Source organism: Microcaecilia unicolor, chromosome 8, assembly GCF_901765095.1.
Source record: "Microcaecilia unicolor chromosome 8, aMicUni1.1, whole genome shotgun sequence".
NCBI lineage: Eukaryota > Metazoa > Chordata > Amphibia > Gymnophiona > Siphonopidae > Microcaecilia > Microcaecilia unicolor.
The window spans coordinates 232,296,570-232,368,658 of NC_044038.1; the positions used below are offsets into that span (position 1 = coordinate 232,296,570).

Here is a 72,089-nt window from a genome sequence, read left to right on the forward strand (position 1 = left end):
CCATGACCCTAATGTGCTTCTTCCTGAGCCACTCCTTTGTTGCCTTGGCTGTATGTTTTGGGTCATTGTCGTGCTGGAAGACCCAGCCACGCCCCATTTTTAAGGCCCTGGCGGAGGGAAGGAGGTGTCACTCAGAATTGTACGGTACATGGCCCCATCCATTCTCCCATTGATGCGGTGAAGTAGTCCTGTGCCCTTAGCAGAGAAACACCCCCAAAACATAACATTTCCACCTCCATGCTTGACAGTGGGGACGGTGTTCTTTGGGTCATAGGCAGCATTTCTCTTCCTCCAAACACGGCGAGTTGAGTTCATGCCAAAGAGCTCAATTTTTGTCTCATCTGACCACAGCACCTTCTCCCAATCACTCTCGGCATCATCCAGGTGTTCACTGGCAAACTTCAGACGGGCCATCACATGTGCCTTCCGGAGCAGGGGGACCTTGCGGGCACTGCAGGATTGCAATCCGTTATGTCGTAATGTGTTACCAATGGTTTTCGTGGTGACAGTGGTCCCAGCTGCCTTGAGATCATTGACAAGTTCCCCCCTTGTAGTTGTAGGCTGATTTCTAACCTTCCTCATGATCAAGGATACCCCACGAGGTGAGATTTTGCGTGGAGCCCCAGATCTTTGTCGATTGACAGTCATTTTGTACTTCTTCCATTTTCTTACTATGGCACCAACAGTTGTCTCCTTCTCGCCCAGCGTCTTACTGATGGTTTTGTAGCCCATTCCAGCCTTGTGCAGGTGTATGATCTTGTCCCTGACATCCTTAGACAGCTCCTTGCTCTTGGCCATTTTGTAGAGGTTAGAGTCTGACTGATTCACTGAGTCTGTGGACAGGTGTCTTTCATACAGGTGACCATTGCCGACAGCTGTCTGTCATGCAGGTAACGAGTTGATTTGGAGCATCTACCTGGTCTGTAGGGGCCAGATCTCTTACTGGTTGGTGGGGGATCAAATACTTATTTCCCTCTGCAGAATGCAAATAAATTCATATACTTTCCACAATGTGATTTTCCGGATTTAATTTGTGATGTGCTATCTCTCACTGTTACCAATAACCTACCCTTCAATTATGGGCTGCTCATGTCTTTGTCAGTGGGCAAACTTACAAAATCAGCAAGGGATCAAATACTTATTTCCCCCACTGTATTTATTTGGATTTAGCTCACACTTTTTGCAGTAGAAGTTCAAGATGAATTACGTTCAAGCACAGTTATTTCTCTGACCCCAGAGGGCTCACAATCTAATGGCACCTTTTACTAACCACGTAGGTGCCAATGAGGCTCATTTTCAAAGCACTTAGCCTCCCAAAGTTCCATAGAAACCTATGGAACTTAGCCTCCCAAAGTGCTTTGAAAATATGCCTCTATGCGTGCCAAAATGGAGTTACCGCCCGACTACCACGTGGCTCTTGTGGTAACTTCATTTTTGGCACATGTCCGATACGCGCGTCTGAAAAATATTTTTTTTTATTTTCTGGTGTGTGTAGCGGATGCGCGCCAAGTGGCACCTGACACGCGTAGGTCATTACCACCCAAATTCTTTACCGCTAGGTCAATGGCTGGCGGTAAGGTCTCAGACCCAAAATGGACACACGGGGGAAAAAAAACAGAGGGCTTTTTTTACAAGTGCGCTGAAAAAATGATTCTGTGCGTGCCCAAAACCTGCGCCTACACTACTGCAAGTCAGTTTTCGATGTGCCTTTGTAAGTTTGTACCTGAGGTAATGGAGGGTTAAGGAGGACTTTTACTGAGGTATCATAGCATTTTTAGCGCAGGTGATCATTCTGTCGTTCTGTCGTCTGCAAAGTTCTCAATGGAAGTTGGCTGTACTTTTTCTTCCGTTTTTCTAGATTAATATCTTTACACATTTTTCTATATTTTGCACTGCTGTGAGCACTCAGTGTTTCAAATGTTCCACAAATGACATTAGTAGATGTTACCTAAATTGTATTTTGTAGTTAAGCCATTTTTGGGTTCAAAGTCTGAATACTGGCACTTAAGCAAATGCCAACTCCATTCCTGGAACACCCACGGTTTTGGCATAGCCACCGATGGGGGGAGGGGGCAGGGGGGACAAAATTCCCCAGGCCCGGGCCTCCAAGGGGGGCCCAGCGCCGCAGTCCCACCCGCATTCCGTCGTCCACCGTCTGCCCCCTGCATTGAAATCGCAGTCTCACCTCTGTGAAAGCAGCGCTGCAGGCAGCAGAACGCCTCTCTTGAGCCCGCCTTCCCTCCGTGTCCCGCCCTCGTCTGCCGTAACTTCCGCGAGGGCGGGACACAAGAAGGGAAAGAGGGCCGGAGGGAGGCGTTCTGCTGCCTGATGCACTGCTTTCACGGAGGTGAGACTGCGATTTCAATGCAGGGGGCCCGGCCTGGTGGCGGACGGAGGGGGGAGCGGCGGCGGCAACCTCGGGAGGGTGGAGGGGAGCAGTGGCTCCGGCGACTTTGGAGGGGGGTGGAGGGGGGAGCAGTGGCGACTTCGGGGGAGGGGGAGCAGCGGCAGCAACCTCAGGGGGGGGGGCCGGGCCTGGCCCAGTCTCTTGGTAGCCCTGGGTTTTGGCTCAGGCACCAACTGGAAATATTTAGTGGCACTAACCAGTAATGCGCCACTGAATATTCACACGTAGCCATGAACAAGCGATTTAAGTGGGCAGAAGCCTTTCCTGCCCACTAAAATTGTTTTGAATATTGACTGGTATATTCCTGTTAATATCAGGAGCTCTTCCTGTTCGTAACGCTGTCGACAGTAAAAACAGACATGAAGATTGAAGAGTTCAGGTGAACGCTAAGGGCATGAGTTGCTCCGCGTTTATGCGCAAGGGCAAAGGATGTACATTTGTAAAAGAAGCAAGTAAGGGGAGCAGTCAATGCCATCAGTGGCGTACAGAGGGCGGGGCGGTGGGGGCAGTCTGCCCCAGGTGCACGCTGTAGGGGAGATGCAGGGAGCAGCCGCACGGCTGTCGGCTCCTCCGGTTCCCTGCTCCCTCTAATGTTACTACTACTACTACTATTTATCATTTCTATAGTGCTACAAGGCATACGCAGCACTGTACACCATACACAAAAAGACAGTCCCTGCTCAAAGAGCTCACAATCTAAAAATGGAATGTTGCTAGTGGAATAGCAACATTCCATGTAGAATCTCAAATAGTAGCAACAGAATCTCCAATAGTAGCAACATTCCATGTAGAATCTCAAATAGTAACAACAGAATCTCCAATAATAGCAACATTCCATGTAGAATCTCAAGTAATAGCAACATTCCAGAATCTCAAATAGTAGTAACAGAATCTCCAATAGTAGCAACATTCCATGTTCCACTGCACTAACCACTAGGCTTCTCCTCCACTAGCAACATTCCATCTAGAAGCCTGCCCTTGCAGATCAGCAACGTAGCCGCGCAGGCTTCTGTTTCTGTGAGTCTGACGTCAGACTCACAGAAACAGAAGCCTGCGCGGCCGCGTTGCTGATCTGCAAGGGCAGGCTTCTACATTACTACTACTTATCACTTCTATAGCGCTACAAGGCATACACAGCGCTGTACACCATACACAAAAAGACAGTCCCTGCTCAAAGAGCTCACAATCTAGATAAGACAGGTAAACAGACAGAACGGTTAAGGGTAAGGGAATAAATAGGTGAGGATAAAGGACAGGGCAAGTGAGTAGTGGTTAGGGTCACTTCCTGTTTCGGGGCAGAGGGAGCAGGGAACCGGCAGAGCCGACAGCCGCATAGCGGCTCCCAGCACTCCAGGAGGTAAGAGCAATGCACCTGGGGGGGGGGGGGGGGTGTTTGGAAGCGATGTGCCGGGGGATGATGACGCTGCACCCAGGGGGGGATACGGCACTTGGGGGGGGGGGGGCACTGCTTCTGGGGAGAGGGTGCACAGTGGCGATATTCCCCAGGTGGCAGACGACCAAGGAACACCACTGAATACCATTAAAAGCAAGCATTTTTCTTCCTTCTCTCTAGTCTACCACTAGCAGAAAACGTTTCCTAAACCTCATCAGCCATAGTTGATGTTTGCTCCAAGCTGTAGGAAGTCCTAAAACAAATAAAGAATATAAAATTAACTTTCTGTTAAATGCAGTAAATTCTTCATGGTTGTCCTTTAAATATCATACTGGAACAAAGCAATAAAAGATTCCCTGGAAATTAACTGTTTTAAGCAATTTTAAGTTAAAGTGATTAGGGACCGGGTATCACTGCTGCTGGTCCCGCCCTCATTTCCTGTTTCTGCAAGGGCAGGACCAGAGCTGAGAGACAGAGAAGGGAAAACTGAAGTAAGTGCCGAGCCTGCACGCTTCTTAACGCGTGAGGTAAGTCAGGATGACTTTTAAAATTCGGAAGGAGGGGGCCTGGAACTGGAAGGGAGGGAGGGAGGGACAATGACCCTGGAATTGGGAGGGAGGCAGGGGGGACGCTGGAACCGGGAGGGAGGGGGGACAGACGGGGGAATGGACGACGACCTTGGAACTCGGAGGGAGGGAACAAACTTCCGGTGGGTGAATATTATATGCAGCCTTCCCTTCCCTCCGAGGGTGGGGCACTGAGAGCGAGTGCGAGGCCCGTGGTTGGTCCCTTCTCCTTCTGACATCGCGTTTCTTTCCCTGGCAACTATACAGAGTTCCCTTGAAAGTGGGGCGATTACGAACCCTACGAACACTACATGGCTTCACTGCCACAGAGTCAGCTTCAGAACGTTGGAGATGCGAATTATTATATTAGATGGGCGTTTCAGCGTTTAGCGCAAGCTAAAAACGTTAACACACACTTAGTAAAAGACCCCCTAAATCTGCTCCCACACAGTATGTCGATAAACGTAAGGAAAAGCCTCAGATATAACACAGGTCTCTATCGTCAATTCCCGTTTGAATATAAGTCATCAGCATAAAAACTTTCCATCCTCCCTTCATTTTTCACTTTAAATTATATTTCTAAACTGCCTTAAATAAGATTTTATAATGTACTTAACTTCTGGCATGTACGACAGAACTCAGCCTTCACTCTGCTCAAACTACCCCCCTGGGAATTTCTATCAACACTTTTTCTGTTTGCCTATTTCTGATGTGCGTATGCAGTCATTCACCTTTCCATGCTTAAGACCAGCGGCGTAGCAAGGGCGGGGCGGTCCGCCCCGGGTGCACGCTGCTGGAGGGGTGCAGAGAGCAGCCGCGTGCCTGTCGGCTCCACTGGTTCCCTGCTCCTTCTGCCCCGGAACAGGTTACATCCTGTTCTGGGCAGAGGGAGCCAGCGCAGCCGACAGCCGCGTGGCTGCTCTCTGCAGCTAAGAATGCACCTGGGCGGGGTTGATGCGCTCGGGGGGGGTTGTCCTCACGCTGCGGGGTGTCATCGCACCGGGGGGGGTGTCATTGCACCAGGGTGGGGTGTGGTGCTGCACCCTGGGGGGGACAGACACTGCTACACCCGGGGGGGGTGCGCAGCGGTGATCCGCCCCGGGTGGCAGCCAACCTAGGAATGCCACTGCTTAAGACAGGCTTTAAGAGGCCTTTTACCAAGCCGCATAAGCGTCTACACACGCCCAACATGCACTAAAATGGAGTTACCGCTCGACAACCGCATGGCTCATGCGGTAATTTCATTTTTGGCGCACGTCCGATACGCGCATCTGAAAAATATTTTTTATTTTCAGGTGCGCGCAACAGACACACGCCAAGTGGCATTTGGCATGCATAGGTCATTACCGCCCGGTTACCGTGTGAGTCTTTACCGCTAGGTGGTAAGGTCTTAGACCCCAAATGGATAAACGGCAATTTTGATTTTGCCGAACGTCCATTTTCAGCAAAAAAAAAGGGCATTTTTTTACAGGCGCGCTAAAAAATGGATCGGCATGTGCCCGAAACCCACACCTACACTACCGCAAGCCATTTTTCAGCGCGCCTTAGTAAAAGGACCCCTAAATACAGAAAAAAAACTACTTCTAAAGTGACCTTAGAAGCAGTGAGGGAGAGAACAGCACAGAGAGAACAAAATCTCTGACAGCAGAGCAGGAGGAGAAGAAAGAGTAAATTGAGTTGACATGAAACTCCTTGCCTGACAGCACCTTCTCTGTTTATCTCTCAGAGGGGGGGGGGGGGGGGTCACTCACCTGTTGAGGCTTCAGAATAAGATCAGTCAGTTGCACATGATCCAGCAATGGAAGAGGGAACCCTCTTTCCAATTTACCTGGAAAATGAAGTCATGAAAAAGTCATACTTTATGAGGTATGAAGAACGAAAAAGGCTAGGCTAGTTGACTGCATATCAGTTCACACAACAAATTCCTTGCATCCCAATGACTTAATAATATACATTTGCCGTCTGTAAAAATAATGCTTCTGTTGAATAAGCATTATCCCTCAAACTCTATAAATGGTTCCTAAAGTTAGGCACACAATTACACGTCCAGTTATAGTGCTAAAATAGCAGGTATTAACAATATTAGAATGTACTAATGTGGTAGTACAGATTAGTAACTCTGGTCACAAGAACAAAAGCGTTGACAAACTGGGACAGAATGAAGATCCTTCAAGCCCACTATCCTGTTTCCAACTGTCCAACCCAGGTCACAAGTACCTGGTAAGATCCCAAAGAATAAGACAGATTTTATGCTGCTTATCCTAGAAATAAGCAGTGGATTTTCCTAAATCCATCTTAATCATGGTTATGGACTTTTCTTTTAGGAAATTGACCAAGTCTTTTTAAAACCCTGGTAAGATAACTGCTTTTACCACATTCTCTGGTCTTTCCTTTCTGTAGTGTACACATATATTAGACTGGGATCATTGAGATAACTAACAAAGTTGGGCCTTGGTCCATATTCCTGGAATTCTTTAGGTAGTTCCTTGATTTGGAGGGGCATAATTGAACGAAAACGTCTATCTCCACGGGCGTTTATCTCCGAGAATGAGTCCGTGAAGGGGCGGACCAAACCGTATTTTCGAAAAAAATAGACGTCCATGTTTTATTCGACAATTTGTGAGCTGGGCGTTTTTGTTTTTCAGCGATAATGGAAAATGAAAGCGCCCAGCTCAAAAACGAATAAATCCAAGGCATTTGTTCGTGGGAGGGGCCAGGATTCATAGTGCACTGGTCCCCCTCACATGCCAGGACACCAACCGGGCACCCTAGGGGGCACTTTTACAAAAACAAAAAAAAAGGTAAAAGAGCTCCCAGGTGCATAGCACCCTTCCCTTGTGTGTTGAGCCCCCCAAATCCCCCTCAAAACCCACTGCCCACAAGTCTACACCATTACTATAGCTCTAAGGGGTGAAGGGGGGAACCTACATGTGGGTACAGTGGGTTTGGGGGGGTTGGACGACTAAGCATTAAGCAGCACAATTGTAACAGGTAGAGGGGGATGGGCCTGGGTCCACCTGCCTGAAGTCCACTGCACCCCCTAACAACTGCTCCAGGGACCTGCATACTGCTGCCAGGGAGGTGTGTATGACATTTGAGGGTGAAAATAAAAAGTTGTGAAACATCATTTTTTGTGGTGGGAGGGGGTTAGTGACCACGGGGGGAGTCAGGGGAGGTCATCCCCGATTCCTTCCTGTGTTCATCTGGTCATTTAGGGCACTTTTTGGGTCCTTATTCGTGAAAAAACAGGGTCCAGGAAAAGTGTCCTAAATTCTAGCTAAAAACGCATACTTTTTTTTCCATTATCGGTGAAATGCGCCCATCTTTGTTCGGTCAATAACCACGCCCCAGTTCCGCCTTCGCCACACCTCTGACACGCCCCCATCAACTTTGTCCGCATCCGCGACGGAGTGCAGTTGAAAACGTTCAAAATCGGCTTTCGATTATACCGATTTATTCGTTTTGGGGAGATAAACGTCTATCTCCCGATTTGGGTCGCAATATAGGCATTTTTCTTTTTCAATTATAAGCTGGTGGGTCTCCTACCGTTAATTTGAGGCAGAAGGATGTTTGAGACATAAAAATTCACAGCAACATCTAACAAAGCCACCTGCAAAGAAGTGAAAGAATAAATTAGAACTACGAGAACTGATTATTTTTCTACCTCTTCTTAATGAACTCCACTCTATGTTTACTTGGTTAGTCAGTAGAGAATGCTTCCACTGGAAAATCTCTCTACGACGCAACCATAAATTAATTTATTTGCTTAAATTTAGCACATGTTCATCCAGTTTGACTCTTGGTAAATTTATGAAATCTAAAATACGATACAATATAAATACAAGAAACATACCAACAAATTAAAGTAAGAACATAAGAATAGTCATACTGTGTCAGACCAATGGTCCATCAAGCCACATCTACTCCGTCTACTCAATAAACAATTCAACCCAACAAAAGGCCTCTCATTTCGCTAACGATGCATCGGGGATTTTCTTATCACTTTCAGTCTGTTGATTCCATCCCAATTATGCCCAAGATCACAATGAACTTGAATACTATCAGCATACATCTGGCAACTGATTCCATAATCAATTTACCAATTGGCTTTAAATACCTGTTAAAGAGTATTGGTGGCAAAATGAAGCCTTGTGGGACAGTTATATCTGCTATGACGATAGCTATGTTAGATAACATATGAAAACAGATCTGCAACCCAATAATTCTTCTCCTTCCTCTTCCCTAAAGTCTAGTCCCTTTCTTTTCTTCCTCTTTTACTTAACTCCTCGTTATCTTTTAACCATGTTAACTGCTTCGATGTCTGTGTGAAGGCCTTTATGCGGTATATCAAGTGTAATAAATTAAATTTTGAAAAGTCCTTGATAATTTAACATTTATTCTGCTTGAATTTGAAATATATCTTCTGCTGTTCAGCTAGTTTACGCTACAAAGCAATATTAAAATACACGAAGAACTCACTGAGAATGGACCAACATCAGAGTGCTTCAGTGTCATCTGTAACCTAATGGAAACAAGAGGAAGGCAGAATGAAGAGAGATCCCTTAAGAGTGTACGTTGTTCTGATCTTTCAGACAGAGAGAAACATTGAAGTGATTGCATGGAAGGACAAAGCAAGAGGGATCGAAAGGGAATCCTCTTACAACCAACATGAAAATGTTGCGTTGGATAGTGTCCAAAGAGAAACATCTGAGTACCAGGCAGACTTTTACGGTCTGTGTCCCGCAAACAACAAGATGGATTCGGACAGGCTGGAGTGGGCTTTGACAGCAGCTCCAGTAGTTGGAACATAAGGACAGAGCTAGGTGGACTTCTACAGTCTATGTCCCAGAAACACCAAAGAAAGACCATGATCAAGTGTATAATATCACGTTCACTGTTGATTTAATCTTGAATTGATAATGAATGTGACTGTTGGGCAGACTGGGTGGACCATTCAGGTCTCTTTATCTGTCCTCACTTACCATGTTACTATGATACCTTGTAAGCATGAAAGATATTTCTTTGAAGATGCTAATCCCTACATGCTTAGGATATTATGCCATTTTCACAACAGAATTATTACAAATGTACAAATTAGGGAAAGGGTGGTGGACACCTGGAACAGAATTCCAGGAAAGGTGGTAGAAGCCAAAACAGTGGAAAAATTCAAGTAGCTTGTATCAAACAGAAAGGGAGCTTAGTGGCAATGGGTAATAGGGAGAAGACCCAAACAGAGCCAAAAAAAAACCCATGGGCTTTAGTTAGTTTTTGTGAATTTTGAGTGGGGTTTTTTTGTGGTTTTTTTCACACACTTGTGGGTTTGTTTTATTTTGGCACTCGTTGTCCCACAGAGTCTAAATATCTCACCCAGCATTCCATGCACATATCTTAACTGGCTTAGCAAGCCAATCGATGTTGATAACAGTGCTCAACAAGCAATTCTAAGCACTAATTGGCAATAATTAGAATTTACGTGCATAACTCGCTCGTGCGTATTCTGTAATTGCAGTGCGCCTAAATACTAAATAAATGGGAGCGGCTATGGGTGGGGAAATGGGTGCGTCGAGGACATTCCAAAAAAACTACGCGCACGGTTGTAGGATGTACCTGCTCTGTTCGTAATTTAGGCGCCGATATTTACACCAGGTTTTACTGGGCGTAAATGGGCGCTACTACATTTGGTCACGTGGAGAGACGCTTGGCATATTCTACATACTGTGCAGAAATTTAAGCCTATTCTATAAATAGGTGTACTTTAGAGAGTACGCCTAGGCATTATGTTTTTTCCTCGCGGATTTTTCAGGCGCCATCTATAGATTTTCCCCTCGTATGTGTGCAAGAGCTTTTATGCAAATCAATTGTATGTATATTAATTTGTAAGTATAAGTGTGTACAAGTGATTTGCACACACTTAAATTTTTAGGTGCTCATACAAACCAAATCTGTACTTATGAATCCACATCCTGCAGGCATAAATAGGCAGATTGAATAGTTATATGCCCAACATCTTCTACATGTCTATGCAGAAAAATATCCTCTTCATTCCCAGCGATCTACGAACTGACCAACTTCCGAAAACAACTGAAGACCCATCTCTTTGACAAGATGTACCACGGAGATCAACACATGTGAAACTCCCCACATATATCCAGAAATGTTTAATAATGCCTTCTGTTATATTACTATCATGTATTCCATTACCATGCAACCCAAAATCCATCTGTAATACCAAATATCTATTCTCTTCTTACTTCCACTATCCATGATGTATTGTAAGCTACATTGAGCCTGCAAAGAGGTGAGAAAATGTGGGATACAAATGCAATAAATAATAAATAATAATAATAATTTATACCCCACATTTTCCCAACTGCGTCAGGCTCAATGTGGCTTACATCGCACCGCAGAGGCGGACGCCAATGCAGTAAATTAAGCTAATACAACATTAAACCTACATAAGAAATAATGGAGAGGATGGGGAAGGAACGAAAGGAACAGGGAAACCAGGAGAGAGGAGGGAAGGGTGGATGTGTCCAAAATTGTCATTAGATTGATGTGTATCAAGCAGTGGAGACACATGCTGAGTCCTTGGGGTAGGCTTTTCCAAATAACATAGTCTTAAGAGATTTCCTGAAATTTAGAGGGCTGTGGATGGTTTTTATAGCTATCATATACTAGTCCACCAACACATTACAGATTCTATGATTACAGTATAAGGATCACGTCTTTGGAATGCTCTCCCTCAACCATTGATATCACAGTCATCCCTATCTCAATTTAAGACTGATCTCAAAACTTACCTATTTGAATATACTTATCAATAACCCTACCTCCGCCCAGACGGGGAGGAATGTCAGCCATAGAGCATCCCTACCACTCTATCCCCACCCCCCACTATCACAATTGTAATTCTCTCCTTATTATCCTTTTTATATCTTGTCTCTCCTTTATTCTCCTTTTTTAGATTGTAAACTGCCCTGACCGCTTCCATAGGGCAGGGTATTAAATACTAAATAAACTTATAAACTTGGAAACTTCATACCTGCTGAGTGCCAGGCTCCCAACAATCCTTGTAGAGTTCACCGCAATCTTGGCCGAAACATCAGTTGTCTAGGGATAACCAGGAAAAGGATAAAATATCCAGCAATCTGGATTTCTGAATGTCAGTTTAAAAGTCTTCATTTAATCCCACACCGCCATACATCACGAAAAGTTCAGAAATGGAAAACAATAATATTAACCTCTCTCACAATATGCTAATATATCAACCTAAGCGTTTATTGTATTTCTGTACTAGACTTCTACAAATCGAAATTTTGTAACCGCCTTTTTAGCAATATGTAAGCCACATTGAACCTGCCATACGGTGGGAAAATGTGGGATACAAATGCAATAAATAAATAAATAAAATCCATTTGACTATTTCATTACACAATAGGTTTGAAAGATGCCTTTTAGCACAATCAAAAGCAACTGAACTGTGTAATTACTGTCAGAGAAGTAACTGAATAGAGAATATGGGGATGAAAACGTTTTGTCTCCTGTTTTGTTTTGTTTCTTTGTTTTGTTTGCATGAGGGTTTTCATTTTTTTTTTTTTTTGCTACGTTTTGAAGTCCTGCCCCAGTCCACTAAACCTGTTGTAATATTAAAAATACAAGAAAAAAAAAAAACAACAACAACAAAGGCAAGTGGTACAGGACCAACAAGGGACGCAGGAAAATAGCACCAGGAGATAAAGTTTTGTTAACAAGGGACCGCCCTCAAGACAGATGAGCCTGACGTGGCCACTTTTTGCCAGAGCAGGCTGTATCAGGGGTCACAATCTGCTGTAAATTGTCTTCATGAAATAAAAACTTGTAGTGCTCCTATGATGCATCAAAATTATATTCAGGGAAAGATTCCTGCTGTCACTTTGGAAGTATACGAGGCTGCCACTAGGGGTCGCAGCGGCCATTTTGACAAAGCAGCAGCACCGGACAGGAGCGAGTGGGCATTGCTCCTGCCATGTCCCCCTAGACCACCAGGGAGCTACAAAGGTAGGCCCGGGGGTGGGGGGAATGGGCCGGGGCCAAGATGTTACTTCAGGATGGGGGAAGGAGAGGGATAAGAGTGGGGTAGAGGGAGGGCGATCGGAGAGGCCTGTGACACCTTTGCCATTATGCAGGTCCTGAGTAATATTCAACTCTATGCACTTTCAACTAGCCCCATATATTCATTGTCAGTGTCTGGACATGCCTGGCATTGAATATCTGAGGCTAATTCCACAAACTACTGAAGACCCATCTCTTTAATAAGGCATACCACAAAGATCAACAAATGTGAACATACACCACTCCTCTGTAATGGTATCAGTTTATTACTGAAATATGTAGCATATTTGCTGGATTATATATACACCAATATATTTGTGTATCTTTTAAAAATATATATTTGACACAGCAGCAGAGAGAATAGTTTCATTTCAAGCCCCTCTCTCTCCATTCCTTTTTCTGGGAACTTCTGAGAGCAGGGATAGTTAACTACAAACACTTAACAAACACAAAAGAGCTTCCTCTGCCCTCCCACCTAACAAAAGATGGACTAAGGTGGGCACCTGAATAAAACAAAGAACTCAGAGGAAGCATAAACAGGACATTTGCTTGTCAAAGGTATACCTGCCCCTCCCATCAGCTTCCAGACATGTGCAGAAAGGAAGGACTTGTAATGTGTATCTGCCCCAGAGACTGAACAGGACCAGGGTTGCCAGGTGGAAAATTTTTTTCCCACCCAATCCAGCCTAAAAACAGCCCAAAACCCGCCCAAACTCAAACCCCGCCCCTGACACCCCCACCCCCGCGTCATCACCCCGCCCCCGTCATCATCAACCCCGCCCCCGCCGTCATCGGCCCCGCCTCCCCATCACCGGCCCCGCCTCTCTCGTCATCGACCCCGCCTCCCCCGTCATCGGCCCCGCCCAGAACGTCAGTAACCCCGCCCAAAACGTCACTAACCTCGCCCCCCGCAGCCGAAAAACCCACCGGAAAACCACCCAAAATTTTTTTAAAAAGCCCAAAAATCCGCAACCCGCCGCAGGCAAAAATTTCCCGCGGCGGGTCGCGGAAAACCGCCCACCTGGCAACACTGAACAGGACATCAAAAGACCATTTGCCAGACAGCAAGTCTCGTGATGTCATAAGACATGAGACCAGGACTCAGGGGTCGTGTGCAGACATGAGACCAAGATACCACAATGCTTTGCAAATGCCCAAGGGTCGTGTGGAAACCAGGACAAAGATCCACATGGCATATCCTCCTGCAGCTTGCAAGGTATAAAAGCAAAAGCTGTTTCCCCAAGATTCAGATTCTCTTCACTGCAAACAACTCAGATGCTCTTGAAACCTGCCTCCTCCTCTTGAAACCTGCCTCCTCCTGGGACCTGCTGCTCTCTTTGGGGTCTGCTGATGCCTTGCTCCTGAAACATGTGCTCATCAATCAGCTGGACCACAGCATGCTTGTAACAAGGACTTGTAAGTTAACCTACCTGCTACTTTGTTCTGTTTTAAGCACAGATTACCTGTAAAGATTTCTTAAAACCTACCTCTCGTGTGCAATTGTATATTAAATAACCTTTTTGAAGCTAAATACGGTCTCTTTGTGTTCTGATACTTAATTTATTTAATTTATTGCAATTATCACCTTTGGTGATTGGTGGAGAAATTAATATCCTAAAACTTATAAATACAGCACCTGCTCTTAAATTATAAACAGTGGCGAGTTGCTCTAGAGCTATTTTCCCCAAAATAAATCATTTCTTGTAACACCTCCACTTATATTCAGAATTGTCTTATAATATTTGTTTGTTATATTACTATCATGTTTTATCATTATCATGTTACCCAAGCTTCTTCTATCACACTAAATGTATATCTTCTATTACAATAAATGTATATCTTCTAACATATTTCCACCATTCATGATGTATTGTAAGCCACATTGAGCCTGCAAAAAGGTGGGAAAATGTGGGATACAAATGCAATAAATAAATAAATAAAATTCTGACCGTAGGCATCAGCATTTAAAGAAAAACACTGACCACCATGGATTGAATAATGACTGGAAAGAAAATAAATACGGCCTCTTTTTACAAAGCCACGCTACTGATTCTCAGTGCGGCAAATGAGAGGAAGCCTATTCAGTTCCTATAGTCTTCCTCTCATTTGCCACGTGAGAATCGCTAGCGTGGCTTTGTAAAAGAAGCCTTGAGTACACCCATGTCCTGCTCCTTCACGACAAAGGTGTTGGTGCTGAGTCTCTGTTCCAGACCTCCACTAGAGGGCACCCTCTCATGACAACATATATGTGATGATTTCAGAAAAGGGACTCCTTACACATGCATTGTAAATGTATGGAAAGAGGGCTGGTATTTCAAAGTGTGCATGTATCCTGTATTTCATAACAATGATATATGCACATGTCTGCATTTTTACTCACTGGTATTTAAAGTCACATATATCACATGACCAAATTATCTTTTGGACTCAGGGTCTGGAGGAGCTGCATTATTGTTAAGATTTGTTTACCTCTCTGAGGGGCCTTTTTACTAAGCTGTGGTGGAGCTAACACGTGCATAGCATGCGCCAAATTGACACAACCACCAGGTTCATTATTTCCTGCAGTAGACAATATTTTTCTATTTTCTACTGCAGGGGATGTTCCTGGCAGTAAGGGTAGCCACATTTTTTTTATTTATTGATTTTGCTCACACCTTTTTCAGTAGTAGCTCAAGGTGAGTTACATTCAGGTACTCTGAATATTTCTCTGTCCAAGGAGGGCTCACAATTTAAGCTTGTACCTAAGGCAATGGAGAGTTAAGTGACTTGCCCAAGATCACAAGGAGCAGCAGAGGGATTTGAACCGGCTCCCTGTGGATTGCAAGACCGGTGCTCTAACCACTAGACCACTCCTCCACATTAGCATTCACTAACTGATTATCGCATGAGTAGCGCGGGAGCCCTTACCGCTAGGTCAGTGGGTTGCAGCAAGTGCTCAGGAAGTGAATAGCCACACGCTACTTTTAATTTTAGCTCACGGCCATTTACTGAACCACTAAAAAAAAAAAAGCCCTTTTCCCCAGCCGCGGTAAAAAAAAATGGTCCACCTCGCACCAATTTCACACGTCCAGACTACCATAGGCTAATCTTTACCGCAGCTTAGTATAAGGGGTCCTGAATTATAAATTTGCTATCCCCAAGACATAGTTTATTGTCTGAGGAAGGGTCTCTACCTCATGGCTATTGTTCATCTATGTTTACAAAATCTGCCATAAATACATAAATACATAAGTATTGCCATACTGGGAAAGACCAAAGGTCCATCGAGCCCAGCATCCTGTTTCCAACAGTGGCCAATCCAGATCACAAATACCTGGCAAGATCCTAAGAAAGTTCAATACATTTTATGCTGCTTATCCCAGAAATAGTGGATTTCCCCCAAGTCCATTTAATAATGGTCTATGGACTTTTCCATTAGGAAGCTGGCCAAACCTTTTTTAAACTCCGCTAAGCTAACCACCTTTACCACATTCTCTGGCAAAGAATTCCAGAGTTTAATTACACGTTGAGTGAAGAACATTTTTCTCCGATTCATTTTAAATTTACTACATTGTAGCTTTATCGCATGCCCCCTAGTCCTAGTATTTTTGCAAAGCGTAAACAGATGCTTCACATCTACCCGTTCAACTCCACTCATTATTTTATAGACCTCTATCATATCTATACACATTTATGTCCCCATGCAAGGTCACTCTTTGTGTGTCTTTGTCCATAAAATTACCCTGTCTCTTGTGCATAGCACCACATACACTGGCTCCCTGTAAAGTTTCGCATTGAATTTAAAATTTTATTGCTAGTTTTTAAAATATTGAATGATAATGTTTCACTAATGCTTAGTGCCACTGTAAGATGTTATCAACCTACTCGTTCTCTGAGATCATCTCAGAAATGGCTACTTGATTTGCCTTGATTTCATCAGGCTTGTTTGAAAGAATGTAGATCATCTGTTTTCGACATCAAAGGTCCGAAATGCATTGCCCATTGAACTTTCTTCAATAGAAAATATGGACCAGTTTAAAAAAGCATTAAAAACTCAATTATTTCTTCAGGCTTTTGGTTCCTCTGATGTATGATATGATTTTAATAGCATGTAAATTTTAATCTGTTGTATGTTTTAATTTTAGAGTAACATAGTAATTTTTATATAGTTTGTTGAGCAAAGAAATAATTTTTATTGTTCTGTCCTTTTATATTTTGTATGTGATTTGTTCCCCGCTTATGCTTTTATAGATATAGCGGGTTATAAATAAAGTTTTTTATTATTATTATTATTATACAGCTGCCTCATCACTGCCTCATATTTTAAACAAGTCTCAGTGCTCTCTGAGGCTTTTATTAAATGCTGCCTAGAATTAAACAGGACAACAAAAAGAGAGTCCAAATCTCCCGCAAAAATGCACAAAACAACAAGAAAAGCGGAAGAAACCCAAAAAGACCAGACTGAAACCAGAGATGCTAAGAGCACCTTTTTTTACAGGCTTTTAGTGTCTATGCTCCGTTTCGGATAGCATCAGCATTTTATGCCTTTCTACTCCATGAGAATTTTGGAGGAACATCTGTATACGTCAATTTGAAGACCCTTTTCGGCCGAAACACGGACCGTGTAGGGTCCCAATAAAACTTCTTTCGGTGCTCTTAACCATCTGTGGTTTGAGTCTGGTCTTTTTGGGTTTCTTCCGCTTTTCTTGCTGTTTAGAATTAAACAGGTGCAGTTAGACATCCATTTCTCCACCTACACAACCGACGCAAAGTTAATCAACTGCAAATATACCACAAGAAAAATAAAGACTAACCACACCGAGAAGGAAGAGGGGAGCCAGGGAGGAGTTGGGCAGGATAGCAAAAGCCTGGAAATCCAGGGCAGGCGCGATGGTCAGGTTTCCAGGGGTGATTTTCAAAACGGGAGCCGAAGGAGTTGACATCATCAGCTTCATTAGCATATTTGGGTACATCTTCTGTACCTGAAAGCAGCACAGGACAAGAATGGCAAGAGCGTAATTTCAATTTAACGTCAAACGAGACCTACATTATACAAAGTTTGCTGCAGATTATTAAAATACAGTTCGAAACGTACAGTTGGCGTTCTCTTCACCCATCCGTATCCCCACTTAACAAATGTAAATTCCTAAAGTGAAAAATAACCCTAATCACACTGAAGGCCACAGAACTGTACACTCTGCCTCAGGGGATGAGCAATCCGCAGCTGGAGGGTTGAATGTGCCCCCCCTCCCCACCCCCGTTGAATGTTATGCGGCCCCCAGGACCATGGGAATATACACATAAAGCGTCATTAACCAGAGTTTTGCAGATTTTAAATACTATATTTTACAAATAGTTTTAGAATAGCCAGTGTAGCAGTTTGTTTCCATCTTTTTAGTTACATTTTTACTTACTTATTTATTTATCTATCTATCACAGAGGGTCTATAGACCTCGGTGCATTTCCATTTCCAACATTGTGCAATGTTGTGGCACGTCAGGGATAGTACGGACATTCCTACAGTCCTCTGCGTATAAAGGTTGCCCACTCATCTCATCACTTATGTTTAGCCGATATTCAGACATAGCCGGTTATCTTTAAACTGGTCGAAGATATACTACGGTTTGACGTGGCCAAATATGACCGCCAAACCCGGTTTAAGAATCGGCGGATAGCCGGTTATATCCCATAATATAACCGGTTATCTGCCAGCCGCTAACTGCAGATATTCAGCAGAGGATAGCTGGTTATCCCCCCCCCCCCCCCCGAATATTGGCAGATAGCCGGTTAAGCGCTATTTAACTGGTTAGCATCCATTTTGACTGGTTAAATAACACTATCGGGTGGATAGATTAAACTGTACCCACTGCACACCGCCTTGGGTGAATCTCTTCATAAAGGCGGTTAATAAATCCCAATAAATAAAACACTATAATTTATTCATGTACATAATAAATTATTTACATAGTAACATAGTAGATTACGGCAGAAAAAGACCTGCATGGTCCATCCAGTCTGCCCAACAAGATAAACTCATATGTGAATACCTTACCTTGATTTGTACCTGTCCTTTTCAGGGCACAGACCGTGTAAGTCTGCCCAGCACTATCCCCGCCTCCCGCCACCGGCTCTGCCACCCAATCTCGGCTAAGTTCCTTAGGATCCATTCCTTCTGAACAGGATTCCTTTATGTTTATCCCACAAGTGCTTGAATTCTGTTACCGTTTTCATTTCCACCACCTCCCGTGGGAGGGCATTCCAAGCATCTACTACTCTCTCCGTGAAAAAATACTTCCTGACATTTTTCTTGAGTCTGCCCCCCTTCAATCTCATTTCATGTCCTCTCGTTCTACCTGACCCAAGGCTGCTACTCCTGCAAGTTAACTACATCTCAAAATGTCTGCCAGTGCTCTCAGGTCCACTTTCAAGCAGATAGATTTAAATGGACAGGGAAGCCAGTGAATCCCACACAGTGACCATACTTGTTATTTTTAAAAAATCTCCTGGTCTATCACTGGCCTTTCTCCTTCCCTCACCCCACAGCATAACCTCCCCCTCTGTGTGGCAAGGCAGGGTCGCAGAGAGGGAGGGAGCAAGATTCCCCCGGGTCCGACTTCCAAGGGGGGGGCCCGGCTCCACCAGTGGCAGACAGGCAGAAGGTTGGACTGCAGTCTACTCTCTCCCTCAGTCTGTCTTTCTCCTTCTCCTATGTGCCGAGACCCGGGTTATCGTGTTAACGCAGCTCTGACTCCTCGTGTCCTCCTTCTTGCCTCATCCCGCCTCCTCCTGTGTGAAATACTTCCTGTTTCCGCATAAGTGGGAGGGGATGCGGCAGGAGGAGAAACAGATCAAGGGAGAGAGCAGATGCAATAAGTGATGGTCAAACTGGAGTTCTGACTTTGATTTGTCAATTGTAGATGCGGAGGTGGGAACAGCTCCGCCCCGTCTAACCCGCCCTACCCTGAGCTCGGCATCCCTGCCTCCCCCCCCTCCCCCGGGGCCTGGCTTTGTCTCTCGAAGGCCCTGGGGAAAGGGCAACCTTTGGGTTTTCTACCATTTTGTTCGAATTTTGGTGTTGGCTGGGCAAGAGAGACTTCTATTTACTGGGGGGGGGGGGCCAGGGGAAAGTTTTGTTGAAATTTAGATGAGGGCATGGGGCTTCATTTATATTCCATAGGGGGTCTACTGGGAATGAAGAAGGGCTAACAATGGATTTTTTTTTAATGATTGATGGGAGTGGGGAAGGGGGAGGAAGAAAAACAGTCTCTTTAGACCTACCAACCAGGACACAATGTATATTGTCATGGCTGTAGCATATAATTTTCCCATCCACAGCAACGAGAGGAAAATTCCTACAGTATTCATTAAACTGTAAACCCGTGGGAATCTTGTTACAGTAAAACAGTATGAAATATGCAGCTTAGTGATTTGGCCTGCTATGTTAGGTTCTCTGATAGTTTTTTAATAATTGACCACAAAGCTTTGATGGTGGAATGAAGCACTCGCCTGGGGTATCAAAGACCCAAAGGTGGATGTGTTCAACCGCATCTGGAAATCCTTGGGAATCTGCAGCAAAGGAAACACAACAATTAAAGCGGGGCACTGAGGTTCATGTCCTAACCTGGGTGTCTCAGTTCTAATTGGTACGTTCTTTCTAAAATGCCGCTCAAAGGAGGGAATTCAATAAATGTCAACGAAAAACTTGAGTGCTATGCGCTATTCTCTAAAGGGAGTGCGTCCTTTCTAGAATAGCATTCAGCATGGATCCCACACCTAACTTTTGGGTGCCAAACTTATGTGTGCTAAAAGCAGGTGTAAATGTCAGCACCCAACTTGGGTGTGCTTCAGTCGGATTCTGTAAATCTATGCACAACTTTTTGGAACACCCTCTTTTCAGCTACATGCGGTTCAAGTTAGGCGCCGTGCTTTACAGAAAAGCATGTAAATTTTTAAGACTGCCAATTCACATCAATAATTGGCTATTAGCACCCAATTATTGATGTTTCCAAGCTCATTAATTAATTTATTTGCATGTGCATTTCGGATGCGCACACAACGTTGGGCGTGATCTGTATCCCAATGCTGTATGCGCATCCGAGATGCACTTTTGGAAAGATACCCCCAAAACACGTGGAGGGGCATTTTCGAATGGGGATGACCATCTCTAAGGGCGCCCATGTGTAAGGACGGCGCCGCAAAGGGGCAGGAAAACCCATATTATCGAAACAAGATGGGCGTCCATCTTTCATTTCAATAATACGGTCAGGGATGCCCAAATCTCAACATTTAGGTTGACCTTAGAGATGGTCGACCTAAATGTTGAGATCACCGACCTTAGAGATGGTCGTCCCCAGTTTTCGGCAATAATGGAAACCGAGGATGCCCATCTCAAAAATGACCAAATCCAACTAATTTGGTCGTGGGAGAGCCAGCATGCGTAGTGCACTGGTTCCCCTCACATGCCAGGACACCAACCGGGCACTCTAGGGGGCACTGCAGTGGACTTAGGGATGAAGGGGGCACCTACATGTGGGTACAGTGGGTTTCGGGTGGGTTTTGAAGGGCTCACATTTACCACCACAAGTGTAACAGGTGGGGGGGATGGGCCTGGGTCCGCCTGCTGAAGTGCACTGCACCCACTAAAACTGCTCCAGGGACCTGCATACTGCTGTCAAGGAGCTGGGTATGACATTTGAGGCTGGCATAGAGGCTGACAAAAAATGTTTTTAAATTTTGGGGGGGGGGGGGGGGGGTTGGGAGGGTGTTGGTGACCACTGGGGGAGTAAGGGGAGGTCATTTCTTATTCTCTCCGGTGGTCATTTGGTCAGTTCGAGCACCTTTTCGAGGCTTGGTCGTGAAATAAAATGGACCAAGTAAAGTCGGCCAAATGCTCGACAGGGACGCCCTTCTTTTTTCCATTATCATCCGAGGACACCCATCTCTTAATCACGCCCCAGTCCCGCCTTTGGTACATTGCCGACACGCCCCCATGAACTTTGGTCATCCCCGCGATGGAAAGCAGTTGAGGGCGCCCAAAATTGGCTTTCGATTGTACCGATTTGGGTGACGCTGAGAGAAGAACGCCCATCTCCTGATTTGTGTCGGAAGATGGGCGCCCTTCTCTTTCGAAAATTCCCCTGTTATTTTCCTGTTTACTAAGCCGTGCTGTAGGCGCAATAGTGTTTTTAGCATGCGCTAACGCTAGAGACACCCAAATATTCCTACGGGTGCCTCTAGCGTTAACACGTACTAATGTTTAGCGTGCACTAAAAACACTAGCACACCTGTAACGCGGCTTAGTAAACAGGGCCCATAGTTTGAAAACTACCCCTTGAACTTGTTAAATTTATTAAGGCAAAAGGAAAAAATCTTAACCAGCAAACAAATGTAATCAGTTAAACTACTGGAAAATCCATCCCTAAATGTCTTGTTGAACACTGTCATTAAGAGGGGCATTTTCGACAGTGCGTCTAAGTCGGACTTTGGATGATTTGTGCTAAATGTCCCAAATTCAAATAGCGAATGTAACCATTTTCAAAAAGAGAAAGACGTCTGTCTCCGTGTTCAAAAACACCTTTGTGAATAAGGTTTTGTGCTTTGTGCATTTATCTTTTTAGGTCTTTTTCGGGGAGGGGGGGGGGGGGGAATGCACACGTTAAAAACGCACAAAATCAAGCCATTGGGATGCAGGAGGAGCCAGCATTTTTATCAGACTGGTGCCCCAGACATCCCAGGAGAGCAATGGGGCACCCTAGGGGGTACTTCTGTGGACTTCAAATAAATGCTCCCAGGTACACATCTCACCGTTACTCCCTTATCTTGTCTGCTGAGCCTTCCAAAACCCACTACCCAGTGGCGTAGCAAGGGCAGGGCGGTGGGGGCAGTCCATCTCGGGTGTCAACGGGTGGGGGGGGGTGCTCTGCTAGCGAGTCCCTACCAGCTCCATCCACCCGGCAGCTGTGTGGTGTGGCGCCTCGCGTCTGCGCTGCTGTAAAAGAAGAAAATCGCCTCGTCGGCCCTTCCCTCATTCTGTCCCGCCCTCGAGGAAATAGGATGTTACATCAGAGGGCGGGACACAGTGATGGATGGGCCGATGAGGCGATTTTCTTTTTTTACAGCAGCGCAGAGTCGTGCGAGGTGCTGGGTGGACGGAGCTGGTAGACAGGTGGGGACTGGGTCCGGGGGGGTGCTGTGTTACAACGGGGGGGGGGGGGGGGGGGGCGGGTGCACGCAGCAGCGATCTGTCCCGGGTGGCAGTGAACCACAGAACGCCACTGCCACTACCCCCAACTGTACACCACTGCAATAGCCCTTATGGGTGAAGGGGGCACCTATATGTGGGTACACTGGGTTTTTAGTGAGTTTTGGAGGGCTCACAGTTTCCACCACAAGTGTAACAGGTAGGGGGAGATATGGGCCTGTGTCCACCTGTCTACTGTGTACTGCACCCACCACTAGACTACTTCAGGGACCTGCATGCTGCTCTAATGGACCTGAGTATAACATCTGAGGCTGTCATAGAGGCTGGTGAGTACTATTTTTATTCACATTTTTGGGAATGGGAGGAGGGCAGTGACCACTGAGGAGTAAGGGCGGTTCATCCCTGAATCCCTCCACTGGTTATCTGGTCATTTAGGGCACCGTTTTGTGTCTTATTCATTATAAAAACAGGTCTAGACCAAAACGTTGAAGGTTTTGCCTAAGGCATTTTGGTTTGGTTCCATCACGGCTGTAAAACATCCAAGTGTTAGGCACACCTTAATCCCACCTTCGAACAGGGGCGTGTAGCCAGATGGTCAATTTTGGATGGAATTTGGCCCTCCTCCGGTTTGCTCCTCTCTCCACCCCTCCCTGCCCACAAACCCCAAATATTACATGTTTGAGCTGCAGGGGATCCCCAAACCCTGTCAGCTGAAGATTTCCTCCTCCTCTTCGAGCAGCTGGGCAGCACTTGCCTCAAACTGATGCTGCAAACACTGAGCATGTGTAGAAGGGCTCCTCTCAGCGTCAGCTCAGGACAAGAGCTGCTGGCTGACATTTGGAAGCAGAGGCGAAGCCAGACTCGGTATTTTGGATGGGCCTAGAGGTAAATTGGATGGGCCCTTGCACATGACCCCCCTCCCAAAAACCACACACCACAAATATCTTCCCGGAGATATGTATTAAGAACATAAGAGGATTTTTTTCACCTACCTACATCTCCCTCTCCTCTGCAATCCTGTCTCTGAACTCTCTGTCCCTCCCCGATGTTGGTACAGGCGTCTGCAGCGATTCATTCTTGCTGCTTGCACTGGCCCTGCAGGCTTCCATCTGCTATGTCCTGCACTGACCGACGTCATTGCCCGTTTCCTGTCTGACGGAACGCAGCAGATGGAAGCCTGTGGGCTGGCACAAGCACCAAGAGTGAATCGCTGCAGGCGCCGAGGACACCACGAAGGGAAGGGGTTCAGAGACCGGACTGCAGATGCCGGGAAGCCACAGAGGAGAGGGGGAAGAGAGCAGTGTGGCACTGCAGCTGGGTGGGCCTGAGCCAAGATTGGGCGGGCCTGTGCCCACCCAGGCCCACCTGTAGCTACGCCACTGTTTGGAAGAGCGCTGGCTACCCAAGCAAAGGAAATCTTCAGCTGGCAAAATTTGGAGATCCCCACCAGTCACAGCAAGAGTGTCACAATTGTGGGTGTGCCTGAGTCCAAACTGGGTGGGCCCTGGCCCACCCAGGCCCACCTGTGGCTACGCCACTGCCTTCGAAACACTCCTGAGATGTTCCCTTGTGATTTGGACCCACTGTAGATGAATCACATAGATAAAGGTCTGCAAACTAGGTTTCAAAAATACCGATTTGGACGGCTTGAGAAGAAATGAGTCCAAATGTTGGTTTATGGCATTTTTTTGGATGTTTTTCTCTTTCAAAAATGAGCCCCTCATGTAATCTTATTAAAACATCAGTACAACAGTTTGCCTATCCTCAGCTCTTGCCTTGTCATTATCGTACCATGTCATCAGTGACATTAAAGATCAGGGCACCGGCTGCCTGGTACACAAAACTGGCTGTATTGAAGAAATAATCCGACACCCCACAGTAAACCATGAGATTGTGGTCCACAGGAAATGCTATCGCTGGAGGGGGGAAGGGGACTGTAGAGCGATGAGCGAGATCAAAACATTCTCCCTGTGGATGGAAAGAATAAAGAAATGAGACATGAAGGCAGTGACAAATCAGACAATAACGCAGTAGAACAAAACTGAATTTACCAACAAGAGACAAGGTATAGCAATTGGGTGGTGGAGCCGGTGGGGGGAAGAGGGGTTGGTGGTTGGGAGGCGAAGATAGTGGTGGGCAGACTTATATGGTCTGTGCCAGATCCGGTGGTGGGAGGCGGGACTGGTGGTTGGGAGGCTGGGAATAGTGCTGGGCAGACTTATACGGTCTGTGCCAGATCCGGTGGTGGGAGGCGGGACTGGTGGTTGGGAGGAGGGGATAGTGCTGGGCAGACTTATACGGTCTGTGCCCTAAAAAAGACAGGTACAAATCAAGGTAAGGTATACACATGAGTTTATCTTGTTGGGCAGACTGGTTGGACCGTGCAGGTCTTTTTCTGCCGTCATCTGCTATGTTAATGTTACTATGATGAACTCATCAAAAGAAGCCTAGCTAGAATCATTGGCCCTCCACAGTTACATGACTGTGGAAAGGCTAGTGATTTCCTTGGAGAGAAAAAAAAAAGAAGTTCAGTTCATGCTTACTTAAAATGAATTTTTCCCAATTTTTGGGCATCTTTTCATGTTCATTTCACATACAGTGATACCTCGGTTTTCGTCGATAATCCGTCCGAAAACAATCGGCGAAATCTGAAACCGACGAAAACCGAGGCAATTATTTCCATGTGGAATTGTTTGGCTAGATGCGCGGGGGTGATGCTCACACAACGAGAAACGACGCCACACTGAGCAGGAGAATGCGTGGGTCGCCCTTTGTTTTCGCAAAATTAGCAGCGAGGTCACGTGGGCACGCCGACGAAATCCGAGGCAACCGATAAAATCCGAGACAATTTTTTTCGCTGAAAAAAAATCGACGAAACCGACGGTAACCAAAGTCAACGAAAACCGAGGTACTACTATATTTGTTCTTTCTGCTCATATTATGGAACCGATTCTATAAATACATTGTGATATTAAATGGAAATAAATCAAAACAGAGAAAAGAAAATAAGATGATACCTTTTTTATTGGTCTAACTTACTGAGCAACACTGAACACTATTAAAACACTAGTAAAAAAGGCCCGCATGTGGCTTTTTTTTTGTGTGTGTGTATGTGTCACAGAGTTATTTTGTGTGTGTGTGTGTGTGTGTGTGTGTGAGGGTGCGGTGTGTGTGCAGGTTGTTGATGTGTGTCTTTTTTTGTTTTGTTTTTTCCAGCGGTGGTTCTGTGCTCTCTGTGCTGCACAGATAATGAGCCATTCTGCTGGGGAATGCTCCTCCCTTATTGTCACGTAGTTTCATCTGATTGGTCTGTCTTACGTTGCCTAGTGTTGCCTGGGAACGGTGTTGTGATGGTCCTTTGTGTTTCAGAATGTTGAGGGTGTTTTTTCTGATTGGTCTGTCATGCGAGGGCGGGGCAGAGAGACATGGTCAGTGTTGTGGCTTCACCACCATGAATCCATGAACCCTTCAGGGAGTGACTGAGTGACTTCAGAACGTTGTCTTCAGAACGTTGAGAGTGAGTTTTATTATAGTAGATGTGGAAAAAAAACTTTAATTTTGTCATTTCAGGTTAAAAGTAACATGAAGCAACTCTTTTCAAATGAATGCACGTTTTGGTTGGAAGGTCAAATAAACCAATCTGCAGCTCCACCCCAAGCTCTGTAATTGCTGATGCTGTGATGGGGTAAAATGTTGGTGGGGTCATGGCCCCACTGTGTTATCCCATTCCGCTGCCTATACATCCTCTCCATATCTGAACACTGGTACAGGTCAGGTTCCAGATCAGAACACAGCAGTCAAGGCAGGGTCTCATTTGTGACTCAAACAAGGATAATGCTACCTCCTTTCCCTAATGCTAATATTCTACTTAGAGCTAGATTTAAGTTTTAGGCATCCATAGGCAAATTGGGGGAGGGGGGAATACTGGATAGAAAGATCCCACAAGTTCCTCCCCAACACCTATGCAAATATTTCTTTCCGGGAGTCTACAGATGAGTCTATCTGTTCCCTTCTCCACTACTGCCAACTCCAGACTTCGCACCTTCTGTCTCGCTGCACCCTACGCCTAGAATAAACTTCCTGAGCCCCTACGTCTTGCCCCATCCTTGGCCACTTTTAAATCTAGACTGAAAGCCCACCTCTTTAACATTGCTTTTGACTCGTAACCACTTGTAACCACTCGCCTCCACCTACCCTCCTCTCCTCCTTCCTGTACACATTAATTGATTTGATTACTTTTTTTTTTGTCTATTAGAGTGTAAGCTCTTTGAGCAGGGACTGTGTTTCTTCTATGTTTGTGCAGTGCTGCGTACGCCTTGTAGCGCTATAGAAATGCTAAATAGTAGTAGTAGTAGTAGTAGATAGAGGGGCATAATCGAACGGGGGCGCCCATCTATAATGATGGCCCAGTAAAGCGGCGTACCTGACCGTATTATCGAAACAAGATGGGCAGCCATCTTTTGTTTCGATAATACAGTTGGAGACGCCCAAATCTCAACATTTGGGCCGCCCTTAGAGATGGCCAACATTGGTTTTCGCCGATACTGGAAACTAATGGCGGCCATCTCAAAAACAGCCAAATCCAAGCCATTTGGTCATAGCAGGAGCCAGCATTTGTAATGCACTGGTCCCCCTGACATGCCAGGACACCAACCGGGCACCCTAGGGGGCACTGCAGTGGGCTTCACAAATTGCTCCCAGGTGCATAGCTCCCTTACCTTGTGTGCTGAGCCCCCAAACTCCCCCCCAAAACCCACTACCCACAACTGTACACCACTACCATAGCCCTTAAAGGATAACGGGGGGCACCTACATGTGGGTACAGTGGGTTTCGGGTGGGTTTTGGTGGGCTCCCATTTACCACCACAAGTGTAACAGGTAGGGGGGGGATGGGCCTGGGTTCACCTTCCTGAAGTGCACTGCAGTACCCACTAAAAAGTGCTCCAGGGACCTGCATAGTGCTGAGATGGAGCTGGGTATGACATTTGAGGCTGGCATAGAGGCTGGCAAAAAAATGTTTATTTTTATTTTTTCGGTGGGAGGGGGTTGGTGACCACTGGGGGAGTAAGGGGTGGTCATCCCCTATTCCCTCCGGTGGTCATCTGGTCAGTTCGGGCACCTTTTGAAGGCTTGGTCGTGAACAAAATGGGACCAAGTAAAGTTGGCCAAATGCTCGTCAGGGACACCCTTCTTTTTTCCATTATCGACCGAGGACGGCCATCTATTAACCACGCCCCCATCCCGCCTTCGGTACACTGCCGACACGCCTCCTTGAACTTTGGCTGTCCCTGCGACGGAAAGCAGTTGAAGCCGGCCAAAATCGGCTTTTGATTATACCGATTTGGCCGGCCTTATGAGAAGGCCGGCCATCTCCCAATTTGTGTCGGAAGATGGCCACCCTTCTCCTTCAAAAATAAGCAGGTTAAAGTACCTTGAGATTCACATCTACAGATTCGGCTGTAGCTATTGGAGGCCCCAGCAGAGAGTAATCAACCCCTGCAATGTGGTCTATTTTCGCAGTTACTGTAAAATAAATGAAAAACTTTTTAATTGAAATAGCAAGAATTATGCAGTTATAAACCCCCAAAAATAGGAAAGGAAAGGAAAGGCATAAAGAACAGAAACATAGAAACACTGAAAACATCGGCAGAAAATTATCATTTATCTATCCATTTGTACATGCTACAGTTTAGTCACAGGTCATGCTAGTTTTGTTATCATCCCCTATCTGCCACTAAGATCCTCATGGGGGACACAGAAATGGTGGTATTCTAGTCACTTATGTGAATGCTAGTAAAAAAAGGCCAATTTCTCAAAAAAATGAAACGGCCGCTAGCAAGGTTTTCCTCGGAGTGTGTATGTTTGAGAGAGTGTGTGTGAGAGTGACTGTGTGAGAGAGAGTGAATGTGCAAGTGTGTGTGTGTGACAGAGAGAGAGTGAGACTGGGTGCGAGTGTGTCTGTGAGAGAGAGAGAGTGTGTGTGAGATTGAGAGTGTGTGCCAGGGGCCCCCCTCCCTCCAAGTTCCAGTGTCCCCTCTCCCTCCCTCCGTGTTCCAGGGTCGTCCCCCCCCTCCGAGTTCCAGAGTCATCGTCCCCCTCCCTCCCTCCGAGTTCCAGGGTCGTCATCCCCCCTCCCTCCGAGTTCCAGGGTCATCCCCTCCCTCCCTCCGAGTTCCAAGGTCGTCCCCTCACTCCCTCCGAGTTTCACGGTCCCCTCCCTCCCTCTGAGTTTCAGAGTACCTCCTCCCTCCCTCCGAGTTTCACGGTCCCCCCTCCCAGTTCCAGGGTCGGCGTCCCTCCCTTCCTTCCTCCCTCCCTTCCAGTTCCAGGCTCCCTCCCTCCAATTTTTAAAAGTCATCTTCACTTACCAAATCAGGGTTACAGCGGTGGGCAGCAGCGGTAAAACGCGTGCAGGCTCGGCCCTTCTCTCTCTTTCTCAGCTGTGGTCCCGCCCTTGCAGAAACAGGAAATGAGGATGGGACCACAGCTGAGAGAGAGAGAAGGGCTGGCCGCCGTAACCCTGACTTGGTAAGTGAAGATGACTTTTAAAAATCGGAGGGAGGGGGCCTGGAACTGGAAGGGAGGGAGGGAGGAAGGAAGGGAGGGACGACGACACCCTCATGCGTGTGATGTTGCGTTCCTTTGCCTGGCAACTCTGCAGCGTGCCCTTCCCTCTCACTGTTCCGCCCTCGACGTCATCATGTTTTGACGCGAGGGCAGGACAGAGAGAGATGGTGACGACTGACGAACCTTACGAACCCTTCACTTCAGTGTACCACGGAGTCAGCTTCAGAACGTTGGAGGTGCAAATTATTATAGTAGAAGTTGCCATTTGTATGCGTAAATTACCAACTAGTAGAAATTGTGCACCACGATTTAATTGGCATGTACATTTCGGTGGGCATGTGCACAGGTACACATGTAACTTACAGATGACCATAATTTGCATACATTCTCAACCAGATTTTAAATAGTATATGGAGGGCAGGATTCACATATCCAGGTCATGATGTGGGGAATTCCCATACTATGTTACAAGACGCTCTGCCAGACACAAACCTGTTGGTTCAGAATGCCAGTTCTGTATTGGGCTATTGAACGCCAGTGCAGAGTGTTGATTGTTATGCCAGGGGCCCCCAGGGATTGCTGGTCCTGACTTAAATCCACCGAGAAACTTAGCATATTGTATATAAAGTACCCTGCCTAAGACTGATCCAGGAAAGAAGGGGTTACACTAGTGATACACTTGGAGTCTTGATTATCTGACTTAAAATGGAACTGGTTGTTGGATAACTGAAAGGTTGGATAATCTGATACTCTACACACTGCTGCACTTCATCCCTCTCCTCCCCCACCACCACACTCAGTTTATCCCTCCTTCACTCCCCCCCCCCCAAACAGCAGCAGCCTCTCTGCTCCCAGACCTTCCTCTCAAGTGCCTCTCCACTCACCCAACCAAGTGTAGACTTCCCGGGCCTACCTTCAAAGTCCTAGTGGTCCAGTGGTGAAGATGGGGCAGGAACAATCCCCAATTGTTCCTGCCCATGTCAGCTCCACTATCAAAATGGCTGCTGCAACCTCTGGAGGCAGTTTCGCAAGGCCTGCAGCTAGAGTTCACAGCAGCCATTTTGAAAGCAGAGCCAGCATGGGCAGGAGCGACTGGGGATCTCTCCTGCCTCAACCTTACCACTGGACTACCAGGGCTTCGAAGGTAGAACCAGGGGGGAGTCTCTACGCTTGTTTGAGTGAGTGGGGATGCATTTGGAGGGGGGGGGGGCGGGTTTTGGGACACGTGGCTGGTTCCCTGATATTTTGAAGAGAGGGAGGGAGTGGGCGAAGCCCAGATTACTGACTGTTGGTTACTCCGGAACATCGGATAAGCAAAGGTTGGCTAACTGAGACTCTACTGTATCTCGTTTAGAAAGAGATGAGGTTTGACAGCGTCTCTAAGATCTCAGCTCTAATGTGTGCTTCTTACCTGGCAGAGTCTGGAGAATCGGCTGCAGTTTAGAGTTAATAGATTCAGACACTACTGGACAGATCTGAGGAAAACAGGTTAACAGATTACACTGAATGAATTTCTTTGCAAGATATTAGAAAAATTAACCATTATTATTTCATCAAATGCAATTGGGATATTGTCCCTTTGAATACAGGGTAGTTGTCTACCTTTGATGTGTACCATGAAAAAAATCACAAGATGTCCCAGAATTGGCCATTTACGGAAATAATTAATGTATTGTATTGAAAGAACCAGCCGAAAGGCTCAGTGAGAGTAACATAGTAACATAGTAGATGACGGCAGAAAAAGACCTGCACGGTCCATCCAGTCTGCCCAACAAGATAACTCATATTTGCTGCTTTTTGTGTATACCCTACTTTGATTTGTACCTGTGCTCTTCAGGGCACAGACCGTATAAGTCTGCCCAGCACTATCCCCGCCTCCCAACCACCAGCCCCACCTCCCAACCACCGGCTCTGGCACAGGCACAGACTGTATAAGTCTGCCCAGCACTATCCTCACCTCCCCAGCCCTGCCTCCCAACCCCGGCTCTGGCACAGACCGTTTAGTAACATGATGCCTGTGCTCCATCTTTGCATTAGGCCTAATGGTCCCACGGCTGGCAGGCTGGGGATTCTGCAGAGGCAGTATTCACATCCCCATGTGCAGTATTTTCAAATCATTGGTTCTTGCTGGACGTGGGGAACCATCAACGTGCACCTACCTTTGGCTGAGCCTCTAATAAAATACTGTGGAAATTCTCCACATCCTAACCTAGACATCTGAATTCCCCTCTCCGCATCCTTTCTAAAATAGGGCTCAATATCAAACAAATAAATACTATTTCACATCCAAAAATTGTTATGTCCTGTTATAGAAACTTCAGAAATAGGAAGAGATGAAGCGCCACCTACTGGACTGCTTGTGTATTGCTCGTCATTACTTCCCCTTGTGGCCAAGACAGACAATTTTGATGTTGGACTTTTACTTGAATTCTAATTTCTAAACATATGAGCATCTTAAAGGTTCTAGAGTCAGCTGCACAGAGAAGTCTTTAGAAAGTTGCCCCTTTGGCTACATATGTCAAAATTGCCATATAAAGTTATCTGACTCTGTACCTTGTCTTCCATGACTTTCCTGAATTCAGCATCAATCTTCTTATGAAAGAGATCCAGTAGCCAGCTACGGAAAAAAATGTCAGAGGATACATAAGCGTCGGAGGGGGGAGGGGAGGAGATTAGTATCATGAAGGGACAGACTCCCCGCATTCTTTCAGTTTTCAACTTATTAATCACATCCCCATCTCAACAATGCTGATGGTGTCACTGTAGATTTCCAAGTGCCCTGAACGCTGCAGGAAACTGGTGCAATATAGGATGTTTAGAATGTATTTTATTTTTCTTCTTCTTATATTCTTTTATACATTGTGGTTTCTGTCAGACTCACAGAAACAGAAGCCTTGCTTGCTGATCAGCAACGCAGCCGCGCCAGAGAAGAGGACTTTGGCTGGCGGGGGTTGGGGACCCCCGCCAGCAAAGGTACCCAACGGTGACAGCGGCAGCGGGGGAGGGTTGCGGGAAGGGGGGTGGAAAATTGAGGAGAATTGATGGACATGGATGGGATGGGAGGACAGTAGAGGAGAGAATCGCGGGACACAGATGGGAGGGCAGGGGAGAGAGAAAAAAAAAGCTTACATGACAGGCTTCCTAGGGCCCGTTTCATTGTTGAGGAAACGAGCATGATTCCACTAGTATATTAATAAATAGCAAATCTGTGTAATTGTGTTTGAAAAAATGTATTCACTCAATGTTATGAATAATAAAATGTCAGTCTAACTCGGTTAAGAAGGAAGGTACCATGGGAGCAATCATATCACATACCTTAGTTTGCCTGAAATGTGCACCCTGACATTGGAAATGTGGCTGCTACAGCTTGCGGCAGATACAGTGGGTCTCCCTGAGCTATCACTGCCCAATGCCAGGCCTACAGAGACGGAAAGGCCCTCCACTTTCAGGTCAAAGGAGCCATGATCTTTTCTGAGAAGGAAAACAAAGCAGAAGATTAACACCACTTGGAAGAAGTTTAAAAATGGACAGAAGAGCAGGTGGTCAAGTGGCCATCTGGACAATCCGTGTCTACCATCCCATGGTTTTACAATCCAAATGTGGTGCAAATGTGGAAGGATCTACAGAAAACTCTGATATTTTCTTTGGGAAGAAGTAAAAAGAAAACCTAGGGTGGTGGACTTTGGTCCTGGGGAACTGAGGAACTGAGTTCGATTCCCACTTCAGACACAGGCAGCTCCTTGTGACTCTGGGCAAGTCACTTAACCCTCCATTGCCCCATGTAAGCCGTGAGTGGGAAAGCGCAGGGTACAAATGTAACAAAAATAAAATAGATACTATTGGAGATTCTACATGGAATGTTGCTACTATTGGAGATTCTACATGGAATGTTGCTATTCCACTAGCAACATTTCATGTAGAAGGCTGCGCAGGCTTCTGTTTCTGTGAGTCTGACGTCCTGCACGTACGTGCAGGATGTCAGACTCACAGAAGCAGAAGCCTGTGCGGCCACATTGGTGATCTGCAAGGGCCGACTTCTACATGGAATGTTGCTAGTGGAATAGCAACATTCCATGTAGAATCTCAAATAGTAGGAGGAGTGGCCTAGTGGTTAGGGTGGTGGACCTTGGTCCTGAGGAACTGAGTTCGATTCCCACTTCAGGCACAGGCAGCTCCTTGTGACTCTAGGCAAGTCACTTAACCCTCCATTGCCCCATGTAAGCCGCATTGAGCCTTACATGAGTGGGAAAGTGCAGGGAACAAATGTAACAAAAAAAATTTTTTTCCTGTATTATTAGTTTCCTCTTAATGTAGGGCAGATACTTTCCTACATTCAGTACAATAATGTTCTGATAAGTAGTAGTAGTAGTTGTAAAATTTCTTAAAGTAGTGGGAGCAAGATTTACAGAGAGGTTTTTTGTGTGGCTGCTTTACTAAGCTGCAGGGACTCTGAGAGACTGAACCGGGTCTGGGGCAGAGCCGCCGCCAGGCCCAGGGCAGAGTCGCCGGCCCCCCTGATCGCTGCTGCCGGCCCCCCGATCCCTATCACCCCCCCCCCCAGGATTGCTGATGCCCCCCCCCCAGGATCGCTGCCGCCCCCCCCAATCCAATTACCTTCTCTGTCGGGGATCCCGAGGCCTCGCCGGCAGAAAACGTGTTCCTCCAGCGCTGCTCTTCTGCTGATCGCCTGCCCCTGCGGCTGCTTTTCCTCTCGAGCACATGCGCGCCTGAGAGAAAAAGCAGCTGCTGAGCTGGGCAGAACAGCAGCGCTGGAGGTGCTGTCTCCTGCTCCTGTCGGGACGCGATCGCTCGAGTCCCATCATGAGCAGGAGAGAGAGAGACCCCAGCACCGGGCCCCCCTTGGAGGCCCAGGCCCGGCCCCGGGGAATTTTGCCCCCTGCCTCCCCCTCTCGGCAGCTATGCTAAGCCATTTTTGCCACACGCTGAGGCCCCTTTTACCGCAGCGGGTAAAAATCCCGAAAAAAGTAATAGCAGTGACGTAAAAGGGCCACTTAGTTTGGACCAACCGAGCTCCTGTAGTGACTCCAAACCACAGTCCGGTCTCACTTATGTTTTATTGTGTGTATACCTTTCTGAGGTGATTTTGTTATTAGCTTGGTTTGTTTTTAGGCCAACACAAGTAAGATCTTTGGATTGATCATGCACCCACAAAATTCAGAATTTCTACCACGCTAGAGAATAATCTCATTTAAATTAAAACCCACACATCCAGAAGTATAGCGCAAAATACCCCCCACTGGGTTCATTGAATTCATTTCCTTATAATTCTGTCACATCCTCTCCTTAATCCAGAAGGCCTTAACCACAAGTGAATTCATGACATGTCAGCACAGTACAGAGGAAACAGTGTGAGGCAAATTAAAAAGGGACAAAAGAAGAAAAGATGGTTTGGGGTTTTTTTTATTTAGAGAGCTGGTATCTCGACTGTTGCACGAAAAGGAACATTTTCCAAAGGAAAAAGGCGAGTGATGAGGGGAGGAGCCACACAGGGCTGACAGTTTTCCAATGCCTAGATTTGATAGCAACAGCGGGGCACAATTTTCAGCTCACATAGTTGAAACGTACTTGGGAACTTTTACCATACGCACCCCCAGATTCTGTAGAGGTCACCCATATTTGGGCGTGCAAACTAATTAGTGAAGGGTCCTATGAAGAGGCTGTGGTAAAAATGGCCCTGCGCTAGCTGTGGGGCCCGTTTTTGCCCCACACCGGGGCCCTTTTTACCGCAGTGGGTAAAAAGCCCCTAAAAAAGGCATGGACACGTGGTAAGATTATTCTTACCGGGTGGCCATGCGGGGGGGGGGGGGAGGTAGCACTTACCGCCACCCATTGAGGTGGCGGTAAGCAGGGCCACTGAGAGACTAGACCGGGCCCAGGGCAAAGCCGCCCCGCCTCCGCCCCCCATCGCTGCCGCCCCCCGTCGCTCCCCCTGCCGCTGCAGTCTGCAGTCTCACCTGCCTGCCTCCACAGCTCCAGGCCCCGTTCATTCAAAGCGGCAGTCGCAGATCGCCTCTCTTCTGGCCTTCCCTCCCTGTGTCCCGCCCTCGTCTGATGTAACTTCCGGTTTCCGCGAGGGCGGGACACAGGGAGGGAAGGCCAGAAGAGAGGCGATCTGCGACTGCCGCTTTGAATGAAGGGGGCCCGGAGCCGTGGAGGCAGGCAGGTGAGACCGGGGACTGCAGCGCCGGCGGCCTGACCCCAGCGCCAGGCCCGGGGAATTTTCCCCCCCCCCGCCCCCCCATCTTGGCAGCCCTGGCGGTAAGGGCTCCTGCGGTAACCCAGCGGTAAATGGGCAGCGTACGGCACTTTCCAATTACAGCCAGGTTAGCACTGCGCTAGAAATTATGGAGGTGCGTTTTGTAATGCCGGAAATGGCGTGCACTGAAGGTGGAACTCCCGCTGGCAGCCTCGTTGGGACGGCAGTAGTTCTGGATTGCCACACAGCAACCCAAAGGGCCCCTGAATTAGGTGCTACCAGTCAATTAATTGGTACTAAGGGGCCCTTTCACATAGCAACAGTGAGCCGAACGCAGGCTTACCGCTCACTCTTTTGGGACTGCCGCCGGCCCAACGCGGCTGCCAGCAGTAGTTCCGCCCCAAGCATGCACTATTTCCGGGGGAAAAAGAAAATCCCTGGAAATGACTTGCACGGCGGTAAACCAGCAGTAGTTGCGAATTGGCGTGTGCTGCTCAGTTACTGCTTGGTTGGCGATGTGGCGGGACAATGGAGGGTTAAGTGACTTGCCCAGAGTCACAAGGAGCTGCAGTGGGAATTGAACTCAGTTCCCCAGGATCAAAGTCCACAGCCCTAACCACTACTTCTCCACTCATTCCACCAATAAGAGCCAACCTGATCAGTGATGTCACAATGGCTTGATTGTCTGATACTTGGCTCACTTCTGATATTGTGATATCATAAGGGAAAGGGGGGAAGGGAAATGGGACGTGATATACCGCCTTTCTGAGGTTTTTGCAACTACATTCAAAGCGGTTTACATATATTCAGGTACTTATTTTGTACCAGGGGCAATGGAGGGTTAAGTGACTTGTCCAGAGTCACAAGGAGCTGCAGTGGGAATCGAAGAACTCAGTTCCCCAGGATCAAAGTCCACTGCACTAACCACTAGGCTACTCCTACTACTACTACTTATCATTTCTATAGCGCTACTAGACGTAAGCAGCGCTGTACACTTGAACATGAAGAGACAGTCCCTGCTCGACAGAGCTTACAATCTAATTAGGACAGACAAACAGGACAAACAAGAGATAAGGGAATATTAAAGTGAGGATGATAAAATAAGGGTTCTGAACAAGTGAATAAGGGTTAGGAGTTAAAAGCAGCATCAAAAAGGTGGGCTTTTAGCTTAGATTTGAAGACGGCCAGAGATGGAGCTTTACGTACCCGGCTCAGGAAGTCTATTCCAGGCATATGGTGCAGCAAGATAAAAGGAACAGAGTCTGGAGTTAGCAGTGGAGGAGAAGGGTGCAGATAAGAGAGATTTACCCAGTGAGCGGAGTTCTTGGGGAGGAAGGTAGGGAGAGATGAGAGTGGAGAGGTACTGAGGAGCTGCAGAGTGAATGCACTTATAGGTCAATAAGAGGAGTTTGAACTGTATGCGGAAACGGATAGGAGGCCAGTGAAGTGACTTGAGGAGAGGGCTAATATGAGCATAACGACACTGGCGGAATATTAGTCGTGCAGCAGAATGTTGAACAGATTGAAGAGGAGAGAGATGGCTCAGTGGGAGACCTATGACAAGCAAGTTGCAATAGTCTAAGCGAGAGGTGATAAGAGTGTGGATGAGGGTTCTGGTAGTGTGCTCAGAAAGGAAAGGGCGAATTTTGCTGATATTATAGAGAAAGAAATGACAGGTTTTAGCAGTCTGCTGAATATGTGCAGAGAAGAAGAGGGAGGAGTCGAAGATGACCCCAAGGTTAGGAGCTGATGAGACAGGAAGGATGGGAGTGTTATCCACAGAAATAGAGAATGGGGGATGAGGAGAGGTTGGTTTAAGGGGAAAGATGAGAAGCTCAGTCTTGGTCATGTTTAGTTTCAGATGGCGCTGAGACATCCAGGCAGCAATGTCAGACAGGCAGCCTGGTACTTTGGCCTGGATTCCTACTCCTCCACTCAAGGGTTCCCTATTGCATGGCCATGCGGTAAGAGTTCTCTTACCGCATGGCCATGTGTACTATGTGCTTTTTTTCCCCCACTGCGGTAAAAAGGTCCCTGGTGTGCGGGAAAAATGGCCCCCATCTCCAGCGCAGGACCCTTTTTCCCACAGCTGGGTGAAAAGGCCCCTTAGTTAGTTCTTAATTGGCGCTAATTAGGAATTTCACACACATCTGCCCTATGTCCTATTCTATAATATGCGTGCCTAAATTTCATAGCGTGCAAGTCAATAGGAGGCGTGTCCATGAGAGGCGGATGGGCGAGTGTGAGGCATTCCCAGAAATTAAGCACGATTTTATAGAATACTTGGAGGCATATTTTCAAAGCACTTAGCCTCCCAAAGTTCCATAGAAACCTATGGAACTTAGCCTCCCAAAGTGCTTTGAAAATATGCCTCATAGACTTCTACACTTACCTGTCATAAGTCGAACGCGAGCATTTACACCAGCATTTGGCGTAAGTTCTCTGCCCAAAGATAGGTGAAAGAAGCGCCCTTTCCAAAATGTTAGCTTAGCCTGGGTCTTAATGCTGCCTAATTTGGGGTGTCACTTACGAAACCTAGCCCACATTCTGTAGCAGGCAGATGATCAAAAGCCCCATGCTGTTCCAAACAGCGCTCTAAAATAGCGCTTTAACAGCTCGGGACGCTATTAGATCTATGATCAGAGATAATGCATGAAAATTTAAGCTGCACAATTATCTCTGCTCATGGGGTAGAAGTGCGGGAGAATTGTGCCTGAGCATGCGCTCAGCACAATCCTCCCGCACTTGTTTGACAGGTCTGGGCTGGAGACCAATGAAAAGAGAAGGACGCCCATGGACGTCCTCAACTGCCCTGTTGCAGGGATGGCCAAATTTCAAGGGTGGTGTCGGAGGTATAGCGACGGGGAAGTTGAGGACGTCCGAAATTTGGACGTTTCTGTGACGGGGCAGTTGAGGACTTCCAAAATTGGATGTTTCTATGAGAAAGACGTCTTTCTCATAGAAACATCCAATTTTGGACGTCTTTAACTGCCCTTTGCAGAAACGTCCATATTTTGGACATCCTCTACTGCCCTGTCACAGAAACGTCCAAATTTTGGACGTCCTCAACTGCCCTCGCTGGCAGGTTTGCTGTAGGGGGGAATAGGGGCCTGCCAGCATGCAAATGCATGCTGGACAGGGCTCACCATTCCTACTCAATGATCTGCAAACCCTAACGCCAGCTCGGAGCTGGCGTAGGGTTTGTCATGGCCAGTGACCCAATCTTTGGCGCACTGGACGCTGATCATTGGAGATGAATGCATTAAGCGCTGATTAGCATGCACTTGCATGCTACTTGCGCTAAGAGCCCTCGAGCGCGTTGTTTCACGCGCTCGAGGGCTCTGATCATGGGGCAGTAGCAAACGCCGGCGCTAGTATGGCGCTAACAGCCTCTAGCGCCGGCGTTTGCTTTTGATCATCTGCCTGTCGGTGATTTTCAAAGAGGAAACTCCCCAGATAGTTTTGCTTTGAAAATTAGTTGGCATCCCACTCACACATTAAAAGTTGTTATGTACTTTGCCCCAGCTATTTCTGGAAATATCCATGAGAGGATAAAATAGCATGCATTATCCCAGGTACACGTGCTATTTACACCCTCCACCTAATCACGGTACGGGAAACACCTTTTTTAAAACCTGGCTATTAGTACACAAGCGAAATACAGGAGGGTGAGTTTCAGAAAGGCTAAACAGCTTTGAAACTGACTTCCTGAATCATTTTAATCTGTGTATGTAATATTACTACTATTACTACTACTTATCATTCAGACGTACACAGCGCTGTACACTTGAGCATGAAGAGACAGTCCCTGCTTGACAGAGCTTACAATCTGATTAGGACAGACAAGACACATAAGAGATTACACAAATGCAATGAAATGAAAGTAAAAATAAACTCTCACTTTTTCATCGTGGTCTACTTTGGCATTCTTGCTCCCCATTGTGGCCTCTCTGGTCCCTGTGTTGCCCCACTCCAGCTGTGAGATGCCACAGTGCCACTGAATCTGTACGTTTTTTCAGTAAGATCAGACTGAGGTGATGAACCTAAGAGCTGCCCAATGCCTTGTGCATGTATGACTTCAACATTGCATAATGGCTAACCCTGCTCCTGACCACAAACTCTTCAGTAAGCAGCCTTTGAATGTGCTGACACGTCTGCTTCATTTCCTGTTCCTCCTCTGCAGCCATAATCCAGCTTAATTACCATTTGGTTATGAAGTGAACTCCTTGTGAAATACTTCCAGCAACATTTCATGAAACCTATTTGGCAATAGCTGGTATATTGCTCTCAAATGTAGAAATTAATTTCTTAATCTGCTATATTTAAAGGCCAAGTACTACAAAAAATAAGAGCATAGGCGTCGATGAATGTATCTAATTATCTTTACAAAGATATTCAGTCCCTCACATATTGACTGGTTGTGCAGCTCCATATCCAGTTTATAAGTATTGCCATACTGGGAAAGACCAAAGGTCCATCGAGCCCAGTATCCTGTTTCCAACAGTGGCAAATCCATGTCACAAATACCTGGCAAAATCCCAAAAATGTACAAAACATTTTATACTGCTTATCCCAGAAACAGTGGATTTTCTCCAAGTCCATTTAATAACGGTCTATGGACTTTTCCTTTAGGAAGTCGTCTAAACCTTTTAAAAACACCGCTAAGCTAACCGCCTTTACCACATTCTCTGGCAACGAATTCCAGAGTTTAATTACACGTTGAGTGAAGAAATATTTTCTCCGATTCGTTTTAAATTTACTACATTGTAGCTTCATCGCATGCCCCCTATAGTACTGGGCATTTACAAAACTGAAATAATAAATAATTAAACATACAGAATTACTGCATCTGAAGATTGACATTAGCGCTAGTACTAAGCAGTAAACAAATTGAAATGGGCAACCAATTTTTATCACATAAAACCGTCCAAAACTTTCAACTAGGTCAGAATGAAAGAAAAAAAAAGCTATTATTTTTGTCAAATATAGATTCACGTCTTCATCTTCCTATAATGTACTGGTTGCATGAAGTGGCCATTAAAGATGAAAATAGGATAATCAGAGCTCAAAAAAAACTCCAATGGGTCAAAGTCTCAAAAGAGTAAAATCTCAAGGAACTTTTCTGAGAGTGTGTGAATGCATCATGGCAGCTGTGAACTACGATTTTTGTTTTGTGCGGTGTAGCAATCTTACATGAATGATTTCTTCACATGCCATTGTCCATCCAGCTGAACGAAGCCATCGGAGATGGAGAGCTTCAAACCGACGTTAGGAACTGGCTCAACCTGGGAACTCGGCAACTGGAAATTACGTATGACTAGGCTAGAAGAGGGAGAAAGAAATCTTGTCAACAAGGCCCATTCCACCAATGAGGGACTGTATGTTTTACAAATGGCTCCACTTTTCAGTCGATATGCAAATGAGACCCTGCAATAGGTCTTCATACATGACCCCACATCTTTCCACATTCCCCACAACCCAGACATACTTATCAGTATGGATAAAACCTTAAACTTCCCAAGTAACAGTTACATAAAATCAGTGCACTTTTCTAGTGAAAAAGGTGCCGGTACTCAAATGCTAGGCCACCCTTCAGGGGTGGGAGTAATCACCGAGGGACCCTCCCCACAATAGCCAGGCCCCCTGCAACCAGTCACAGAGCCTATGACAAGGCAGAATTGCTGTGTAGAGCCTGAGCTCTTTCATTAAAACTTGAGGACCATGGGTCAATTTTAATAGCCAATGGAAAAGGTGCCAGTACTCAGTACCCCCAAGTACCCCCTCAAAAAAAGCCCTGCATAAAATACCAAGAACAGTCTGAAACACACTTGTTTAAAAAGCGGAACTCATAACTTATTTTATATATCAAAATGACATCGCAATGATGTGGGCCTCAGCCTGTATGAGGCATCCTGTACATTTGGGATTCTGGATTAGACGAGGGAAATAAATTGGGGGCACTTCTTCCAATTTAGATTTCCGTAGGCTAACTCTATCGGGTTATAATATGTGTTGCATGCAAAGCTTCATGCCAGAATCCGAAGCTGCTTTTAATTCTAATTAAATATGTTCTCTATATCGCAAATAAAGTAAGAACCATATGTTAAATTGATGATTCTCTGTTGGAGTTTTTTTTCCTGACTATTCACATATGTCTCAGTTTCTCTGTGTTTTGCATCCTAACCTGACCCACTCCATAAAGCTTTGGAATGAATTTTTACAATTATTTATTAACATGACACAGATGTGTGTAATTTACTTTTTTTTTACTTAATGATTTTAATGTGTTATTAATATCTCTCTTCTCCATTTTCACACAGAGAGCTGTAGGTTTTGTCGCTTCTATGTCTATTTCTCTCTCTCCCACTTCCCTTTGTTTTTCTTTTCTCATTTTCTTCGATAATTCATTATGGGGTCCTTTTTTACAAAGGCGTGTTGGTGTTTTTAGCGTGCACTAAAAATAAGCATGCAGTGAACGCTAGAGACACCCATAGGAATATATGGGTGTCTCTAGCATTTAGCGTGAGCTAAAATCGCTAGAGTGCCTTTGTAAAAAAAAAAAAAACCATAAATGCGAGTGTAAGTGAGAGTAGGATGCTTTTTACGACACTCGATTTGTCTACTAGCAAGCTTATCACCAAAGGTCTTTCTAAAGACCCGTACAACAGATCATCATATCACGTGCTACCTACTGCACATATCAGCTGTTCTTCCTGGCGTCTGAGACTCAATAAACGACACGTTATTGAGCAAGACTCCTGATGCAGGCCTGACGGCCGTAACACAACAGTTGTGTCGAGTCTTTTCATCAATAAACAAGCTTTTTAAGATTCTTGTCTCCAGGATTTGAATTTCCGTGGTCAAACATCCCACTGTCACTTACACTTGTGTTTTCCCGTGGGGAGTTCGAGTTCTCCGCTTGGCTGCGGATTCTTCTGAACGTGTAGCATAAATGCTTCATTTTTCTTCCATGTTCTTCAATCCTTTGTAAAACTAATTTAATTACAGCATCTGAATGTGCTAGATATTTATTTATTTGTTTAGTTTAGTTTATCGAGGGGCCCTTTTACTAAGCCGCGTATGTGTCTACGCACGTCCAACGTCTGCCAAAATGGAGTTACCGCCCCCAAGTACCGCATGGCTCTTGTGGTAATTTCATTTTTTGGTGCGCGTCCGATACGCGCATCTGAAAAATATATTTTTTTAATTTTCAGGCGTACGTAACGGGCGCGCGCACCAAGTTGCATTTGGCGTGCATGAGTCATTACCACCCGGTTACCGCATAAGTCTTTACCGCTAGGTCAATGACTGGCGGTAAGGTCTCAGACCCAAAATGGATGCGTGGCAATTTTGCCGCACATCCATTTTCGGGAAAAAATGGCCTTTTTTACAGGCGCGCTAAGAAATGGATCGGCATGTGCCCAAAACCCGCGCCTACGCTACCCCAAGCCATTTTTCACTGCGACTTAGTAAAAGGACCCCTGAGCCTCAATATACTGCTCTTCACACAATCAAAACAGTTTACAAATTTGACTAATAAAAACAGTAACAATTTAAAAGAAATGGGAACCCCAGCTTTAAAAACAAAGAGAAAAAAATAAAGTCAGAAACAAAGGTACAAATTAAAAAGGTAGAAAGAATAAGGAGTCGAGGGATCGCCAGTCAGTCAAGCCCGTGCTCCATGTCAAGCATCCACAGAAAAGACCTTAGAAAAAAGATGGGTCTATAAAGCAACCTTATAACGCTGGTAAGACTGCTCTGTACATAACACGAATGCAAGGGAATTCCAAAGGAAAGGGCTCAAAGAAAAAAGAGCAGAATGCCTTGTACTTTGAAGTCATGTACGTCCTAACTCAGGGATAGATAACTGATTTCCAGTCGTAAAGCACGAATCGGTCTATATGGAACAATAAGGGACAAAAGGTATGCTGGAAGTTTTGGTCAAAAGGGCTTTGTGAGTCAACGTCAACATTCTATATTGTATATGGATTTTGCTCACGCTTTTTTTCCAGTAGTAACTCAAGGTGAGATACATTCAGGCAGGGCTTTTTTTGAGTTCCTATGAATGGGACCAAATGAGGATAAAATAGGGACTTAGAAAAAGACAGTTTTACATTGGGAGGGTGGAAGAGCCCTAATTGCATAAAACTTCTCTTCGTTTTTCTAAGATAGGAACAAAGGTTGGAAAATCATTTTTCCCTTATACATTGGTTCATTTAATTACCATGTTCTTGTCTGTCTCAGGAATATCTCAAGAATTGTTCCAGATCTGGTATTTCTGAGTGCCTAATCCCTCCCACAGTACCTAAGATTTTCCCAAGTACCAATGGTTTTTCACAAGACCCCCAGTTTTCTTGTGTTATACACCATGAACTTCATTGATTGAAGACTGCCGATTCATACTTACTCATGGAAACTGTAGTATCCTTTTCCTAAATGCTTGATATGGAAGGTCCCTGAGAAGTCTGGCAATTTGATTGTTGAAAGCTCCTTCTGCAGTACGGTTATCCCTATTTGACGAGCTAAAAGGACACAACAGGTTTTCACTAAAAACTAGATGAGAGACAGATGGATTTTGAATTCTTTTACCATATACATTCAGGTATGAATAAGTTGTGAGCTTTTCAGCATTCATACTAGGTAAAGCAGAACCAATCTCCCCAGTATATATAACATGAACGGCGTCTTATAGGACTGTTTGAGTCACCAATATTCTATGAGGGGCTCTTCGAAGGATCCAAATTTTGTCCTAGATTCTATAAAGAGCGCTCAAATTTGCGTGCCCAAATTTGGGTGTCATCCTATGATTCACAACCAATTAAATTGGAGCAATTAACATTAATAATTGGGCACTAAATAAAATAAATTATTGATATTAATTGGTGCCAACTGGAATTTGCATGCGCATCTTGCTATGCGCTATTCTATAAAACTGTGCACCCAAGTCCCGTAGTGTGCAAACCAAAAGGGGGCATGGCTATGGGAGGGGCATGGGTGGGTCAGGAGCATTCTGCAAATTTGCATGAAGTGTTTTATAGAATACTACAGATGAGCGCCGAAACTGGGCATCAGGAATTACATCTGGTTTCAGCAGGCGTAAGTCCAGCCGCTCAAATTTGGGTTTGGAATCGGCGCTATGTGCTTTTCCATAAAGGATGCTCAACCAGGAGCTAGCCGCTAGCGTGGTGGACTGTGGTCCTGGGGAACTGGGTACAATTCCCACTGCAGGCACAGGCAGCGCCTTGTGACTCTGGGCAAGTCACTTAACCCTTCATTGCCCCAGGTACAAAAAAGTACCTGTATATAATATGTAAGCCGCATTGAGCCTGCTATGAGTGGGAAAGCGTGGGGTACAAATGTAACAACAACATGGAATGTTGCTACTATTGGAGATTCTAGATGGAATGTTGCTACTATTTGAGATTCTACATGGAATGTTAATGTTGCTATTCCACTAGCAACATTCCACGTAGAAGCCTGCCTGCCCTTGCAGATCAGCAACGCGGCCGCGCAGGCTTCTGTTTCTGTGAGTCTGACGTCCTGCACGTACGTGCAGGACATCAGACTCACAGAAACAAAAGCCTGCATGGCCACATTGAGTGGCCTAGTGGTTAGAGTGGTGGACTTTGGTCCTAGGGAACTGGGTTCGATTCCCACTTCAGGCACAGGCAGCTCCTTGTGACTCTGGGCAAGTCACTTAACCCTTCATTGCCCCAGGTACAAAGAAGTACCTGTATATAATATGTAAGCCACATTGAGCCTGCTATGAGTGGGAAAGTGTGGGGTACAAATGTAACAACAACATGGAATGTTGCTACTATTGATATTCTGTTGCTACTATTTGAGATTCTTCTACATGGAATGTTAATGTTGCTATTCCACTAGCAACATTCCACGTAGAAGCCTGCCCTTGCAGATCAGCAACGTGGCTGCGCAGGCTTCTGTTTCTGAGTCTGACGTCAGACTCACTACTACTACTACTTAGCATTTCTATAGCGCTGCCAGGGTTACGCAGCACTGTACAAGTTTAAATGTGGGAAGGACAGTCCCTGCTCAAGAGAGCTTACAATCTAAAGGTAACAAACTATGTAGTCAGTGTAGGTATCATGAATGGGGAAGGTGGTTAGGTGCTAAAAGCAAGGGAGAAGAGATGGGCTTTGAGTAAGGACTTGAAGATGGGCAGGGAGGGCGCATGGCGTATGGGCTCGGGAAGTCTGTTCCAGGCATAAGGTGATGTGAGGCAGAAGGGGCGGAGTCTTGAGTTAGCGGTGGTGGAGAAGGGTACTCACAGAAACAGAAGCCTGCGTGGCCACATTGAGTGGCCTAGTGGTTAGGAGTGGTGGACCATGGTCCTGGGGAACTGGGTTCGATTCCCACTGCAGGCACAGGCAGCTCCTTGTGACTCTGGGCAAGTCACTTAACCCTCCATTGCCCCAGGTACAAAATAAGTACCTAAGTTGCATTGAGCCTGCTATGAGTGGGAAAGCGCGGGGTACAAATGTAATAAAAATAAAACAAAAGTATATTTCCATTCAACAGAGCAAGTATAAATTAGTAAAGGGGGATCAAATAAAAAAGTTGTCAAATTGCATTGCGGTAAAGGGGGCCTCAGCGCACATAAAAAACACACACTAATGCCAGCGCAGACCCCCTTTTGCCGCAGCTTAGTAAAAGGACCTCTTAAACTGGGATTTCCATCGGATAAGAATATCAAACTGAAGCAATTTCATGTAAGCGAGATTTGGAATATGGTACCTTTGCAAATTAGATCTTTGTCTAATTATTTTCAATTTTGTAAGGATTTAAAGACCTTTCTTTTTAGTACATTTTATCATTTTAATTAGTGAATTTAAATTTTGATCTATGTTTTTTTTTTCTTACGGTGAATTAGCTGCTTTGGAATCCGCTTTATATTACCCGCTTTGATTCCTGAGTAAATATAAGCGGGGATATAAGCACTAGAATAGAATTACCCTAATCAGTCCTGATAGTTAAAGCTATGTGTGGCTGTAGCAAACCAGACAAAAAAGGCCACAGGATATAACCTCTAATAAACCTAAAATTGCAGCCTCCCTCAGTTTTGCTGAATAGTTCATGCTCTATAACCCACTCTCACGCTACATTTACAAAGAATAGAACAGTTTAGTAACAGGAGAAATAACCTGACACCAGTCATTAAAGTCCCAGCCCTTTACTAAAAGAATCCTTCAACTCTACATAAATATCCTTGGCTGTCCACTGAAATCTTTGCATTCACAGGACGCTTTGATATATTTAAGCCCACCACTAACCAGCTGAAGGAATGACACAGGTGTGAACAGCTGGGAGCTGCCAAGATTTCTTAAGAGATTAAAAGGGCTGATTGGGACCAATTGGGACTGGAATCAATTACCTTGATAACGCTTGGTACTAATTATCACTAATTGCTCTGATAAAACAGGGCTCCCAATCAAAGAATGCATCGCCTTCAAAATCTGCACCCTGGCTCACAAAATCATCTACGGAGAAGCCCCGAGTTACATGACAACCAATCCCTTCTCGTCTCAATCTACACCTCTTCCCTGGGCTCGCTGATCTCGTCTCATGGTTTTCAGTATCATCTTTATGCTGATGACACCCAGCTATACCACACCTGACATCACCGCGGAGACCCAGGCCAAGGTATCGGCCTGTTTATCCGACATTGCGGCATGGATGTCCAACCGCCACCTGAAGCTGAACATGTCCAAGACCGAGCTCCTCGTCTTTCCTCCTAAACCCACTTCTCCTCTTCCTCCACTCTCTATCTCAGTTGATAACACCCTCATCCTCCCCGTCCCATCTGCCCGCAACCTCGGAGTCATCTTCGACTCCTCCCTCTCCTTCTCTGCGCATATCCAACAGACTGCCAAGACCTGTCGCTTCTTCCTCTTCAACATCAGCAAAATTCACCCTTTCCTCTCTGAGCACACCACCAGAACTCTCGTCCACGCTCTCATTACCTCTCGCCTTGATTACTGCAACTTACTCCTCACCGGCCTCCCACTCAGCCATCTATCCCCCCTTCAATCCGTTCAGAACGCTGCTGCACGTCTTATATTCCGCCAAAACCGATATACTCATATCACCCCTCTCCTCAAATCACTTCATTGGCTTCCAATCAGATATCGCATACAATTCAAGCTTCTCCTCCTACAAATGCACTCAGTCTGCGGCTCCTCACTACCTCTCCACCCTCATCTCCCCCTATGTTCCCGCCCGTAACCTCCGCTCACAGGACAAAGCCCTTCTCCCAGTACCCTTCTCCACCACTGCCAACTCCAGGCTCCGCTCATTCTGCCTTGCCTAAACCTATGCCTGGAACAATCTTCCTTTACCCATACGCCCCTCCCTACCTATCTTCAAATCTCTGCTTAAAACTCACCTCTTCAATGCTGCCTTCGGCGCCTAACCGCTCGAGAAATATAGAATGCCCCAATCTATCCACCCTATCAGATTAACTGTTCACTCGTCCTCTAGATTGTACACTTGTCTTTAGATTGTTCTCTTATCTTTTAGATTGTAAGCTCTTTGAGCAGGGACTGTCCTTCTATGTTTAAATTGTACAGCGCTGCGAAACCCTAGTAGCGCTTTAGAAATGTCAGTTAGTAGTAGTAGTAGTAGCATACCCTACCGACCCAACTTAAATGCCTAATCTCTGCAACACAACCAAACTAAAGCACGTAATGGACATAACACAACTCTTCCGTTCTCCGATTCCCTAATGTGGCTGTGCCACATGAACTTGATCTTACCACAACATCACCCTGTATTTGTTCACACTGGAGCCTGCAAAGGCCTCACCGGTACTATGTAAGCCACATTGAGCCTACAAATAGGTGGGAAAATGTGGGATACAAATGTAATAAATAAATAAAATAAATAAAGAGTGGGTAAGCCTGAGATGAGTTTACCGCACACTATCCCGGAACTACCAACAGCCCAACATGGCTGTCAGCAGTAGTTGCGGTGCGCCAGAAAAATTTCTTTTCATAACGTGGCGCTAACCTGGCATTAATCATGCATTGCTGTGCGCTGTCCAGTTACCATTGGATTACTGTGGGAGCCTTTACCTGCCACTACCGCAGGGCTCTTTTTCCCACAGCTTAGTAAAAGGACCCCTTAGTCGTTAAGTGCCGATAGTCACCACTGAATAAATAGGACAGCATCAAATGCCATCCTATCTTTATGTGGTTCTTCATAGCCAGTTAAGTACTACTACTACTTATCACTTCTATAGCGCTACAAGGCATGCGCAGCGCTGTACACCATACATGAAAAGACAGTCCCTGCTCAAAGAGCTCACAATCTAAAAATGGAATGTTGCTAGAGGAATAGCAACATTCCATGTAGAATCTCCAATAGTAGCAACATTCCACGTAGAATCTCAAGTAATAGCAACATTCCAGAATCTCAAATAGTAACAACATCCCATGTTCCACTGCACTAACCACTAGGCTACTCCTCCACTAGCAACATTCCATCTAGAAGCCTGCCCTTGCAGATCAGCAACGCGGCCGCACAGGCTTCTGTTTCTGTGAGTCTGACGTCCTGCACGTACGTGCAGGACGTCAGACTCACAGAAACAGAAGCCTGCGTGGTCGCATTGCTGATCTGCAAGGGCAGGCTTCTACATTACTACTACTACTACTTATCACTTCTATAGTGCTACAAGGCATACGCAGCACTGTACACCATACATGAAAAGACAGTCCCTGCTCAAAGAACTCACAATCTAAATAGGACAGACAAACAGACAGAACAACTAAGAGGTAAGGGAATTAAAGAGGTGGGGATAAAATGGTACAGGGCAAGTGAGTAGTGGTTAGGAGTCAAAAGCAGCGTTAAAGAGGTGGGCTTTTAGCCTAGTTTTGAAAGCGGCCAAAGACGGGGCTAGACATACAGGCTCGGGAAGTCTATTCCAGGCATGAGGTGCAGCGAGATAAAAGGAAGAGTCTGGAATTAGCAGTAGAGGAGAAGGGGACAGACAAGAGAGATTTATCCACAGAACGGAGTACCCGAGGGGGGGGGGCATAGGGAGAGACAAGAGTGGAGAGGTACTGGGGAGCGGTAGAGTGAATGCACTTATAGGTCAGTAAAAGAAGTTTGAATTGAATGCGGAAACGGATAGGGAGCCAGTGAAGTGACTTGAGGAGAGGGCTAATGTGAGCATAGCGACTCTGGCGGAAAATGAGTCGCGCAGCAGAGTTTTGGACTGATTGAAGAGGAGAGACATGGCTAAGTGGGAGGCCGGTGAGAAGCAGGTACTGAAGTACTGAATCTATCACTGGTACCTGGGTAAGTTCTGGTGCCAGAGCCAGTATTCAGGTATGACCCAGCATTCCAGGGGCCGATGTTTAAAGAAACACTGACCATCGTAGGCAGAATTTTACTCCCATAGGTTACACATGTGCTTTAGCCTGGACTCTAGCAAAAGTAATTTTAAGCTGAGCCATTTTAACCAGGTAAATGGTGGCTAACATTGTACTTTGTATATTTGGCTACTTGTGAAAAGCATTCTAGGATTTATAGTTCCACTTTTTTACTGTAAAAAAAAGTGAGAATGCTTCAGATGGAAGTTCAAAAGCAGAAGTAGATTAAAATCGAAGCGTTGACCATGCTCACTTTTGCAAATGTGACTATTTTTATGATTAAACTCTGGGGGACCTGAGTGGCTTTACAGCCTGTGGACGTAATTTTTATCACAATAATGTTTACTCTTTCCAGATTGGTGGAATGTTGGAAAAAATTGTACGGGAGGGATTGAAAATGTCTGTCTGCAGGCAAAACAACCGTCCAAAATCTACTGGACCACATTCAATGCGGAGTAAAACCAGGGTGAAAAACACGTTGTTTGAAAATAGGCAGATTGGACCAGGGGGTCTCCCTAAAAATGGCCCTTGCATTTCTAAGGGACAGGGTGTTCCAAAACCTTTAGCACTGAATCTTAGCTAAGAGATAATTGCTCCATTCAAAATGCCCCCCCCTCCTTCTCTCCTATTCACAGACACACAGAGGGCAGACTGGATGGACTGTACAGGTCTTTATCTGCCGTCATTTACTGTGTTACTATCGTTACTATGTTCAACACAAGCAAAAATAAAGTACCAGGAGCCTCAAAAGTAGGTACACAGGTCCTTTAATCATACACCTCTTCTCCTCTCTCCAACTAACTGTCAGCATCATCCACTCAATGGATGGGAATCCATCACACCATGCCCTGCCTACTCTGCCTTCACTGTGCGCAGGTTGAAATCTTGCAGGTGGCACATCCCATTCAAGATTTCATGAGAGGATGACCAAGACATTTCACATGTGAGAGTATAATGAGTGCGTGGTACTGGCCGAATATCGAGGAAGGCAGAAGCTCTTGGGTCCCTTTTACTGGTGGCGCTTCAACATTCCTGCCTGCCACAGAAACCCGCGCTGTTTAAGACGTTGGACAGACTTATACGGTCTGTGCCCTGAAAAAGACAAGTACAAATCAAGGTAAGATATACACATATGAGTTTATCGTGGGCAGACTAGATGGACCGTGCAGGTCTTTTTCTGCCGTCATCTACTATGTTACTATGTTACTATGACTATCATTGGGCTGGGAGAATTGGAGGGACATGTGGTTAAAATGATACCCCTCCAGGCCTACTCATGGCTTCGCCCCTGACGAAGATATACACATGCAAAAAGGTTGGTAAGAATTCCACAAGCCATGCTCTGCATGCTTTCCCCACTTGCTATTTGCTAAATAACAGCATTAAATTCACAGATGAAATAGCATCTTGACCGATGGTCTGCTGACAAGTAAAGTTTCATATGAGTCATGAAATGGACTTGCAGAGAGAAAGGAGGGGGAGGGAAGATGGAGAGAGGGAGAGAGAATGAAATTTTACACCTACCATAGTCCAGACCTTTATTGGTGACTCTCACCACAAACCCAGGATTAATGGCCCCTGCATTTTCCACATAAACTGCCACCATAAATGCCACTGCCAGTCTCCATGCCATGCCTGCCCGCGCCGTCTCACAGCAGCTGGTAGCCTCAAAGCCACTTTCAGCTCTTAATTCACTTCCCCTAGACTGGAGGCATGAAAGGTGGCTTTGCAAATTTATAGACATCTAGAAAACGAAACAAAGAGTAGGGTAGAAGAAGGAAGTAACGCTGAAGCGATTTCGCAAATGCTCTAGGGCTGATCATTCCCACTGGTTGACAAACTTACTTCTCAACATAGTAGTTCCACCCACTCTTAGGACTGTCATATCTCTGCACAGGTAACTAATCCCTAGACATGCAGACTGTAGAAAAGACTCAGGGTCAATGATATCCCATCTGCCTAGGGATTCCCAGCATCTCGGTGAAATTTCTGTTTGATTCTGATTTTTTTTTCTGTTGCAAAAGCTGTCAGTTTCTGTCTTCTTCCTTCGCTCTCTTGGTTTTCTACAAATGACCAGGGCTTTAAAACTAAACTTCACCATCCAGACATACAAAACAATTTGGCATCCCTACATAATGTTTCTAGAATAGAGGGTTTCTGTGGCCGAGTGGTGGACTTTGGTTCTGGGGACCTGAGTTCAATTCCCACGTCAGGCGCAGGCAGCTCCTTGTGACTCTGGGCAAGTCACTTAATCCTCCATTGCCCAAGTACAAATAAGTACCTGTAAGCCACATTGAGCCTGCCATGAGTGACAAAGCACAGGGTACAAATGTAACAAAAAATAAAAAAATTTTGGAAGTAATTTCATAAAGTCATTTTCAGGTACCCGTGTAAAATCCTGTTATAAAATGTGGACCACTGTGAAAATATACAGTTTGACACAATGGCATGTACTTGGTTGCCAAATTCAAACATGTGTGGGATAAACATAAAGGAATCCTGTTCAGAAGGAATGAATCCTCAGGAGCTTAGCCGAGATTGGGTGGCAGAGCCGGTGGAGGGAGGCGGGGCTGATGGTTGGGAGGCGGGGATAGTGCTGAGCAGACTTATACGGTCTGTGCTAGAGCCGGTGGTGGGAGGCGGGACTGGTGGTTGGGAGGCAGGGATAGTGCTGGGCAGACTTATACGGTCTGTGCCAGAGCCGGTGGTGGGAGGCGGGGATAGTGTTGGGCAGACTTATACAGTCTGTGCCCTGAAAAAGACAGATACAAATCAAGGTAAGGTATACACAAAAAGTAGCACATATGAGTTATCTTGTTGGGCAGACTGGATGGACCATGCAGGTCTTTTTCTGCCGTCATCTACTATGTTACTCACGTTACTATGTTACTTTGCCAGTAAGCTTATGCAGGGGTGGAACTTGGGCTAAGTATGGGCAGAGTTTTGAAATATGGGAGGATCAAGGGAGGGGCATGGGAAGGGCAAGGGAGGGGCATGGGAGTAGCATGGCAGAAGAATGGGAAAAGCAATGGAGGATCATGGGAGAGGCAAGGGAGGGCATGGATGGGGCTTGGGCAGGGCATAAGAGGGTCATGGGTGGATCTGCAGCTTATACACGTGATACTTATATAACCCAGTAACTTCTGTACTCTCTTGCTGCATTTGATACCTGCAGTTACCTCAGATTTATAGCTGGCGTTTCTGTGGATGCTTTAATTTTAGGCGTTACACTAGTATTCTGGCTGTTACCAAAATTGTAGGTTTTATGTTAACTAGGAGTGGAGGAGTGGCCTAGTGGTTAGGCACAGGCAGCTCCTTATGACTCTGGGCAAGTCACTTAACCCTCCATTGCCCCATGTAAGCCGCATTGAGCCTGCCATGAGTGGGAAAGCGCAGGGTACAAATGTAAGAAAAATAAAATAGATACTATTGGAGATTCTACATGGAATGTTGCTACTATTGGAGATTCTACATGGAATGTTGCTACTCTTTGAGATTCTACATGGAATATTGCTACTATTGGAGATTCTACATGGAATGTTGCTATTCCACTAGCAACATTCCATGTAGAAGGCTGGGCAGACTTCTGTTTCTGTGAGTCTGACGTCCTGCATGTACGTGAAGCCTGCACGACCACATTGGTGATCTGCAAGGGCTGACTTCTACATGGAATGTTGCTAGTGAAATAGCAGCAACATTCCATGTAGAGTCTCCAATAGTAGCAACAGTGGAGGAGTGGCCTAGTGGTTAGGGGGTGGTGGACTTTGGTCCTGAGGAACCGAGTTGGATTCCCACTTCAGGCACAGGCAGCTCCTTGTGACTCTGGGCAAGTCACTTAACCCTCCATTGCCCCATGTAAGCCGCATTGAGCCTGCCATGAGTGGGAAAGCGCAGGGTACAAATGTAACAAAAATAAAATAGATACTATTGGAGATTCTACATGGAATGTTGCTATTCCACTAGCAACATTCCATGTAGAAGGCTGCGCAGGCTTCTGTTTCTGTGAGTCTGACGTCTCCTTAATAGCAATTAATAACTAATATATACTATCAACACATTTGCTTATTTCCGATCTGACGAAGAAGGGCAACCTTCAAAAGCTAATCAAGAAATGTATTAAGTTATGTCCAATAAAAAAGGTATCATCTTATTTTCTTTTCCATGTTTTATTTTGTTTGATTTCCTATTGATAACCTTTAAGAGTGGACTAACACGGCTACCACACCTCTCTAACTAAATACACAAATTCCTTTGTACCAGATCCTTTTGCTATTTCTACTCCTTGTTATCTGTGTTTCTATCCCTGGATAAGGAGAAAAGGTTCTCAAAGGCTGCCATATGAATCCAGACTAAACCTCTCTATCACTTCTCTTACTTTAAATAGATATAAGGGCTTTCTCAGCTGTCTCCCAGCTCAGTGAACAGGGACCATTTCTCGGTCACGTGAGCACAGAGGCATATAAACACGGCAGAGGAGAGCGCAGAGAGGAAGAGGGAGAGAATCTGCATTTCTGGTTTAGTGAGAACAAGAAGGCTCATCCTCACCACTGCAAAACAAGTCTGTTCAGCTGGCAGTGGGAATGTGTCAATACTATATCAGACATTTCAGAATTAGAACATAAGCGTTGCCATACTGGGACAGACCAAAGGTCCACCAAGCCCAGTATCCTGTTTCCAACAGTGGCCAATCCAGGTCACAAGTACCTGGCAAGATTCCCAAAAAGTACAATACATTTTCTGCTGCTTATCCTAGAAATAAACAGTGGATTTTCCCCCAAGTCCATCTTAATAATGGCTTATGGACTTTTTTTAAACACCGCTAAGCTAACTGCTTTTACCACATTCTCTGGCAACGAATTCCAGAGTTTAATTGCACATTGAATGAAGAAATATTTCAAAAATAATGTGCAGTTTTCATGTCTATGGGGCAAATATTTGGTGAGAGAGGCTCTCACAGACCAGGTTTTTAGCAGCAAATAACTGGATAGTACTGCTGAAAATCCAGGAAGGGTAAAGAGTAATGGATCTGATATACTGCCTTTCTGTGGGTACAACCAAAGTGGCTTATACATATTACTAGTGGAACCCAGCCCGTTTCCTCAACAATGAAACGGGCCCTAGGAAGGCTCTCTTGTAAGCAATTTTTTTTGTCTCTCCCCTGCCCTCCCCTCCCATCCGTGTCCCGCGATTCTCTTCTCTCCTGTCCTCCCATCCCATCCCATCCATGTCCATCAATTCTGCTCTGCCCTGCCCTCCCATCTTTGTCCCGTGATTCTCTTCTCTCCTGTCCTCCCATCCCATCCCATCCATCGATTCTGCTCTGCCCTGCCCTCCCCTCCCCTCCCCTTGATGTGCCGCGATTCTCTCTCTTCCTTTGTACCTCATCGTTTCCTGGCTGGCTTCCCTTCCATTGGTAGCAGCATCCTGACGTCAGCTCGCCTCCAGCATTCCCTTCCCTCTCACTGTTCCGCCCTCTGACGTCATTACGTTTTGACACGAGGGCGGGGCAGTGAGGGGGAATGGAACGCTGGAGGCTGGCTGACGTCAGGAGATGTTACGAACCCAGGCAGCCAGACAGCGATGGAACGTTGGAGGTGCAAATTATTGTAAAGGATATGTAGATACCTTTTGTGCCCCTAGTGGGCTCACAATCTAGGTTTGTACCTGGGGCAATGGAGGGTTAAGCGAGGAATTGCAGTGGGAATTTAACCCAGTTCCCCAGGTTCTCTGTCTGAGGGCAGAGTCAGAGAGGACTCAGAAGTTATCTCAGTACCGCTGATCATCAGTGCTGATGCTAAGTTACCAGAGGGAGACTTTTTGGCCGGTTCTGGTTTTAAACTTACATCCCAAAGCAGTATAGGATATGTAATCCATGATTCTACCCACTGAAATCAGTGCTGCAGGTTCCATAATTCATCAGGATGATTCTATCCACAGGTCCCGTGGAGGGGCATTTTCGAACGACCATCTCTAAGGGCGCCCATCTCTAAGGACAGTGCCGCGAAGGGGCAGGGCAGCGCGTATTATCGAAACAAGATGGACATCCATCTGTCGTTTCGCTAATACGGTCGGGGATGCCCAAATCTTGACATCTGGGTCGACCTTAGAGGTGGTCATCCTCGGTTTTCGGCGATAATGGAAACCAAAGATGTCTATCTCAAAAACGGCCAAATCCAAGCCATTTGGTCGTGGGAGGAGCCAGCATTTCTAGTGCACTGGTCCCCCCTCACATGCCAGGACACCAACCGGGCACCCTAGGGGGCACTGCAGTGGACTTCACAAATTGCTCCCAGGTGCATAGCTCCCTTACCTTGGGTGCTGAGCCCCCCAACCTCCCCCAGGTCCACCTGCCTGAAGTACACTGCACCCACTACAACTACTCCAAGTACCTGTATACTGCTGCGATGGACCTGAGTATGGCATTTGAGGCTGGCATAGAGGCTTGCAAAAAAGTATTTTTAAACTTGTTTTTTATGGGGGGGGGGGGGTTAGTGACCACTGGGGGAGTAAAAGGAGGTCATCCCTGATTCCCTCCGGTGGTCATCTGGTCAGTTAGGGCACCTTCTTTTTTTCTATTAGCGGCCGAGGACGACCATCTCCTAATCACGCCCCAGTCCCGCCTTCGCTACCCTGCTGATATGCCCCCGTGAACTTTGGTCGTCCCCGCGACGGAAAGCAGTCGAGGGTGTAAAAAAAAAAATCGGCTTTCGATTATGCCGAGTTGGACGACCTTGCGAGAAGGACGCCCGTCTCCCGATTTTTGTGTCGAAAGATGTGTCCTTCTCTTTCGAAAATAAGCGTGATAATGTACCAGGATGAAGTTGGCAGAAATCCAGAACCGGCCAGTCTCCCTTCTGGAACGAACAACTTGGCAACTCCGTGCTGATTCCGCGTTAACTATCCAGACAAATAGGACCCACAGAAAGAGCTGTCCTGATTCGCTCAGACAGTTTTCTGGCTACCTGTGCTGGAACCAGGATAACGTCCGCCAGCCAGGCAAGACAATTCACTGCTGGTGCCTGGATTGGTCCTGGCACTGACTATCTAGGTCAAATTCTGCCGGCTGCATTCAGCACCTTAAAAACTGCTGACCACGGCCGGCTGAATACAGGGCCCTACATTTTCAGACATAGGTCAGAACGTTTCCTGAAGGGCAGCCGGTCACTTTGATCAGATTGAATTGGAGAGGCAAAAATCTGCAGTTAAATGCAAAAAGCGTGTTCTCGCCTTTCAGTTTAAAAGCAAAACGTTTAGCAGGTGTGACAGATCAAACATCAAGCCCAGGGTATTCTGGGGCTTATAGTCTTAAATTTAATGGTCAGGAGGCTCCAAGCCACAGCCATCAGAATTCAAGGGGGTAAGAAGCAGAACAAGGCAGCTTATCTTTCTTCGGTGACACAAAGCTATCTGTGAAAGCTATTTAAAGGCAACGTAGTGAGCCTGAGACTTTTCTGCAATTTTGCTCCTTAGATAGGTCCATGCATATCCTGTGGGGTGGAGCCAGCTGTGTTAGACTGAAGTAGCCCTCATTTGTATGTTCAGCTGCTTGTATGCACAAGGTCGTATCATCATGACCTCCAGATCTAAAATTAAAAAGGACAAAGGTCAAACAGGTTTTATGGCAAAGCAGCTGCTGGACAAAGAGGACCCAAACAGGACACCTGACATCTTATTTCATTTAAAATATGAAACATCATAAAAGATCCAAATTCTGAGGCAGAATCCCTGGGGATTGTTAGAAAAGGATTGGAACAGAGTTTCTACAATCTTGAAAAAAGAAGCAAGTGAAGTAGGGTGACCCAAAATCTACACCTAGATCTCTGCTGTGGAATACCTAAAAAAGGGGGCTCAATTGTTTAGGGGTCCTTTTACTAAGGTGCGCTGAAAAATGGGCTGCGCTGGTGTAGATCCATGTCTTGGACGCGCACAGGTCCATTTTCAGGGCACCTTCGTAAAAGGCCTTATTTTCTTGCCGAAAACGAACGTGTGGCAAAATAAAAATCAGCGTGCATCCATTTTGGGCCCGAGACCTTACCGTCACCCGTTGACTTAGCGAAAGGTCTCAGGCGTTTACCGGGCGGTAATGGTCAGCGAGCGCACACTGCCGATTACTACCCATTTAGCGCCACACGGTAGAAAATAGAAAAATTATTTTCTGCTTCACGTATTGGACGTGCGTAAAAATAAGAATTACCGTCAGGGGCATTCGATAGCCTTGATATTCAATGCTGGTGCCCAGCAGGGCCGCCGAGAGACTGGGCCGGGCCTGGGACAAGACCGCCCCTGCCGCCCCGCCCCCCAGGTCACCGCCGCCCCCCATCCACCTCCCCCGAGGTCGCCACCGCCGTTCCCTCCCGTCACCCCCCCCCGAGGTCGCCACCACTCCCCCCTCCATCCGCCACCGGGCCGGGCCCCCTGCATTGAAATCACAGCGCCTCTCACCTCCGTGTGAAAGTGCTGCAGGGCAGCAGATCGCCTCCCTTTGGCCCTCCTTCCCTCCTTGTGTCCCGCCCTCGAGGAAGTCATGTCAGATGAGGGCGGGACACAGGGAGGGAAGGAGACCCGAAGGGAGGCGATCTGCTGCCTGCAGCGCTTTCACACGGAGTTGAGAGGCGCTGTGATTTCAATTCAGGGGGCTCGGCCCAGTGGCAGACGGTCGACAACAGAGGGCGGGTGGGACTGCGGCGCCGGGCCCCCCTTGCAGGCCTGGGCAATTTTGTCCCCCCTGCCCCCCCCCCCCCTCGGCGGCTATGGTGCCCAGACATGGCCTGGCACTGAATATTGGGGGATAATTTAGTTGGAGGTGATCAGCGTTTTTGTGCTGGCTGAATATTGGGGGGGGGGGGGGGTTAGTGCCTACAAAACAGGTGCCATTAAGTGCTATCATGATCATTTTTACAGGCAATCAATAGAAATAAAAGAAAATAGAGAAAAGAAAATAAGATGATACCTTTTTTATTGGACTAGCTTTTGAAGGTAACCCTTCTTCATCAGATGATCAGATTTTACTGTAACTTTGTAAAAGGAATTCCTAAATGCTTGTAATACAGTACAACAATATATTTACTGTTACTCTATAGTTTAAAAAGAGGCCACACAGTTTTCAAGCTCTCAAGTTATTATTCAGGGCTCCTTTCTTTCATCTTCCTTGCTGCATCTCTGGGAGGTGGAGATAGGTCCAAGCGAGGTGTCTAATTTGGGATCAGGAAACTTGTCTTCCTTTCTGTAACAGGTTTGTCCTGAATTCTCCCACATTCCAGGCAGCTCTTTAAAGGCACTTGTTAATAAAGGAATAAAACAAGGCAGGGTTTCTGCAAGACACGCCCCCTTTTCTTCTGAAAGAGGAGTGAGAGGGGGGAGGTTTACCTTTCACAGCCACTAAAGCAAATCGATTTCTTTTTCAGCCCTGGTTTACAGGTTGCAACTTCCCTCCCTTCTCTTCCTGCGTCAGTGGGCTCCGGCTGTGGAAATGAAAATAGGAGTGTCCAGTGCCACAAACAACACACTGAAATCTCAAGGCTGAAGAAACCCTGAGGTAAGATATTGCAAGGTCCATGGATAAAGCACAGGGGATTATCTGGTTTACAATGAGAGGACGTATGCAGTTGGGGGCTTTGTGGATGCTGTGGTTGCCCATTCTGCCCAAGGAAGTGGGATCAGGCTTTAGTTAGACAATCAGCCCAGAAACGACCCCACCCCCCACCAAATGCTAGTAATATACAAGCCAATGTTTTATAGTTTCAAAAGCTAAAATGATTTCTGACTTAATAGAATATGTGAGAACTGGGGACTGGTCCGTCTGCCCATTTTCTGAAATACTTAGGAAATGTTTTTGTCAGTTCTGTGTGAAGCTAAGTGTCAGCCTCCTCCTGCCTGTGCAGTGTGGAAATGAAAGTAACCATTAACCACTAAGATTGTTCCATTTTTTTTCAGTGCAATCTTTTTATTGAAAGTTTTGCTTAGAAAACAACACACAAAGGTACTGAACGTGTTATACATAACAACTGATCGGTTACAGTTAATTATTTATTTATTAGGATTTATTTATCGCTTTTTTGAAGGCATTCACTCAAAGCGGTGCACAGCAAGAATAGGTCAAACATAAGCAATAGACAATTACAGCACTAAAAATATTCAAACAAAAACAATAATACAAAGTATGGCATAGTGTGCTACATTACAATGCCGACTCAGTACACGATAAAACATTTTAATAGACAGCATAGGATGTAAGCAAATATGGAACATGTGGAGGGCCATAATCGAACGGGGCGCCCAAGTTTTCCTGAGGGCGTCCTCGCAGGACGTCCCAGCGAAGGGGCGGGGAAACCTGTATTATCGAAACAAGATCGGCGGCCATCTTTCGTTTCGATAATACAGTTGGGGACACCTCAGCATTTAGGTCAACCTTAGAGATGGTTGTCCCCCATTTTCGGCGATAATGGAAACCGAGGACGCCTATCTCAGAAATGACCAAACGCAAGCCATTTGGTAGTGGGAGGAGCCAGCATTCGTAGTGTACTGGTCCCACTGATATGCCAGGACACCAACCGGGCACCATAAAGGGCACTGCAGTGGACTTCAGAAAAAGCTCCCAGGTGCATAGCACCCTTACCTTGTGTGCTGAGCCCCCCAAACCCCCCCACCAAAACCCACTCCCCACAACTGTACACCACTACCATAGCCCTTAGGGATGAAGGGGGGCATCTACATGTGGGTACAGTGGGTTTCTGGTGGGTTTTGGAGAGCTCACATTTACCAGGTTTAACAGGTTGGGGGGGGGGGCTGGGTCTGCCTCCCTGAAGTGCACTGCAGTACCCACTAAAACTGCTCTAGGGACCTGCATACTGCTGTGATGGAGCTGGGTATGATATTTGAGGCTGGCATAGTGGCTGGAAAAAATATTTTACAATTTTTTTTTTAGGGTGGGAGACGTTAGTGACTGCTGGGGGAGTAGGGGAAGGTCATCCCCGATTCCCTACGGTGGCCATCTGGTCATTTAGGGCACATTTTTGTGGCTTGGTCGTAAAAAAAGAAAGGACCAAGTAAAGTCGGCCAAGTGTTCATCAGGGATGCCCTTTTTTTTTCCATTATTGGCCGAGGATGCCCATATGTTAAGCACGCCCCAGTCCCGCCTTCGCTATGCTTCCGAAACGCCCCCAGGAGCTTTGGTCGTCCCTGCGACGTAAAGCAGTTGAGGACGCCCAAAATCGGCTTTCGATTATGCCGATTTGGGCGACCCTGGGATAAGGACGCCTATCTCCCGATTTGTGTCGAAAGATGGGTGCCCTTCTCTTTCAAAAATAAGCCTGATAGATACCTAAGATAATGTAACAGGAGTAGGAAAATAAGGGACTAGTTAAAGAGCGTTACAAATGAGGTCAGAAAGGTGCTTGAACATTATCTTGGCTAGGGTAGGAATGGATAAACATGTCCTGCTATAATATGTGCAGCCGGTATCATTTACTTCTTCCATTAAAGGCTGGTTGAAGAGCCAAGCTTTCACCTGCTTCCTGAAGTAGAGAAAGTCTTGTGTTAAGCGAAGCCTTTCAGGGAGTGAATTCCAGAGCGTGGAGAAGGCTCGCTTGCAGGTATCGCATCATGTAATGTCTTTTGGAGAGGGTGTGGCTAGGGCGACTCCTTGGGAGGACCTTAGTGACCTCGAAGATGTGTAGAGGAACACCCTGTTCTTCAAGTACTCTGGGCCACTTCTTTTAATGGTCTTGAAGATCAAACATAGAGTTTTAAATTTAGCCCTGTATTGTACTGGTAGCCAGTGAAGTTTATGCAAAAATGGTGTCAAATGGTCACGTGGCTTACAGCCTTCTATTAGTCTTGCTGCGGGATTCTGAATCAATTGGAGCTGGTGCAAACCCTTTGTAGTCAGACCAGTGTAGAATGCATTACAATAATCCAGTCTAGATGTTACCATGGCAGGCACTACCGAGACAAGGCTTGGCTTCTCAATGTAAGGAGACAGGCAGCGTAGTTGTTGCAAGTGATAGAAGCTGCTCTTGAAGGTTGCTTGGATTTGGGGGATCGGAGTAAATGTTGAATCAAGCTGTATTCCAAGGTTCCTGACTTGTGATTTCAGGAGGAGTTCATATTTCCTAAAAGAGAGTTTGATGTCAGGTATGTCCCACTGGAGAGGGGATGGCGGGATTTCTGCGGGTACCAAAGGAATCCCATGGGGATCCCCTACAGGTCTGTGGGGATTCCCCGGGGATGGACCCGGGTGCGCGGGAATGTACAGTGATCTGAGCTTTGCCTCTCCTTCCCGGAGCCGCAGGTTGCCCTCCCGGAACATACCTCAAGCCACTCTGGTGGTCTAGTGGATTCTTCAGGGCAGGAAAGATCCCCAGTCTTTCCTGCCTGCTGCCGCCAACCCTCTTGCTGCACCATCGCTTTTTTAAAATGGATGCCGACACTTCCAGCGGCGGCCTCGTGAGACTACTGGAGGAAACAGCGCACACCAACTTCAAAAATACCACAGGGTGCTCGTGCTACCCCGGCGGTAGGGTCGATTTGGCGTGCAGTACTCGCGCATTAGCCCTACCGCTGCTTAGTATAGAGGCCCCTATGTAATTATGTGGGTATCGGCAAAATAGCATACATACATGTATAATTAATAATAATAATATATGCTAGTATTCTCAACATTTATGCATGCATTGGACATGTAAATATTTATAGAATTGTCCTTTTCCATATAGGTATGTAATTTAATTTTGGACAGAAAAAGACTGTCCTTGCTGTTCACAAACATTCAGCACAACTTGTAATCTAAATAGCAATGCTGAATACTACTGCTACTACTTATCATTTCTAAAGCGCTACTAGACGTACGCAGCACTGTACACTTGAACATGAAGAGACGGTCCCTGCTCCACAGAGCTTACAATCTAATTAGGACAGACAAACAGAACAAATAAGAGATAAGGACAAAGAGTAGCAGATTCCGGAATCCCAAAGATTAGCAAGATTCCGTGCAGAATCAGAAAGAGTAGCAAGATTCCGGAATCCCAAAGACGACTACTACTACTTATCATTTCTATAGTGCTACTAGACGTACGCAGCGCTGTACACTTGAACATGAAGAGACAGTCCCTGCTCGACAGAGCTTACAATCTAATTAGGACAGACAAAAGGACCAATAAGGGATAAGGACAAAGAGTAGCAAGATTCCGGAATCCCAAAGAATAGCAAGATTCTAGAATCCCAAAGAATAGCAAGATTCTGGAATCCCAAAGAGTAGCAAAGATTCCGGAATCCCAAAGACTATTACTACTACTTATCATTTCTAAAGCGCTACTAGATGTACGCAGCGCTGTACACTTGAACATGAAGAGACAGTCCCTGCTCGACAGAGCTTACAATCTAATCAGGACAGACAAACAGGACAAACAAGAGATAAGGACAAAGAGTAGCAGATTCCGGAATCCCAAAGATTAGCAAGATTCCGTGCAGAATCAGAAAGAGTAGCAAGATTCCGGAATCCCAAAGACGACTACTACTACTTACATTTCTATAGTGCTACTAGACATTTGCAGCGCTGTACACTTGAACATGAAGAGACGGTCCCTGCTCCACAGAGCTTACAATCTAATCAGGACAGACAAACAGGACAAACAAGAGATACGGGGATATTAAAGTGAGGATGAATACATTTAAATGCTGCTGAAAAGCATTGACCCTGACGTCTCAATAATTTGGGCTGCATAGATATTATTTGCAACTCTACTATTAAAGTTTGTGTACATCTATCACTGATCTGCTCTATTGTTTTCCACGTTGGAGTTTGCGGATCACCTGCCTTGCTGTTTCTTGGGACCCTTTTTTTGAGAATTGTTCTCCCCGTGTCTACCTAACTGGCATACCTAGGACTTGGTGGATGGTGTATTTGTCCATTGCCCAGAACATATGAAAACTTACTAAATAGCACATCTGACTGTACTTGCATGAATCTAGAGATCAGCTGAGAGCTGTGCACTACTGTATCCTAAAAAAAGAGATACGACCCACTTGCAGTAGCTTAGAAACGAGAAGGGAAGGAGAAATGAATTTATCACAGCACTTGATAGTAATGCAATGGTACATATCATGTTTCGATAAAAAAAATATCCAGCTCAAGATGTGCCCTTAAGTCAAACTGACTCCTGGCAACCAGTCTTTATGGTTTTCTCGGCAAGATACAGGAGTAACTTATCATTGCCACCTCCTGAGGCACAGGGGATAAAGTGACTTATCCAAGGCCACGAGGAGCTGCTGTGGGATTTGAACCTGGTCCTTCTGGTTCCCAGCTTGCTTCTCTAACCAGCTAGATAAAAATAAAAACCAATCTAAGGCGAAACCCTAACTGTGCACAATGAGTAATCATAAGTACAAGCTTGATGTAGTCCTGTCCCATGTTTATTGCACGTCAAAGCTAACAAACACTGTGCAAGAGGACATGGTAATACCGGAAGCAAGGTTATGCACCGTACATACCCATTTGCACGTTTCTTGTGATAAGCAACATGTTTATAGACTCAGTGCAAGTTTATTGTGATTGTGCTTCAGCCAGCTGGAAATAACCCAACACATGTCTGGGCACAGGGCCAGATTTGGGAGATTGTGATCTGTGGAGCCAGACGGGGAACCCTACACAAGTGGGCACTGCCATACTGGTGGTTCCTATACCCTTCCGCATTGAGTAAATGGCAGCCAAATATGGGCACCGGGAAAGATTGGTGCTCAGTGTTATTCTATAAAGGGCGTTGTGGGCTGAGTGACCGTTATAGAATAGGACATAGCACCGATTCCTACGCCTGATTTTGGGTGCGAGGACTGCTGAAGTCAGGCGTAAATTCTGGCACGCAAGACGGGTACACATTCTCCAAATTCCATAACATCAGGCCTAACATTTTGGAATTTCCTCGCCCCGCTCATGCTGCTCCCATGGCTACGCCTAGGCAGTCAAGCGCAACTCCAAATTAGTGATTGTTAGCACTCAATTATTGGTTTTTAATGGACTGTTAACTAATTTATTGCCCCTTTTACTAAGTGGCAGCAGGGGCATAAGCAGACCTCGGCGGGAGGGGGGCCAGAGCCCAAGGTGGGTGGGCACTCTTTAGCCGCCTCCTCTGTCGCCGACCCCCCCCCCCCCCCCCCCCCCCCCGCCACTTTGGACCCTTTCAAGAAAAAGCGGCTCACCAAGGGTAACCAGTTAATCCGGGAGCCCTGTTAAAGCAATTCATATTAAATTTCTCTGAGTCGTCTGCCACATCCAGTGTTTTTGACAAGTATTTCTGGCCACATCTACAAATGGGAATTAGCTCAAACAAAGCTTCCCTTAAAACAGAAAAGTCAAATAACTTGTTCCATGCTGGACAGCCGCAAACCCTCCCCCCCCCCCCCCCCCCCCCGCCGCTGCGACGCCTTACGTCCTGCACCGTGCATGTAGTCCCATGCAGGACGTGAGGCGTCAGAAACAGATGATCACACAATGAAGGTGCCGGAGTCGACCGGCGCTGAAGAAGACTCTTCGGCTGGCAGGGGGACCCCTGCCAGCAAACAAGGTACCTGATGTGGCGGTGAGGTGACGGGCAGGTGGGCGGGGTTCGGGGGTCTGGGGGGGGTCAAATGTAGAGGGGGCAGGGCGTAATCTGCGGGGGCCCATGCCCCCGTGGCCCCACATAGCTACGCCCCTGAGTGGCAGTAAGCCCAATGCAGGCTTACCACTTGCTAAACAGGAAGTACCAGGCGGTAATCTGGCAGTGCCACGTGCTGCCTGGTTACCACTGGGTTTGCATGGAAGCCCTTACCGCCACCTCAATGGGTGACAGTAAGGGCTCCCCTCCCTCCCTGAAATGGCCATGCGGCAAGTGCTTTACTTGCCACACAGCCATTTCCTGCAGGAAAGAGAGACTTCCCTTTTACCCACTTCTGTAAAAGGGGGGCCTCGGTGAAAAACACGCACTGACGCCAGTGCAGGTCCCCCCTTTTGTCGCAGCTTAGTAAAAGGGGCACTAAATTGTGTGTGCAACTCCGGATTGCGTGCATAGAATCCGGGGTTGCGTGGGTTATGCATTTTAAAATAACCATTTTTTTTAAAAAGGTATATTGGCATGCTTCAATACATTGTTCTCAAAAACACAGTTAAAGCAACTGCTGTGAAATATTATCAGCTTTAACATTATGCCCCTCAACCCCCCCACCCCAATCCCCTCCCTTCCTCAGCTCCAAGTGGCACTGAGTGAGATCTGACCAAGTGAGTCAGTCAGTTATAAGCAATTATTAAGATATCCTGTCATCGTGGTGTACTGCAAGGTGCACTGAGGGAGGCGAGCTACCCACGCACTATAAAAAATGTCTTTTTTGGCTGAGGGGGCGTATCTGCGGGTGGAGAATGGGCATGTCTGTGCTAGTCGGTTAGCGTGCCACATTGCCACGTGCTAACTGATTTGCAGAGGATTAGCATGTGAGTCCTTACCGCCTACGAAACAGGAGGCAGGAAAGCTCACATGCTAATTTTTGTTAATGGCCATGCGCTAATGGCAACATTAGAGCATGGCCATTAATTCAGAAAATGGAAAATTGGCCATTTTCCAGCCGCGGCAAAAGGTGGCCTTAGTGTGCGGGGAAGACCCACGTAAGGGTCCACTTTTTGACACAGCTTTGTAAAAGGGCCCCTTATGTTTAAGAAGGTAGATACCCATGATCCGAGCAAAGCGGCGAGAGCACGTCATCCCCAAATTTCCGCACTTTAGAGCAGAGCCGCCAAATATGTTGAAACGTTCCTCGTTCTCCACATCCTCACCTGCATTACTCATCAGCACTTCTGTGCATTTGATTCATACCGGGGTACAGTACCATTTATACAGCATCTTGTACCCGTTTTCAACTAGATTGCTTGATATCGAGACCTTCAATAACTGTTGAAATATTTTCCCCCAGTCTTTCCTCTCATAGTACTTCCCTAGTTATTGTTCCCATTTAGTGACATATGTTATAGGTGAGACCCTTTGTGCTACCAATCCAAAATACAGTGCATTTTCAATTAAAATGCCACGTTTGCTTTTGACAAGACAAAAAGTATGGGTGTCGTTTCAACTCCTTTCCTAACCCCGCCTCCGGAAATGCCTCGCCCAAAAGCAGGAAAAGCGTACGTGTTGTCCCTAATGGCTGGGTAGACCAGTCCACAGTTCTCATCTATTCTATTAAGCAAAGGTCAGATAAATCATTTTGCTTTTACTCAAGTACAAAGTGGGCAATTTTTAGATCGCTGATACCTGGGGAGAATCCTTTTTTTCAGCAGGATTTTTGTTTTGTTTTGTTCTGAAATGAAATGAGCTTGTGCCGTTGTATTTAATTTATTTATGGCATTTATATCCCACATTACCTCAAATAGTATTCAAGTTCAATGTGGCTCACAATATAACAAAAGTAGCAAAGCATATTTAACATCTTTATTCTCAACAGCAGTTGGGGAAACTGACATTTCTCAGGACTTCACTTAGGTGTAAACTTTGACACCCCAAGTCTAGATTGTTTGGCAGACTTTCAGTTTTGTGTGTGTGGGGGGGGGGGGGGGGGGGGGTGTTCAGAGATGTCTGTGTGTGTTTAGGGCTGGATTCAGTGCATAGAGTTCAAAATTTGGCACCCAAAAAATCAGCACTAATTGCGATTCTATGCACCCTTTATAGAATCGTGCGTAGTGCTGATTCCTGCGCCAGATATACGTCTGCTGAAACCCAAGGCCATTTTCTGGAATTCCTCATGCAAACTTTGGAACACCCTAATATGCCCATGGCCACACCCCTTTTTGAGTGTTGCATTAGTAATTGGGCGCCAAGCCTTATAGGTAGCGTGCAGCCAGATGCGCATGCAACTTTAGTGAATGCCAATTAACACCAATAATTGTTTTCACCCAGTTATTGATAATAGGTTCAGTTCTCAATTAATCTGCACACACATCTTGGGCTTGTGTAAAAATGTGGCCGTGCAAATCTGGGCACCGTATATAGAATTTGTGGAGTTGGTGTAAGGAGCTGCAATTTAATTAACCTTCTCCTGCCAGATTTCATTTAATGTACTTAGACTTATTTACACTCTTATCCACAAAATGCCAAGTGGGTTATGGACAGAAAAAATTCCTTAAATTTTTTAGGGGAGGGGGAGGTGTGGGATGTTCTGATGGAGCCGAATTATGCAAGTGAGGCCAATGTAATGACTGAAATAGCCACCTGCACCTTACTCCAGTGAGGGTTAATGCCCTTCAGCCTTTGCACAGACCAGAACTGTAGCAAACCCACAACAGTGAACTTTTCCTCCTGAAAGCTGCTGGCACTGATTTTGGAGCTGTTATGTTTGAGGGTTTATCTTTCTTTCCAGCTTACTTCACACTTGGTTGTTAGATGTTTAATGTCATTGGCTGGCAAGAATAAGCTTTTGATATGAGAAGGGATTTTGGATTTAGCTCACACTTTTTTTTCTCTTGTAACTCAAGGCAAGATAGGCACAGTAGGGATTTTCCTGTCCACAGAGGCCTTGCAATCTAAAATCTACCTGAATTAATGGAAAGTTAAGTGACTTGTCCCAGATCACAAGGAGCATCCCTGGGATTTGAATCGGGCTCCTCTGGTTCTCAGCCCACTGCTCTAAGCTGGACTCTTTGCCGGAGGATGTGGTAACAGCGGTTAGTGTATCTGGGTTTAAAAAAGGTTTGGACAAATTCCTGGAGGAAAAGTCCATAGTCTGCTATTGAAACAGACACGGGAAGCAACTGCTTGCCCTGGGATTTGTAGTATGGAGTGTTGCTGCTCTTTGAGATTCTGCATGGAATCTTGTCACTCTTAGGATTCCAGAATCTTGCTACTCTTTGTGATTCTGCATGGAAATGTTGATGCCTCTGTATAAATCGTTAGTGAGGCCCCACCTAGAGTATTGTGTTCAGTTTTGGAGGCTGTATCTTGCTAAGAATGTAAAAAGAATTGAAGCGGTGCAAAGAAAAGCTACGAGAATGGTATGGGATTTGCGTTACAAGACGTATGAGGAGAGACTTGCTGACCTGAACATGTATACGCTGGAGGAAAGGAGAAACAGGGGTGATATGATACAGACGTTCAAATACTTGAAAGGTATTAATCTGCAAACAAACCTTTTCCAGAGATGGGAAGGCAGTAGAACGAGAGGACATGAAATGAGATTGAAGGGGGGCAGACTCAAGAAAAATGTCAGGAAGTATTTTTTCACAGAGAGAGTAGTGGATGCTTGGAATGCCCTCCCGCGGGAGGTGGTGGAAATGAAAATGGTAACGGAATTCAAACATGCGTGGGATAAACATAGAGGAATCCTGTGCTGAAGGAATGGATCCTAAGGAGCTTAGCCAAGATTGGGTGGCAGAGCCGGTGGCGGGAGGCGGGGATGGTGCTGGGCAGACTTATACGGTCTGTGCCAGAGCCGGTGGTGGGAGGCGGGGCTGGTGGTTGGGAGGCGGGGCTAGTGCTGGGCAGACTTATACGGTCTGTGCCATGAAAAAGGACAGGTACAAATCAAGGTAAGGTATACACAAAAAGTAGCACATATGAGTTTATCTTGTTGGGCAGACTGGATGGACCGTGCAGGTCTTTTTCTGCCGTCATCTACTATGTTACTATATATAAAAATAATAATAATAATAAACATATGACCCTGCAATCCAGTCCAGGGTATCAGAGATATTTACTCCTGACACACAGACACAGAGGCTTTGAACAAGACTTGAACAGTACAATTGGGGACAAGTCTTCACAGCACATTACATCATAGTAACAAGGGTATTAGATGCCCTGGACGAACGTCCGCTCTCGCACCCTCTCAATTAACTTTCAGATTGTCAGCCCACCTTCAAAATTGAAATAATTAAACACCAAAAATATACCAAGAGCCTTCAAGAACAGGACAATTCCTTTTATTCCACAACATTGATCAATCTTGTACATAGACGACCCGACATGGGCCGTGTTTGTGTGCACAGCGCCTGTGTCAGAGGTCGTTTGATTTCAAAAAGTCCAACGTCAACTTGCCCATCATCCAAACTGACGGCAAGAAATAGGAACTTTGTCCCAACGTTGTTCAGAATATCACCGTGTGGCATAGCCTCATAAGCATACTTGGATGCTGGGCAAGTTGACATTGGACTTTTTGAAATCAAACAACTCCTGACGCAGGTGCTGTGCGCCGAAACGCGGCCCATGAATGTATATAAGATTGATCAACGTTGTGGAATAAAAGGATTTGTCCTGTTCTTGAAGGCTCTTGGTATATTTTTGGTGTTTAAGTTTAATTATTACAATTTTGAAGGTGGGCCGACAATCTGAAAGTTAATTGAGAGGGTGCAAGAGCGGAAGTTTGTCCTGTAACCTAACTTAATCTGGCCCTCTACCTCTACTATGTATTTCTCCTATCTGGGACTGATAATCACCACTTACGGAACTATGTAAGCCACATTGAGCCTGCAAATAGGTGGGAAAATGTTGGATACAAATGTTATAAATAAATAAATAAATTTGTCTGTTGTTGAAGGCTCTTTTTTGGTGTTTTGGCTTGTGTTCTGTGCTTTGAACCCTCTCTGTGTTGTTCTGTGAATAATTCAACTTCGCAATCGTGAGCGGTCCCACACCACTCTTTCCAGCACAATCTTGAAAAATAGCACTCTTAAATGTTAAACTTTGATTTGTGTATCTGTATTCATAATGAGGTCATGTCCCAGGTAAAAGTCCTGTTTGAAAATTACTCACGCTCCCTGTGGGAAGAAGTAAGTGCCGATGGGCCTTTCAGTTTGTGTGCTTGTCAGGATCTCTTCTGTTTTGTCTGTAGCCGATCTTTGATGCCCCCCAAGAAGCTGCTGCTCTAGATAACCACATCGTTTGCCTAATGGTTAAAAGCCATATCTGGTAGTCAGAAGTCATGGGTCTGAATCAAAATTCATTCAGCTCCGAGCCCTCGAAATGCCAAAAATGCTTCCTGGCATCTCAGCATTCATTTTAGAGCTCCTTAGGACTAATCCTGATCCTCAGAGAATGGGGTCACGCACCAGGCTTTCAGCTGCTGAGCCGTTCTGTGCTTTAACACACAACATGCCAGCTTCAAACCAAGCAGATCCCTACGTTTTTCATAAACCACTGCAATGGGTTAAGCTTCAGCTACTCACCAGCCAATGCATTCACTCTTCAGTTTCTACCTTACTTTTTTCTCTCTCCTTCCTCATGAGCTCCATTCGTCACTTTTCACTGTACCTTTCCTCCTTCTTTGCCAATTCCCAACTCCTTCTTGCCTAGAATAGATTTTCTGAGTTGATGCTTCATGATCACTATGAGACTAGATTCAAATGAAGTCTAAAAATTCAATATTGAGCCTGTGCGTTTTTTAAAACACCAGCCACCCGAGACAGGCTCTGAATAAATTTACCACCATCAACACACCTAAACTAAGTCTACCAGTTTCAGATACCCTAAAAATTCTTGGCGTCACCATTGACCGACACCTAACACTTGAGAATCACGCGAAAAACATAACTAAAAAGATGTTTCATTCAATGTGGAAACTAAAAAGAGTCAAACCATTTTTTCCAAGGATTGTCTTCCGCAACCTGGTGCAATCATTGGTACTCAGTCATCTGGACTATTGTAACTCACTCTACGCCGGTTGCAAAGAGCAAATACTTAAAAAACTCCAGACGGCCCAGAACACGGCAGTCAGACTAATATTCGGCAAATGAAAATACGAAAGCGCAAAACCCCTACGAGAAAAACTACACTGGCTCCCACTCAAAGAACGCATCACTTTCAAACTTTGTACCCTAGTCCATAAAATCATCCATGGTGACGCCCCGGCCTACATGTCAGACCTAATAGAACTACCACCCAGAAACGCAAAAAAATCTTCTCGCACATTCCTCAATCTTCATCCCCCCCCCAAGTGTAAAGGACTGAAATACAAATTAATGCACGCATCTACCTTTTCCTTTATGAGCACGCAGCTCTGGAACGCGCTGCCACGCAACCTGAAATCGGCCCATGAATTGACTAATTTCCGCAAACTATTGAAAACCTATCTCTTCGACAAGATATATCACAAAGATCAACACGTGTAACTGTACAATCTTTAATATATCCAGAAATGTTCTATAATGTCTTTTACTCTAACACTACCATGTATTTCACCACCATGTAACCCAAAACCCTCTGTAAAACCAAATGTATATTCTCTTCTATTTCCATCATCCATAATGAATTGTAAGCCACATTGAGCCCGCAA

At 45.9% G+C, this 72,089-nt stretch overlaps 1 protein-coding gene across 1 annotated transcript; it reads right to left on the reverse strand.

Annotated features, from left to right (window-relative positions):
- Nucleotides 1-3,746: 3,746 nt before the first annotated feature.
- BPI (bactericidal permeability increasing protein) lies at nt 3,747-51,536 on the reverse strand. The gene is made up of 15 exons (XM_030211187.1): nt 51,336-51,536; nt 43,829-43,943; nt 40,615-40,743; nt 32,520-32,675; nt 31,758-31,821; nt 30,616-30,679; nt 28,069-28,160; nt 24,429-24,605; nt 19,943-20,002; nt 17,251-17,418; nt 11,409-11,476; nt 8,846-8,888; nt 7,913-7,976; nt 6,118-6,194; nt 3,747-4,053 (listed from the first exon to the last, which is right to left on the reverse strand). Exons 1-15 carry the CDS (start codon nt 51,442-51,444, stop codon nt 4,015-4,017), a joined length of 1,425 nt encoding a protein of 474 aa, XP_030067047.1. The 5' UTR covers nt 51,445-51,536; the 3' UTR covers nt 3,747-4,014.
- Nucleotides 51,537-72,089: the final 20,553 nt, after the last annotated feature.

Bases quoted from the DNA above. Each gene is read 5' to 3' on its own strand.
- BPI (XM_030211187.1), bottom strand. From the start codon at position 51,444: ATGGCATGGAGACTGGCAGTGGCATTTATGGTGGCAGTTTATGTGGAA. The intron at 8,889-11,408 runs GTATGAAGTTTC...TGTTTCCATTAG, and splicing joins GGGAGCCTGGCACTCAGCAG to GTTACAGATGACACTGAAGC. The intron at 6,195-7,912 runs GTAGGAGACCCA...TTCATTTTCCAG, and splicing joins CCTTCTGCCTCAAATTAACG to GTAAATTGGAAAGAGGGTTC.